Source organism: Trachypithecus francoisi, unplaced genomic scaffold, assembly GCF_009764315.1.
Source record: "Trachypithecus francoisi isolate TF-2019V2 unplaced genomic scaffold, Tfra_2.0 Lachesis_group9, whole genome shotgun sequence".
NCBI lineage: Eukaryota > Metazoa > Chordata > Mammalia > Primates > Cercopithecidae > Trachypithecus > Trachypithecus francoisi.
The window spans coordinates 58,723,909-58,795,997 of NW_022681474.1; the positions used below are offsets into that span (position 1 = coordinate 58,723,909).

A 72,089-nucleotide genomic window follows, 5' to 3' on the forward strand; every position below is an offset into this window, starting at 1 on the left:
CTAGAAGGAGACAGTCACTTGAACAGCTCACGTCATTTAACTCCTTTGGCTTTACAGGAACTCCAGCTGGTGGAAGAGCAGCTTCAAAAAGCCCATTTACATTATATCCTTCCCGACGTTCCCCTTTCCTTTTGTTTATTTTATACTTTACATTATCCCACAGGAATGATTCATCAAACAAATCGGCCGTTAGAATGGATCTTTTTGTCCAACAAAACATCTAAACGCTTAACTACTTATATCGATCATTTAGCTAAATTAATCATCAAAGGACGACATCGCTGTCGACAACTCTGGGGAGGAAATCCTTCCTTCATTATTTCTCAATTTACTCATAGTCAAATTACTTATCTTCTTGCTACTTCTGATTCTTGGCAAGTTGCTTGTGCCTCATTTGTCGGACAATTTTCTACCCAATAGCCTAAGTCTCCATTTTTTCATTCTTCAGACAGCATTCTGTGTTGCCTTTCTCACTAATATCTTTATTTCCTGTTTAAGGCCCTACCTTTTTTACTGATGCTAGTAGCAATGGTAAAGCTGAATATTGGAGTGTTCATCAATCTCGAGTTACAGTTTATCCTTATCCCTTGGTGCACCAGGGAGAACTGTTTGCTATTCTCATGGTCTTATTTGATTTCCCTTCCACCAGTTGTAACATTGTTAGTGGTTCTCAATATGCCGTGTATATTACTTCTTATATTTCTCAAGCCACTCTACCTCTTTGTGCTACTTCTTCTCTTCAAAAACTCTTTTCTTTGTTGTCTTCTACTTTGAGCCAACGTCGAGCTCCTTTATTCATCACCCATCTTCGTTCTCATTCTCAACTTCCTGGACCGTTAGTTCATGGTAATGCTCAGATTGATTCACTTTTAATCGGCCACCTACAGGCTGCAGAACAAGAACATGCTCTACATCACACTAATAGTTCTGGCCTTCAACGACGATTTCATTTAACTCGTAAACAAGCTCGTTCTCTTATTCGAGCTTGTCCTTCTTGTGCTCCTTTGAGCATTCCATCTTTTCATCCCGGAGTTAATCCACGAGGTACTCAAGTTAATCAGATTTGGCAAATGGACGTCACACATGTCCCTTCTTTTGGACGATTAAAGTATGTTCATCATACTATTGATACTTTCTCTCATTTTCAATGGGCAACTCCTTTACCATCTGAAAAAGCTGATTCTGTTACTACTCATCTTTTAGCTTGTTTTGCCGTCATGGGCATTCCTCTAATACTTAAAACTGATAATGCTCCTGCCTATGTTTCTCGTAAATTACAAGTTTTCTTACAGCAATACAATATTCAACATCTCACTAGTATCCCGGGCAACAGTCAAGGCCAAGCCATCATTGAGCGCGCAAATTTAACCTTGAAAACTCAACTGTTAAAACAAAAAGGGGGAAATGAGTCCCCCAGAAATCAGATTTTAAAGGTTTTATTTACCTTAAATTTTTTGAATCAATGGAGACAATTGCAGGACTCCGCTGCCGTAACTCATCTTTCCTCACCTCCTTCGACGATAGTCCCCGTCGATAATTTAAAGGTTTGGTATCCTAATGAAGAAGGTAAGTATGCACAGGGGCAAGTTCTAAAACAGGGATGGGGTTATGCTCTTATCCTTACAGGGAGTGGACCTGAATGGTTTCCTACAAGGTGATTGAAACCCTGTTGAAAAGAAACTGGACTCAGCATGCATCTCTTCCTTTGTTGGATGTGTCTCAGCGGAGGACTTATTTCCCTTAGTGAGGCTTTGTATGAATATTGGACTTATATTTCCTTTCCACCCTTGTATCAGGAAGTTGCCTGGGGGAGGCAGAAGTTAAGGTTTTCACCAACGACACTACTTGGATGCCGTCCCCCTATATGGACAAGGACAACATAGAACGGGAAACGGGAATAATAAACGGCACATACCAATTTGGAGTGGAAGGACTTCCGATTTGCATGGGAAATAGTCCTCATTGTCTCCGGAAATCACATGAAGCTTGGGCTGTTCGCTATAATCATAGCCATGTGGCTGCCAATACTGTTATTATTGTAACAAGAAGTTTTCATTATAATCATACTGTACATATTAATGAGACTATTCCTAGTTCCTTACCTTTTTGTCTTATTCCAGAGGTTTCCCCTAATATTGAGGTATTGGAGTGGCAACATTGTCGGGGAACTAAGCCCCGGATTTTATTAGAATATAATGGGCTGCAAGTAATTGATTGGAGTGTGCACGGTGATTTTCAAACAAAATTTAGTCACATACCTTTAAGATGGCACCGGGTAAATAAAAGTATTGTTGCTGACGGTAATGAAACTTTAGTATGGCATGAAGGAGGCTTGTCGCCACCTATGCCTCATCTTAGATACTCTTTACAAGTACAAAGTCATCTTTGGAAGTTATTAGCTGAGGTGATGCCATTAGTACTTTTGTGGGGAATATGTCCCTTAATCTTTCTAACCCGAATAACCCCTTTCATATTCAATTACATCGGAATGTCTCCCGATATATTATTGCTTGTGTCCGAAAGCCTTATCTATTGTTAGCAGGACATTTAACATGAGATAATGATACGGGGATTGTTAATTGTAAAGATACGTGTACATTTTTGTCTTGCCTCAATCATTCTTGGTGGCGCAGTTTTACGGGGGATATTTATATCCTCAGGGCTCGTAAGGAAATTTGGCTACCTGTCAACCTTACGCGACCGTGGGGGGCATCACCTCTTGAGACTTATATTTGGACTTCCCTTCAACGGACCCGTCGTGCCCTTGGACTTATAATTGCCTTGGTAATGAGCCTTGTTGCCATTGCCTCCACCGCGGCTGTGGCAGGGCTCATGCTACATCAAAGCATACAAAATGCTGAATTTGTACAGCAATGGCATGAACAATCTCACCGGTTGTGGCTGCAACAATGGAACATTGACTCCCAACTTGCTAAAAGATTGGACAACGTGGAACAAGCCTTAACGTGGCTTGGAGATCAGCTCACTGTCCTCAGCACTCGAATAACATTGCAATGTGATTGGAATTCCATGCAATTTTGCATAACACCTGTGCCTTTTTATGTTTCTCAGAATTGGACCGAAATCCGAAGATTATTAATAGGCCATAAAAATATTAGTTTGGACATCCAAGAACTCACTCAAAACATTTCTGAAGCATTTCAACAACAATTACATGTATTGTCCGGAGCAGCTACTATGCAGGAGATGGGTCAACGCCTTGCTGCTCTTAATCCATGGACTCAGATGAAAACATGGATTTCTACAATCTCTGGAAGTATATTGCTTTGGGTGCTGGGATTGAATCTATTTCTCCTAATAATCCGATGCTCCCTCCGTCGCATCCAAAAACAAAAGAAAAACCAGGAACAAGTATGGGCTGCCTTTCTAAGATTGAGGCAAAACAAAAAAGGGGGGAATGCAGGGGCCGTTGAAAATAATATGCTGAGAATATATAGGGCTCAAGGACAGTATCTCTAGCTAGTTGCACTTTCAATGAACTCCAGTAGTCAAGGATACTATCTCTAGTTGAACTTTTAATGAACTCTAGTAGGCGCCAAGAAGGCAGACAAAATAAGAAAGAACTTAGAAACAAAGAACTAAGCAGTAGGTTATATCTGGGTGCAGAAAGTTTGTTTTGTATTATGTCATTTTTGCTGACGTGGGATTTATGGGGTATAAATAAAGTGAGGTGGAGGCTTTAGGCGCGGCCGCCATGTTCTCTGTTTGTCTTTGTCTTTTGTGTCTGTATCTGTTCATTTTCCACTACCCCTGGCACGGGCCCCAAGAGGTGAGGGAATCAGGAGAGTTCCAGTGTCATGGGGGATCAGGAGAGTCAAGCCCCACATGAGCTCATCTGTACCTGTCACCTCGCGCCAGAGTTGGTGGAGGATCTCCTGATGTTCTGGAGGGTCAGATAAGTCCTAGGACCCAGTGACTTACAGTGTGAGGTACAGACCAGCACAGTGTGAGGTACAGACCGCCACATGCTCTGCTCAGATGGTCACAGCGCTGACCTCATCTCCAGCCTCCTGCCATCACCACCCCAGTTCTGATAGTCCTGCGTTCCATGGCAGCCATGAGCTGTATGTTAAAATAATAAATCAGCACCATCCCTTCTCTCCTCAAAACCCTCTCGTAGCTCTTCTTTGCTCTTAGACTACAACCCAGAGTCTCCCACAACTCAGAAGGCCCAGAGTGGCCCAGCCTCTGTGGCCTCATGCCTTCCCCACCCACTCCAACCTCACTGCTGCTTCTCTCCCTCCTTGATATCTGTGTACCTGCTGTTTCTTCTGCATGGAATTCACTTCCTGTCTTAGCTCTAGGATCTCAGTTCAAAAAGGCCTCTTCAACTTCCTGCCTCTCAGGATTCCCCTGTCACATGACCCCTGCACTAGCCATAATGTCTCTATAACTAAATTGGGACAGATTCAGAAGGGGCTTTGTTGAGCCTTCTATGCTCAAGAGACTCAGGCCAAGCCCAGCCCCAGTCCCTGCTCTCATGAGACCACGGGCGTAGGGGTCATTTTGGGGATTATCTTTGCACTGGGTCCTGTGGGATGGTATCACCTCCAGCCTCCAGGGACCCATCCTAGCCATGGGTCCCTATGTGTTTAATACATTTAAAAGGAATATGTACAGCTCTTAAGAAACCAGGATAGATTTAATTGATCTGCCCACCTTAACCCCCCAAAGAAAGGAGGTGGAAATGGGCAGATTGCAGGCAGAGGCAGAGATGAGTGCTGACAGCTGGGGTTGGGGATGAGGAGTCTGAGGCACCTCTGGAGTCTGGAGACTCTAGTCCCACTATTTAAAGAGTACCATCCTCTCCAGAAGAGCTTGAATCTCTCCTCCAGCTGTTGTCAAGGAGCTTTGGCCATGTCATGGTCCCTGCCACCTCTCCACCTTCTGTCCCCACGGGCGACCTCCCAAACCTAGCACACCATTGAAGTTATCCTGTGGGCATTTAACCTGGCCTGACATCAGGATCTCTTAGAATTATGAAATGTCCAGATTATAGATTCTCCCTCTTTGCCTTGTCCAAACCCCTGATAAATAAGGAGCATTAACTGACCTGTCACATGTTTTCCTGTAACATGCTGTGCCTCCTATCTTGAGGTCATCACCACACACCCATCACCCTTGCTGACTTTCCTTTTTCTGCTGTCCTAGATTGTGACTTTCTTGAGGACAAGAAACTCAGGAAATGTACATTTAGTGATGCATTGATTAGACAAATATTTATTGCACATCTGCTGCATGCTAAACAATGGAGACTGCAATGTCCTAGAAGGCATCTTCTTCTACTATGAATTAATGATTAAATGGGTGGATGACTGAAAAAAAGAAGCAAGGGGAAATGCTTGCTGCTGCTTAGAGGGAACAGAAGAATATCTAGACTAAATTGGAAAGTCTGTGAGGATAGTAGTCAAATTGATCTTTTCCTCCAATCTATCCTTAGGACCTAGCACTGTGCCTGGCACATTTTAAAGAGTCTGTAGATAATTATTGGAAGGTATATTGGTGGATGAAGTATGTCATTGAATGATTGCATTTGCCTTCAGAACTAACTGTAAAACTTTGCAGAATTCCAAGCACGTTGCTATATATGGCCTTATTTTCTTTCCCTTCTACTTTAGATGTGTGAAGTAAGTAGGCCAGACTGTGACCCCCATTTTACAAGTAAAGAAAATCACAGAGGCTCTGTAATTTGTGCTCCAAGATACCAGTCAGGTACTGTAGAGGGATCACACAAATATAAGCTTCTGACTCAAAATTCAGTAACCCAGGCTTTTCACTAACCAGGGCTGTTTAAGTAGGTTGGAATGACTGGGGTCCTTCCACTCATCCATTCGCCCACCAGTCAATCTACCTTGTCATCTTAATTCGTGGCATATGGAGAGCTTTATTAACCTCTGAACTTGACCTTGGTCTGATTGCATAAGGGAGCCCCAAGTGGAACCCAGCACTTATATTATTCTGCTAGGTGATGGTCCATGGGCAAGGGTTGGTAGCCCCCAGCCTCTCTCTGTAATGGTGGCTTCTGCATTTTATACTGGTTTTCCCCCACTGTATCCCTTTGTACATTTGTGACCTTCTTGCCCTCCTGCCCTTATGCCACTCCTCCATCTGAAGTACCCTCTGCCACATAGCCATTTGTCAAAATCTTGCCAATTATTTGAGACTCCTCCATGAAGGCTTTCTAGATCCAGCCAGAAGTAATCTCCTTTCCTCTAAGCTTCCTACTTTGCTTTATAGCTATTTATAGCATGTCTTTTCTCAGGCCCTTGGACTAAGTTCCCAAGGACAGAGTCCCACAATGCCAGATCTCAGAAGAAGTTGGTTGACTAAATGAATCTTTAAAGTGAGTGTCTATTTGCATCTTGCTACAGAGGTAATATATAGTCAATATAGAAAAAGCATAGAAAAATGAATCAGAACATGATTAAAATCATCTCCGATCCCACTATTTAGAAAGTGCCATTCTTTGTGGTCCATTATTTTTCCAGCTGTATATACATATATTCATGTCTAAACAGAATCATAAGGGTGTCCATTTTCTATATGAAATTCCCCTATCTCACTTCATGAAAATATAAGCTCCTTGAAAGTCAACACTTTCTTTTCATGTGCATTCTCCATGATGCCTGAATTTAAGCCAGATGTTAGGTAAATTTCTGTAGAGTTGCTGTATGGGAATCCAGCCATTATTGACACCCCAAATTGCTATCTCTTCTCTCTGTTCTCTGGAAATACTTATCTGACTTCAAATATGGGACAGCTCAGTTAAACATACAGAACATTTATGGAGTCCCTACTCTCTTCAGCTGCTGTGCCAGGTACCAGGCTACACAAATAATTCTGACGTGTCCCTGCACTAGGATCCAATAAGGGAAGTCAGCTGTATAAAGAGACCATATATATATATATATAAAACTTATATATTGTGTGTATATGTATTATATATATATAGTGTGTGTGTGTGTGTATATATATATATATATATATATATATATATATCTCAAGACAGTGGTAAAAGAGGATGCTATAACTATATATGTAACAAATGTAACTGTGGAGTGCTCTCTAAAAACCAAGACCAACCTTAGAGCTAATTTGTACTATCTGATTTGATTATTAAAAAAACCTTGTGAGGCAGGTGCTGTTATTATCCTCATTTGGTAGATGGGGGAACTGAGGCAGGAAGAAGTGAAGAGCTTGCCCAAAAACACACAGGTTGAACACAGGGGAGCTGGGATGCAAATTCAAGTAGTTGGTCTCCAGACCCTGTGATCTTATGCAGCATGCAATATTCCTCCTTATGAAAGCATAGAGGAGCATAACATATTGAATTAGGAAAAAAATCATAGTATATGTGGTACGTTATACAAATATCTGGTCAGAATTCATACATAAGTGCAAGGAAAGGCATAGCAAGAGATCAGACTGGGGAGAAGTGCATATAACAGGCCAGGAAGGGCCTTGTGTGTCAGGCTCAATAAATTAGGTTTTATCCTGAGGGACAGTAGAAAACATTGGAGGGTTTTGGGCAAAGGAATTATATAGTCAGATTGACAAGTTAGAAATTTCATCCTGGGCCGGGCGCGGTGGCTCAAGCCTGTAATCCCAGCACTTTGGGAGGCCGAGACGGGCCGATCATGACGTCAGGAGATCGAGACCATCCTGGCTAATACGGTGAAACCCTGTCTCTACTTAAAAATACAAAAAACTAGCCGGGCGACGAGGCGGGCACCTGTAGTCCCAGCTACTCGGGAGGCTGAGGCAGGAGAATGGCATAAACCCGGGAGGCGGAGCTTGCAGTGAGCTGAGATCCGGCCACTGCACTCCAGCCTGGGTGGCAGAGCAAGACTCCGTCTCAAAAAAAAAAAAAAAAAAAAAAAGAAATTTCATCCTGGTAGCCATTTGATGGATGGCTGGAAGGAAGGAAGCCTGAAGGTAGGGATACCTATTAAGGGGCCTACTGAATAGTCTTCATTTGCTTCTTGAGATCCCCTTTTCCCACCTGCTGCACCCAGAAAGGCTGACTTGTATGATTTGTTTCATTTAAGCATCCTTGGGTGTTTGGTTGAGGTCAACCTGTGTGAGACATCTACAAAAAATTGGTAGGTAGAAGGAGAATGAGGTTGGGAATTTACTCTCTTGAAAAATTCCATCCTGGGTTGTGCATTGGCAGTGCCTGGGTTATTCTAGTAAAGGCTATAGTTCCTATCTGGCAGCTATATGGTAGCCCTTTCCTACAGCTCTGGATTTTTTAGGGTTTTATAATATTCCATCCCCCACCATCCCTTGTGCCTTCAGGCCTAGGGTGGTGACAGTTCCTTGCTGTTGTGGATCTTGGAGTACTTTGTTGCTCATTATTGGTTTGTCTTAAAACTGTCCAAGCCTTTGTAAATGCTCCCTTCATTAAATACTTCTCAATGACCTTTCTGAGTATGTCTCCTCTTCTCTGGTGAGACCCTGACTGGCACAGAACCATTTGCAATAGCCCCTGAGAGAGATGATAAAGCTTTGCATTAATTAAGCATTTTAGAGATCAAAAAGGCCGTATTATTTCCCAGGCCCACTCAGCAAGACTTGATGTGTGACAATCACCCATGAATGCTGCAACAACTAGTGGCAAGGTTGGTTAAAGTCAACATCACTACATCTCCCAGTTCTTTCTGCCCAGGCAGTGAGCTCATCTCATGTAATGTCTGCTTTCTCCATGGCAAGAAAAAGACCATTTGCAAACTCATTGGAAACTTTCTCTGGGCTTCAGCAAATAATCTTCTGGAGGGTCAGCTGGTGCTGTCGAATCAGAAGGTCGATTAGTTAGCCACTTGGGAGATGTTACCAAGATGGCTGGTGATGAGAAGAGCTGCTTCTTTTCTTTTTTCTTTTTTTTAGACAGAGTCTCTCTCTGTCACCCAATCTGGTGTGCAGTGGCACAATCTCAGTGCACTGCAAGCTCTGCCTCCTGGGTTCATGCCATTCTCCTGTCTCAGCCTCCCAAGTAGCTGGGAATACAGGCACCAGCCACCACGCCCGGCTAATTTTTTTGTATTTTTAGTAGAGACGGGATTTCACTGTGTTAGCCAGGATGGTCTCGATCTCCTGACCTTGTGATCCGCCTGCTTCGGCCTCCCAAAGTGCTGAGATTACAGGGGAGCGCCACTGCACCTGGCCAAGCTGCTTATTTTCATAATGACCTTCAGGAATTAAATAAAAATACAGCCGGGCGCGGTAGCTCAAGCCTGTAATCCCAGCACTTTGGGAGGCCGAGACGGGCGGATCACGAGATCAGGAGATCGAGACCATCCTGGCTAACACGGTGAAACCCCATCTCTACTAAAAAAATACAAAAAAACTAGCCGGGCGAGGTAGCAGGCGCCTGTAGTCCCAGCTACTCGGGAGGCTGAGGCAGGAGAATGGCATAAACCTGGGAGGCGGAGCTTGCAGTGAGCTGAGATCCGGCCACTGCACTCCAGCCTGGGCGGCAGAGCGAGACTCCGTCTCAAAAAAAAAAATACAATGAGTGCCATAGATTAGGAGGAACAAGCCGATTAAAAGCACAACATGCCTTCGGGATTTTTCATTTCTTTTCCAGGAGGCTGAAAGGCATCAGTGGCCACCAAGGCAGGATGGCAGTCTACCCAGAATCACTGATGAAGGCTGATCCTCTCTCGGCTTTTGTGGGGCAGTTGAGGGAATTTGAGCCTATTGAATATTTCATGAGTTGCAGTCCATGGGGGAGAACAGAAAAAGGTGAAAATGCAATCCCTGTGTTTCTTTATGATTCCAACACAAAACCAAGCTATCTAGGGTGGGAGGGAGGCAGGTGCTGGAGTCAGCTTACTGCTGGAAGGCATGGTACACCAATTCTCCCACTTTAATATCTGCTGTTTCATTTTATATTCATCATGTCAGCATAATCTGCCTTTATGGGAATCATCTTGGTTCCCGACTAAATGCGTTTAGTCTCCCTTTTGCTTTAAGGTGGATTGTAATATGACTTGAAGACTTAATGAATGTTTATATGGAAGGAGTAGGGGAAGAAAAAAGGGAAGATACAATTGGAAAATCAATCAGCAGAGAACTTCAAGAGCTGGTTTTGGTCATGCTACTGTTTTATTCACCTGTTTTTAAGGGACACAGGACTGGTTTTCTGACCAAGTGTACTCTACTGGTTCTGAATAAAATACACACAGTCTCACCAAGCATTCAAAGCCCTTAAGCCCTTAACTCTGTGTCTGAACTACATTTCTTTTTATTTATTTATTTATTTTGAGACAGAGTCTCATTCTGTCACCTGGGCTGGAGTGCAGTGATGCCATCTTGGCTCATAGCAACCTCTGCCTCCCGGGTTCAAGCAATTCTTCTGCCTCAGCCCCCCGAGTAGCTGGAACTACAGGTGTGTGCCACCACACCTGGCTAATTTTTGTATTTTTAGTAGAGGCAAGGTTTCACCATATTGGTCTGGCTGGTCTTGAACTTCTGACCTTGTGATCCGCCCACCTTGGCCTCCCAAAGTTCTGGGATTACAGGCATGAGCCACCGCACCCGGCCTTGAACTACATTTCTAACCTGACATTCTGCTCCACTCCAACATATACACGCAGCTTCATGCCCCTGAGATGACCAGCTGATCTCTATGCCTTCTCCTCCTTTCCTCTGAGGGACATCAGTATGTCCATCTTCTACACTGCTCCTACCACCACCTTTTGGAAGTAGTTCTTGGCTGCAAGCTAGAAGAGTCTTTTCCCACCTTTGAGTTTTCTTTTTTTTTTTTTTTTTTTTTTTTGAGACGGAGTCTCACTCTGTCGCCCAGGCTGGAGTACAGTGGCCGGATCTCAGCTCACTGCAAGCTCCGCCTCCTGGGTTCAGGCCATTCTCCTGCCTCAGCCTCCCAAGTAGCTGGGACTACAGGCGCCCGCCACCTCGCCCGGCTAGTTTTTTGTATTTTTAGTAGAGACGGGGTTTCACTGTGTTCGCCAGGATGGCGAGTTTTCAATAGACCTTTACTTTTTCTCTTTTTTTTATCCTCTGATGAAATGTAACATTCTTTGAATTTTATTTTTTAGTCCCTCCAGCATTTTATTATGAATGTGTGTAAGTAAGTGTGTTACTGAGTCACTGAAATATATGTAAATACAAAAATATATATATATACCAAATCACTCTTATATATATATATATATGCATTAAGCATTTTAAAGATGAAAAAGGACATGAGTATTTGAAATATATATACATACACATATATCTATATGTATCTCAGTGATTCAATAATTATTTACTGAGCATGTATTATGTGCCAAGCACTTTCCAAAGTGCTTGAGAGATGGCAGGAAATAAGACACACAAGGTTTCTGCTCTCCTCGAGAGAGAGACAATAAATACATGTTCAAGGAAATGTAGAGCATCAATTTTTATTTTATTTTATTTATTTTATTTTATTTTATTTTTGAGACATGGTCTCACTCTGTTGCCCAGGCCAGAGTGCAGTGGCATGATCTCCACTCCCTGCAACCTCTACTTTCCAGGTTCAAGCAATTATTGTGCCTCCGCCTCCTGAGTCATGGCTGGGATTACAGGCACATGCCACCATGCCCAGTTAATTTTTGTGTTTTTGGTAGAGATGGGCTTTCACCGTGTTAGCCGGACTGGTCTCAAATGCATGGCTTTAAGTGATCTGCCTGCCTCGGCCTCCAAAAGTGCTGAGATTACAGGCGTGGGCCACCACACCAGGCCTGAATTTCTAATCGTGATAACTGGTATCGAAAGTTTTTGTAAAAGGTATATAATAAAGATTGGACGTGCGTGAAGAGGACTACTTCAGCTAGAGTGGACAGGCTTAGTTTCTCTAAGCAGGTATCATTTGGACTGAGAGACAAATACTGAGAAGAAGCCAGCTTCCAGGTTCTTGGAGGAGAGTGCTAGGAATGTTGGGCAGAAAATACTCATGACCTGGGACAAGTGGGAGTCTGGCCTGTTTCAGGAATAGTTTTAAGTCCTGCGGGGATAGAGTATACGATGAAGGGGTGATGGCAGGAGATAGTCCCGATAACACACAGTCACCTGGACCTTGGTAAATGGAGAGCGTGCATGCGTGTGGACAGTAACATGAGGGAGGAGACAGTGGGCTGGGTAGAATATCCACTGCTAAATAACTATGAGCTCCCTGAAGGCAAGGCTATGTCTCATTTAACCCCATATTCTGAGCTACTGAGCTGCCTGGAATTGAGTAGGTGTTTGATAAATATGTTTAATAAATAAACAAATGCATGAATAAACGAATAATGAGTGAATGAATGAGCACGGCCTTCTGCTTCTGCTAAAGCAGTTTTCCCTTTAACATTTTATACCCCTCCTCTCTTGTCTTCAACAACAGTTTCTTTTCTTTGTAATAAAGTGAGTCTGGAGTTACTCTCTGTGATTAAATATTTACTGTGTTTCACACACTGTTATTATCATTTAACATTTACTCTCTGCTGACTGTGCACTCATCACTGTAGCAAACGAAGAGCTCAATCTAGTTTTGGCCCATGGGCTAATTTAGTCAAGAAAAAGGAGATGTTAAGTGCAACTGGCATAGTAGAAATTGCATGGACTGGAAATCCACTGGTTCTAGCTAGGTACAAATTCACCAGTGAACTTAAACAAGTCACTAACCTTCTGCAACCTTCTACTTTCTCATCTGAACATGGAAAGGGGAAGCCTCTTTAATAGTGAGATTTCAGGGACTGGCTGGAGACAGCGCTAGAAGTGAGTACCTCAGATTTCCACAAGCACCCCTCTGTTCATTCCGCCATCTATGCCAGGCTGTGTCAACCAGATGTAGCCTACCTTGGAGCTTTTTCTCTGGTGCCACTCCAGGGACACTCAGCATATGGAGTGCCTGCTTAGCCAGCAGCACGTGGAACTACAGAATTAGACGCTGTTATTTCTAGTCTAGCTCTCAGCCCTGGGTTCCCTGAAACTCTGGTTTTGAGCTTTGATGTACTGAGAGAAAAATGAACCAGGCCATTTACCATAATGTCTTCATCTTGCCTTGGCCCAGCTGGCTGTCTGCCAGGGAAGCTACTGCCAAGGCCTCGGGTGCTGAGGCTGGGAGGGGGTCAGTGGGGCAGCAGATCACCCCAGCCTGGGATGAAGAGAAGGTGCTGAGAGGAGACCTGCTCTTCAAATTGGTCACCCAGCCAGTCCCTCCTCGTGGGCACCACAGTGGGTTCGCAGGGCCCTTTGGCGCTTGTGCTCTAAGTGCTGACAAATCTTTGTGATTGTCTCAAGGCCTGTTCAACTCTTCCAGCTGCAAGGGAAGCCCAAACATGTGTTCACTTGGCTTAATAACTTACTATGTTCTTGCCACTTTGTCTTTTACTTGGAATGAGTAGCAGGCCATGGAAAAACTGTAAACAGAGGACTTAGTGATGTGACATGACTTTTGTTTGGCAGGATTACTCTGGCTCCTGATTGAGAACAGAATGGACAAGTGGAAGAAGAGAGTCAGGTTAAGAAGCCCTTACTGGATGAGGAGTGGGAGAGAAAGCAAACTGTCAAAGATGGCTCACAGTTTTTGTTTTTTATTCTTTTCAGAGCAGTTGAAGGATGAATTAAATTCTCTTCCTATCAATAATGATGATGATGATAATAAATCAATACCGAACTTAAAAATTCATAGCTAACATTTTTTAGCCCTTATTAAGTGCTAAACATCTCCTAAGGATTTTTGATTGTGAACTTCAAGGAGGGAAAGTCTACTGGACAAGGGTGATATAAGAATAATTCAGTAGGCCAGGCACAGTGGCCCACAGCTGTAATCCCAGCACTTTGGAAGGCCAAGCCAGGTGGATCATGAGGTCAGGAGTTCAAGACCATCCTGGCTAACATGGTGAAACCCCCATCTCTATTAAAAATACAAAAAATTAGCTAGGCGTGGTGGCGGGTGCCCGCAGTCCCAGCTACTCGGGAGGCTGAGGCAGGAGAATGGCGTGAACCTGGGAGGCGGAGCTTGCAGCAAGCCACGATCGCACCACTGCACTCCAGCCTGGTCAACAGAGCAAGACTCTGTCAAAAAAAAAAAAAAAAAAAGAATAATTCAGTAGAATTTGGGTGATGAGTAGGTGATTTGGTGGTATCATCTCCTCCTCTTTTCAAGATGATTCTTTTTCATTTCGTGTCACCAGATATGATGGGCCCTGCAGTGGGACATGGGGAGAGCTGATTGGATAAGAGGCTGTAACTCAGTTTGCTTATCAGTCCTCCTCGTGTGTGTGTGAATGCACTTGAGGCCTTTGGGGACTGTAGGAATACTGTCCAAGGTCATAGCTGTCTCAGGAGGGAGGAGCCAAGGTACTAAGCCTCCAACACTACTAAGGCTACTTGTCTGCTGATGGACACTATAAAGGCTATTTGTCTCCGATTTGTCCCCCTTGAGGGCAGATGTAATGATCCTCCAAGAACTCCATCACCCTTCTCTTGTATTCATCCATAAGATGCACTGATAGGCCTTGTCTTTCTAGGACATTTTAAAAGGGGTACACACCCCTTTACTCGAGGGGACTGCGGAACAATTGTACAATCCCTTGTGATGACACTTTTAGCACCTTAAGCCATCATCCTTTTTTACTAATAAAAAGGTATGATACATTGAACAAAAATACTATTCAAATGATAATCATTTTAAAACTATTTACAGAAGGAAAACTAGCATAGAGATAAGAGTAAGAAACTTCAAGTCAGGAGATTGAATTTTATAATTTACTAGAATGTCCTCACCCCCACTGGCTATATGAGAACGTTGGGATGGGGCAGTAGCTTTGCAAGTATTTTTTAGCCAAGGAAACCTTTGTGCCAACATTCTCTTGCTTGGGAATACACTATATAACTTACAAAAAAATGGAGCTGCTCTCGTGGAAGCAAGAGGAACACGGCCAGGGCAACCCTCTTGCCAAGCTCCTTTCCTGTGCAAGATGACCCTGAGCTACCTCAGCTGAGCTGGTGCCCTTTTGGGCCTTCCTGGCTCTGAGGTTTGGACATGAGTACTTCCAGCTCAACTTCTAAAGAATCCACACTCTCAACTCCCACTCCTTTCATGGATTTCTTTCGTCTTCTAGTTCCATAGCCTCAAAACAATGAAAGCATATTATCCTTAGTTTTATTCCACTATCAGAGTAGAGTGAATTATCTGATTACGCATAGTGTATCAAAAAGGGGCTCAGGCAGATCTGGGTGCAAACCCTGCCTCCACTACTCTGTTACTTTAGGTGAATCTTGGTCACAGTTGACCCGTCTATAAATGAAAGTGATGAAGCCTGGCTCATGGACTTGATGTGAGGAAAGGCATCCTGGCAAAAAACAGGTGCCTCTGAGCTCCTGATTATGTGGGTTCTCTTCCTCCCTGCAGCACCAAGACCAGGCGTACAGTTCACCCAGTGCCTCGGGTCTTGTCTTGCAGAGATGTCTGGCATGGTGGCGGACATCTTGCTGGTGCACTGGAGACAGCAGTGGCTGGAGAATAGCACCTTGTACTTCCACGTCTCCATGAGCAGCTCCAGGCAGCTGGCCCAAGTCACCGCCCCCACTCTCCAAGAGCCCTCAGAGATTGTTGAGGAGCAGATGCACATCCTCCACCTATCTGTGATTGTGAGTGAGTGGGGGATGTGATTGGGGTCAGGGATTGGGTTGGGGAGAAATGGGTGGAGAGATGGAGGGGGGTGGGGGTTTTTCCACAGATGGAGGGAAAGAGCCAAGCTCAAGAGGTTAAAATGAGAAACAGAAAATCAAATGGATTCTGTGGTGTCACTTGGACTGATGCATACCCATCCATCATCTGTCAGCTGTGACAAACTTCAGAGAAGAAAATAAGGGGTCTCCAACTCCTTAGCCTTCTGGCTGACATCTCTGGGAATAACTGTTTAATATCTGTCATGAGCTTGGACTGCTTTGCTTAGGGCTAAGGTTCAGTGCTTTAGAATACAACTGGCCATTCCAAGAATGACTGAACAAATGAAATTGGAATAAAACCAGAATGGGCTGCCCTTTCCTAAGTGTCCTTGATGTGTCAGGTGTTTTAACCCTCACAACTGCATGATGGCCCTTGGAGCTGGGGGGGGACATAGCCATTGCGGTGTTCCACAGAGGCCCCTCCATAACTCCCACTTTATAGTTGTGAATACTGTGGCAGAGGGCAAAGAAACTTACCCAAGGTCACATAGCCAGTGAAAGATGGAGCCACTCTTGAGTGTTCAAATCCGAGCATATCTGGCTACCAAGCCTGAACCATGTCCCATACACCCTGTATCTCTTCGTCTGTTGGAGTGATAGGCTTGGTCTTAGCTCTCCTTCCAACTTGTTACAGAAGGTGCTGACCTACTTTTCAGGGACAATTAAGTGAGCAAAGGAAGGCGGTGACCCGAGTGAAAGTGAACCAGAGCTGCATTAAACACACATTTGGACTTACTTTTTCTATCGTACACAGGAGGGCCCATCTCAGTCCAAACAGAATGGCAGATCAGGCTGAATGTGGTAACCACATTCCAGATGCTTATCACGATAGCCAACTAACCCTTGAATTTTTATTCTTTCTATCAATGTAACTTAAGATCAGAAGTTACTTTTCATAATCATTGTACCGCTTGTCTTTGGGCGAAAGTGAATCATTGATACAAGCTAGCTTTTGATATACGTTTTGGTGTATCGAAGATACACATTTTGGTGGCAATGTCTGATTTATTTGTAACATCTTGGAGAGGATTGGAATCTCTTTTTCTTTTTGTATCAGGCCAGAATAGGAGAAAAGGGATGGCAGATCTGTAGAGAATGAGCAGGTGACTTGTTTAGGGTTTCCTGCCCTTGTGAGGTAGGGGCTCAAGGATTAGATTTAAGCCCTCCATTTGCAGTGAAAGGAAGTAAACTCACTTTCCCACCCTCATCCTGGAGGTTACTTATGTTATTTGCAGACCCCCAACTTCTGCCTCTCTGTTAAATACACTTCTTATGCAGGTTGCCCTTACTGTTGTACATTACCACTGGGAGAAAGATCCAAGGCTCTGGAAAGGACAGTGACAGTTGTCCTACATTGGCTAGTTCCAAGACCCTGAGGGAATCACCAAGTCAGTAATTAGGAAATTTCTTTTTCTTTCTTTTTATCTTTTCTTTTTTTGAGATGGAGTCTTGCTCTGTTGCCCAGGCTGGAGTGCAACGGCGTGATCTCGACTCACTGCCAGCTCCGTCTCCCAGGTTTAAGTGATTCTCCTGCCTAAGACTCCTGAGTAACTGGGATTACAGGTGCCCGCCACCACAACCAGCTAATTTTTGTAGTTTTAGTAGAGGCAGGGATTTCACCATGTTGGTCAGGCTGGCCTCAAACTCCTGACCTCAGGTGATCCACCTGCATTGGCCTCCCAAAGTGCTGTGATTACAGGTGTGAGCCACCGCACCTGGCCAGCAATTTCTTAAACTTTTATTTTTAGCAACTCCACATACATGAGAACTCTCATAATGTCCTAGTCAATAAAAAGAAAAGTTATTGAAGTTGTAGATACTGTACCCAAGGATCCAGATCAAATCTTAAGGAAGGAAGAAGCTTAGAGGAGAACTTCACCCTGCCACTCTCTCATTGGAATTCCCTTCAAACAACGTGTGAGGTGTCAGCCTCATTTGAAGAACTAGTTTATATATCAGAGCATGGCCTGAAAGTCAAGTCAGCATGGCATCAATTCTGGTCTTTTTTTTTTTTTTTAAATAGAGACAAGGCCTCACTATATTGCCCAGGTTGGTTTTGAATTCCTGGGCTTAAATGATCCTCTCTCCTTGGCCATCCAAAGTGCTGGGATTACAAGTGTGAGCCACTGTGCCTCACCAGTTTTGGTCTTATAGATGACTAAGTGTTTTGAGGAGGGTATTTCAGGTGATGTGCAATTGCTCCATTCTTCCTAGACATCCCAGAATCTGGTCACAACCTCCTTTTTTCCACTACTCTTTTTCTATATGCACATTAAACCTGTTCTGCGCTGTTTCCCAGTCTATCAGCCCTTTGTGGTGTCAGTGCTTCCTGACCTATCACTTACAGCAGGGCTGGTACTGGCATTCTCAGATCTGTTTTTCTTCCACACCTGTCTTTTCTATCCCCATTGCTGGACCTGTGTTCATTTTCTCCACTGAGCTACTGAGTGCCACTCCATAACACTGTGCTGACTGACTCTATTACAGATTTATGAGCTCCAGTTACAGCTTGGCTCTCAATCTTTTCCTGAAACCTTTTTATTCTCTTCTGGTTGACTGCCATTCATTTTTTTCTACAGCAGCCATTCCAGACTTTCACCATTCTCTTCAAACTTGTTACTCCACCCCACCTTATAAACTCAATAAGGAATTTAGCCTTTTATGTCTCAATTTATCTGTAGTCTTTACCAGTCCTCACCACATTCCCTGCTATTTCAGAGGCAGGTCTCTGGGCATATATATATATATTTTGTCTGTTCCTAGTGACTCTTTGTAAATATGTTCAGGTTTTCTCCATCCTAAGATAAAAATTCCTTTAAGCTTATCTCTTCTTCAGACTCTCTGTGCCTTTTTTTTCTTTACCATCAAACTACCTCAACAGCCTTTCTTCTACTCCTTTAGTCATTGTGAGCCACTATAGTCAAGCTTTGTGCCCACCATCCCAATGAAAGGCTCTCGTTTGTGATGACTTGCTTGCAGAACTCAGCAGCCTCCTTTTGTTCTCACACTGTTTCATCTTGTCACAGTATTTGACACCATTTGGACCTCTTTCCTTCCCTGACTGTGTGCTATCTCTGGATGAGTTTACCTACTCTGGTGATTTCATTTAGGAACTTTATCTGTGTGTACAGTGATGAGTCTCTTAGAATGACTACTCTCCTTTTCCATTCTGCAGAAATGTATCCAAATTTGCATGTAATGTATCCAAAACTGAGCTTATACAACCACTATGGAGAATGGTTCAGAGAACTACAAATAGGGCTACTGTACAGTCCAGCACTCCTAGGTATATACCTAAAAGAAAGGAAATCAGTATATTGAAGAGATATCTGGACTCCCATGTTTATTGCAGCACTGTTCACAATAGTTAAGATTTGGAAGCACCCTAAGTGTCCATCAACAGATGAATGAACAAAGATGACGTGGGCTGAGCACAGTGGCTCACGCCTGTAAACCTAGTACTTTGAGAGGCTGAGGTGGGCAGATCACTTGAGGTCAGTAATTCAAGACCAGCCCGGCCAACATGGCGAAACCCCCGTCTCTACTAAAAATACAAAACCTAGTCAGGTATGGTGGTGCATGCCTGCAGTCCCAGCTATTTGGAAGGCTGAGGCACAAGAATTGCTTCAATTTAATTTAGACAATGTTTATTTCATATTTTACTGCTACATTCCATCAAGAAATTTCTTGTTTTGATGTTATGACAAGTTAGCAAGTAAAAAACACATTTCTTTGAAAAAATACTTTTAAGCTCAGGCTCTTAACATATAAATATAATGCACAAAATAAATATACTGCCAAAAAACCCACCCACCTACAAATTACCGTATGCATAATTTCTGAAACATGTAATATTTATAAAAGCATAACTCTACATTGCTTTTATTTTCAGCTCTAAGTAAAAGAAAAACTTACTTTGTAAAGTGATAGATCATAGGCTCAAGGGCATAAGGTGTCTGCCACAACTACTCAACCCTGCTGGGGTAGTGCAAAGACAGCCACAGGTCAAACATAAACAGATGTTTTTGTTTGTATTTGTGTTTTCGATACTTCATTTATGGACACTGAAATTTGAATATCATATAATTTTCATGTGTCACAATATTCTTTTATTTTTTTCAACCATTTAGAAATATAAAATCATTCTTAGCTTGCAGGATACAAAAATGGGTAGTGGGCCAGATCTGTCTGATGGACTGTCATTTGTCAAACCCTGACTTAGTGTAGTCAGGAACTGCCCCTAAATCACTTCTAGGAAAACAAACAAACAACAAACAACCAAATCAAGGCACTGGCAGCAAGAAGGTGGGGGATGAATGTTGGGTAGCCAACTTTTTTTTTTTTTTTGCAGCGTAATTCACAAAATACAAATAATGATGATAACCTCTAACATACAGCTCTTGTGTCTCAGACACTATTCTAAGTGCTTTGAAAATTTCAACTCATTTAAACCTCAAAGCAATCCTAAGATGTTGTCACTATCACTACTCTTTTATGGGAAGGGAATTGAGGCACAGAGATATTAAGTAGCATGCCCCATGCTGGAATTAGGGCCCAGGCGGCAGGATTCCAGAGTCCACACCCTTAACTATGTCATGTTGCTTCTATGAGGAAGAAAAAGTTGGTGAAGAACACTTAGGACTCTCAGACAAAATACAAATGCAGATAGCTCTGCTCTCTGCTCACACATCAACAGTAAGATACATAATACTTCTTACATTGCACTATTTGTTTTCACTGTGTAGATTGTAATAAATATTACTGTTTTTAGCTGTTTAAAAACAGCTCAGGCTTTTGCTATATATAAATGTGTCCCTAACGCAAAACTTGGCTGACATTTGAAAATTTTACAAAAATATTTTAACTTCTTTTTGAAGGATTAGTTTAGTACCACTGTCTATATCCATTTACAAACACCAAAAAATAGGAGAAAAAGAAGCCTTATAATTTAAAAGGAATACTACACTTACAATACAAATATTAACAAGAGTCACTAGTGAGACTTAATGTGCAACATCTTCATACACATAATAGTTACTAAACTAAGGTTACCTATTTCCCTATGCACAATTATGGATGGATTCCACATGCACGTTGAACATCCGTAAGTTACATGTTATAGCACACTCACATACAAAGTCCTATATACTAAAAGACATTTAATGTATGTTTAATTTGTGCTTTTTAAATGCTTCATGTATGTAGACATTTGCAGGTTTCCTTTTAAAATAGAACAATCTTGGCATCAGATCTGCGACATGATTTCTAGTATAACTGTTTCCCTCAGTACAAATTATTTGAATTTTTGTTGAACACCTTCCAAATATTTAAAATATCTCTCCAAGTACCAGTGATCTGACATTGAATGAAACAGCAATTCTTAATAAAGGTTTCTATATCTACCACAGTCTTTGCAGTTATCCCTTTGAATTCTTTAGTATATGAGCTCCAATTGTGTAGAGATTTCTGGATACTCAAGGAGCTTCTCACTCTTGAACTTTTGGATGTCTACAGCTGGTTGCCCTGACAGAAAATGTACTGACATTCGTTTTACTTACAGGATTTCTCTCCTGTGTGATTTCTATGTTGCAAAACAAAAGTATGACTTCTGAAAGGCTTCCCTCCTGTTTTACAATTTGCATGACTTCTGCCATTTATATTATCTAGGATTTAGAAAAGTCTACAATATGACAAAATTTTCTCCCAAATAAATGTACAGAATTTCTCTCTATGTATTTGCTGATACACAGAGAGAGCAAAGATTGTAGCTGAAAATTTTCCTATATTGAGGTCATTCATAAGGTGTACCTCTTGTGTGAATTATCTGATTGTTCTGAAGGATGAATTCAGTCAAGAGAATTTCTCAACTCATCTTGCTTCTCAGTCTTCCTCTTCTTTGTGTGTGTCTTCTGATGTGCAGTGAGTTGTGACTTCTTCTACATAAAGGTTTCCCCACACTCTTGGCACTCATAGGGCTTCTCCCCTGTGTGTTTTCTCTGATGTATAATAAAATGTGACTTCTGAGAAAAGGACTTCCCACATTCCTTGCATGCATAGGGCTTCTCTCCTGTGAGTCCTTTGATGTAATCTGAGGACCGAATTCACAGAGAAAGATTTGCCACATTCTGTGCATTCATAGGGCTTCTCCCCTGTGTGTTTTCTCTGATGTTTAGTGAAGTCTGATTTATAGTAAAAGGTTTTCCCACATTTATTACATTCAAAGGGTTTCTCCCCTGTGTGAGTTCGCTGATGTACTGTGAGGGCTGACTTCTGGTAGAAGCATTTCCTACATTCCTTACTTCATAGGGTTTCTCTCCTATGTGAGTTCTCTGATGAGTTTTGAGGTGTGAATTCCTAGAGAAGAATTTCCCACACTCCTTACACTCACAGGGTTTCTCCCCTGTGTGTGTTCTCTGATGTACTGTGAGGTGTGACTTCTGGGAAAAGGCTTTCCCACACTCCTTACACTCATAGGGTTTCTCCCCTGTGTGTGTCTTCTGATGTACCATGAGGTATGCCTTCACATAGAAGAACTTCCCACATTCAGCACATTCAAAAGATTTCTCCCCTGTGTATGTTTTCTGATGTTCTATGAGATGTGGTTTCTGGTAGAAGGATTTCTCACACTGATTACATTCGTAGGGTTTCTCTCCTGCATGGGTTCTCAGATGTCTACTGAGAGATGATAGGTGGTAAAATATTTTCTTACATTCTTTACACTCATAGGTTTTATCTCTCGTGTGAATTTTCTGATGTCTTGTGAGGTCTTCATTTTTGGAGAACGAGTTCCCACATTTATCACAGTCATAGGATTTGCCCTTTGAGTGAGTATGCTGATGTACTATGAGGGCAGACTTCTGGCAGAAGAACTTCCCACACTCCCTACATTCATAGGCTTTCTCTGTGGTACGAGTTTTCTGATGTTTTGTGAGTTCTCCATTCCTAGACAGAAAGTTCCACATTCATTAATGTGTAAGACTTTTAAGGCTTTTTGTTCCCCCACACTGGGCATATTTTCCAAGTACCTCTGAGGACTGATTTCTAGAGATGCTCCCATATTTATTGGTTCCATAGGGTTTCTCCACTGTGAACATTCTCTGACCTGCACTGTAGTTTAACACTTAGTAAGGTGAATCTGCATCTGCATTCTATTCACAGGGTCTCTCAATTGCCTGCTTTCTGTTTTGTGTAATAAAGACTCCCTTTATTATTTAATTCAGAAGAGTAAAAAGACTACTTCAAAGTTTCATTTTCCTGATCCTGCACAAGGTCTCTATGAAAAGGGGCATTCCCATTTGGATTATATTCCTCCGGATTTGCTCTGCAGTGTTAGTTTTCTCATGTTTAGTATTAACTAGTGTCCTCCCATTTCCAGTAACTCCTTCAAGACTCTTGCTTACCAATCTTTAATCTTAAACATTAATTCTTGAACTTGCCTTGAATTTCCAGCTTGGCTTTCCCGGTATCTTGATTCTAGATCACGAATACTCCACAGGTCTTCTACAAGGGAATAAAAAATTTAATACTTTATAAATATTAACACATTAATATTGTCATAGCATTGATTCTTAGGCTTCAGGCCAATTTCTCATAATGAAAGAACCTCAAATGCAAATTTCCTCTAGCCCATTGTTTTGGAAAAATAAACTAAAACAAACACTAAAAACTGCTGTCACACAAAGAAGAAGGAACCTAGTTGTAGACCCATGTACTCTGACATTTTTACAAATATAACCTTAAGAGCCTGGAGGCAAAAGTTAATGACAAAAACAAAACAAACAAACAAGCAAAAAAACTGGGAGCGGAGAACACAGGACATTTGTAGTGTTGCTGAACAAGAGTGTGGGAAGTATAGAGAATGTTGTGAGCCCCTTAAGGACCATGAACAGTAAGTAGGTTAAGCAAAACTATGGGACAACAGTGTTCCCTGGAATTACATGGAAGACTAAACTGGAAGAAGGAGTTGAAGTATACTGAAGTATAGGTCTTTATTCCCTCAAACCTAGATTACTGTGCTAGGTTTGCCAGTATTTAGCAGACAAACTTCTTCTTTATTTCTTCTTTATCCATCCACAGCAATCTATGTGTCAATACTAAAGGGACTTTCTCAGAACATCAGTTTCCTCAGGCTTATAGAAAGAGTAGCTTGGGCTTTCACTCTCCATCTAGCTGGCTTTGTTTTTAGGACAGGAAGATGGAGGACCACATATATCCAAAAGGAAGGATTTTCTTAAAAGCATCAGGATAAGCCATCTATATGAGGATGAATTCCTAGTTATAACACCAGATATTTTCAATCCTGAACATATCCTGACCACCAAATCCTGCACTTCTAAAGCACTTGTTACTTATGACTCAGCACTAGTCTTGAATTTTGATTTCATATCTTACTTTCTCCATCTCTGCTCCTAATTTACTACAGGATCTTTAAAGGTTCAGTTATTAAACATCATTCTAGAATCTTTAGTGACCTTCATATTTATGCATCTTTAAATCCATGAAAGCAAGTGAAACATTATCAGTAAAGGCTTGGGGTTGGAATTTCATAGCAATGGTGGGGAATACATAAGAAAAGTCACTTGACAGAGACTTATGCAACGTTAACTCAGATACACATGAAATAAGATCATATGTATGGGCCGGGAACGGTGGCTCATGCCTATAATCCCAGCACTTTGGGAGGCCGAGGTGGGTGGATCACGTGAGGTCAGGGGTTCAAGACCAGCCTGATCAACATGGTGAAACTCTGCCTCTACTAAAAATACAAAAATTAGCTGGGCCTGGTGGCAGGCACCTGTAATCCCAGCTACTCAAGAGGCTGAGGCAGAAGAATCGCTTGAACCGGGGAGGTGGAGGTTGCAGTGAGCTGAGATTGCAACACTGCACCCCAGCCTGGGCAACAGAGTATAACTCCATCTCAAAAAAATAAAAAATAAAAAAAATCTTATGTTTGGAAAACATTTAAGAGCAGAGTAAAATGGAGATTAACATGTGTCTTGGGACCACAAGGAGAAATAAGTTGCATAGGCAAGAGAGGGCCAGACTAGCTCTTGACAGAAAATTCATTTAAATGAATATTACTAATACCTCCTTACCCTTGTAAGATTTTTATTTTGTCTAAATGACTTAATACTAAATGACTTAATACTGAGTCAGTATTAATCATACCATGCAGACTTCTGGCAATGTGCATATGCTGCATTACACAGCTACTGTGGGAATTTAAATCAACAATTTTTGTTTTGACCCTAACAAGGAAGGAAGTAGAATAAGCAGAACTATCTTATAAGAAGGTAAAAATACGGGATCAGAATATAAATAGGGCAAAGATGCTGGAGAGGACAATTTTAGGAGTCCTCATCATAAAAACCAATGCATTGGCCTTAAGAATGGATGAGCTCTTATAGGACTTACTAAAAAGCACAGAGCAGAAAGTAGAGAGTGTCTGTCTGTTGTTAATTATTTTATATATGTTTTATTTCTTTTTTTCATGAACATGAGTCTCACTGTGATCCACCCACTTTGGCCTCCCAAAGTGCTGGGATTACAGACGTGAGCCACCATGCCCGGCCAGTCTCTTGTTAATTAATATTCTTTCTTTCAACAAATATCTAGTGAGCAACTAATATGTACTAGGCATTGTTCCTGATACTGGCAACACATCTGTGCACAAGTTAGGAAATACATGACAAACATTTAAGGAGGCAGGATGAGATTGTCGTAGTGTTATCTAAATAAGGTATAGTAGATTTTAGGGAGGTTAAGCAGTGCTTTGTGGGAAGGATAAACACTGTATAGCAGGAAGTAGCAACTCTGAAATGAAAGAATTGATGAGCGGCATAGCGATTTCTAATCTGAGCTCAGAGTTTAAAGAAAAAATGGGAAGTTAAAATTAGTGCCAAAATAACTGAGGTATTTTGTCGTTAATAAAAGGAGGGAGATGCCACTTAAAAACGTTATAAGTCGGATTTACAAACACTTTATAGTTGTATACTCTAATGGCAGGAAGTAACTGGCGATTCTAGAGAAAAAGACAAAAAAAATCTTACAAGGGTAAGGAGGGATTAGAGTTTGTATATAGGAAAGAGAAGTAAATCTATTTAAAACATGTCTAGCAAAGGAGAGAATTTAAGTGGAGAGAACAAAAATTGGAGGTATGACTTAGGTTTTTTAAACATGTGCAAATCAAGTATCTTTAATCACTGCCAAAACTATAAGACATTTTTAAAGAGACTGCCAAGGCCGGGCGCCGTGGCTCATGCCTGTAATCCCAACACTTTGGGAGGCCGAGGAGGGTGAATCACCTGAGGTCTGGACTTCGAGACAAGCCTGATCAACGTGGATAAAACCCATCTCTACTAAAATTACCAAATGAGCCAGGCGTGGTGGTGCATGCCTGTAATCCCAGCTACTTGGGAGGCTGAGGCAGGAGAATCACTTGAACCTGGGAGGTGGAGATTGCAGTGAGCTGAGATGGCAACATTGGACTCCAGCCTGGACAACAAGATTGAAACTCTGTTTCAAAAAAAAAAAAAAAGTGAGAGATTGCCGAAAAATATATTTCAGAAGGCAAGAGGCACCAACCACTCACCAGTAACATGGGATATAATTTCTTCTAACTCATAGGGCAAGACGCGATGTGGAATTTCTACTTCTAATATCCACGGCTCTTTTCCTTGCTTCAACTTGAAGACCGCATTTGGTTTATTCACATGGTAACCTATGAATGAAAATATCAAGGAAATGATACAAATTGCTTGGAATTTAGGGACTGTGAAAGATGAGGAAGTGGAGTTTCAGGAGAATGATGAAGGTTCCAGTTAGGCTTGGCAAATTTAGATTCTTTCAGTGGGGAGACAGGGACCCAAATATTTTTTCTAGTACCCAAAATGGATTTATTAACTTCGAACTCTGAACCATAGCTAATGTCAATCATTCAACCCTATAGGGACCTCTTACATTCCAGTAACCAAGAAGGGAGATGCAAACTACCGGGATTTACACCTGGGGAAGTTTTCCTCACCCACTGAGACCAGGTGACTATAGTTTTCCAGCATCACATCCTTATACAGAGTCCTCTGAGCAGGAGTCAGTAACTTCCATTCCTCCTTGGTGAATTCCACGATAACATCCTTTAATGTCATGGGTCCCTGGAATAACAAGCTTCAGTTCAATCTGAAGTAACCAGAATAGATAGCATACCATTGAAAAGACATGTGAGCTAGCTCTTAGTGTACTAACTGCAAAGTTCACTCTGGAGAGTTAGGATATGTGCCATGCTGTACCCTGCTTTATTCATAGAAGGAATGTTTGTTCATTACATATTTACTGAGCTCCCACTCCATGCCTGGAACTCTGCTGAAGATACAAAGATGAAGAAAAAAATAAGTGTCATGTGCCACATAATGACATTTCAGTTAATGATAGATTCCATATATGATGACGATCCTATAAGAAAATACAGTATTTTTATTGTCTGTTTTCTATGTTTAGATACACAAATCCTTACCATTGTGTTACAAATTGCCTACAGTGTTCAGTACAGTAACATACTATAGAGGTTTGTAGCCTAGGAGCAATGGGCGACACCACATAGCCTAGGTGTGCAGTCAGCTGTACTATCTAGGCTTGTGTAAGGACACTCTATGATGTTTGCATGACGAAGTCACCTACTGATATGTTTCTCAGAACATATCCCCATCACTAAGTGATACATGACTCTATTCCTGTTAACGAGGAGCTTATATTTTGCCAGGGAGACAAAGGTGAAAATGCTAAATTACAGTATGTGAAGCAGGTGCCATGACAGAAACAAGTACACAATATGAGATGGCCACAAATGGGGGTAATTATTTGCATTTCATATTGTCACATTAGATTTTATTAGGTGGTCAAACTAACTTTAGGAATAAAGAAAACATAATTGGCAAAGGCATGGATTCATGAGAAATGGCAAGTTTAGGAAACCACATATAACTTGGTAGGTATGATACCTATGGTGGGTATATACCAATGGTAAGTATATACCATAGGTTGCTAGTTATATACCTATGGTAGGGCATAGGACCAAGATTAGTTAGAAGGTTACAGTGTAGAGTCAAGGGACAGGACAAGAAGAAATTCTGAATCTGTCTTTTGGACTAGTAAAATATACTTTGGATATACACTTAACAAATAAATCTCTGCTTAATACATACATTTGCTTGTATTAATGTTTATTAAGAATTAAGGCAGAGGGTGTGGTGGCTCAGGCCTGTAACACCAGCTACTTGAGAGGGTGATACGTAAGAATCTCATGAACCTGGGAAGTCAAGGCTGCAGTAAGACACAGCGAAACTCTACCTAAAAAAAAAAAAAAAAAAAAAAAAAAAATTAGGCTGGGTGCAGTGGCCCACGCCTGTAATTCCACCACTTTTAGAGGTCGAAGCAGGTGGATAACCTGAAGGCAGGAGTTTGAGACCAGCCCGGCCAACATGGCAAAACCCAATCTCTGCTAAAAATTACAAAAATTCACCAGGCGTGGTGGCATGCACCTGTAGTCCCATCTACTCAGGAAATTGAGCCAAGAGAATGGCTTGAACCTGGGAGGCAGAGGTTGCAATGAACCAAGATCGTGCCACTGAACTCCAGCTTGGGTGACAGAGTGAGACTCCATCTCAATAATAATAATAAACTTAATAAGTTTCTTTTGTTCATATAAGAGAAAACATAAATAGATATTCTGCTATTTCATACTATGTGAAATGTCTTATATATCTCTGGGATGCTCACCATTCACTGTGTAGATGAAAATACAGACACTAGGAGCCACTGAAGAGACGTATCAAGTAAGCACTGGAGTTATAGGGGTAAATGAATGGCTTAGGAGAAAACTTTAATGTAGAAGTAGCAAATGGCACATTAGAAAAATCAGAAAAACATTTATATGAAAGCAATAGCAGTGGGGGAAAGAAGTATAATGTGACTTTGTAATTAATTGGAAATTAGTTAATAACCACTGAGAGAAAGAGGGAGGGCAGCTCCCATAGTGTCTGGATGCCTTGCTTGTGGGTACAGTCATAGTGCCAATTATTTTCATTCCTTCACTTTTATGGTAGAACTGTTTAAGGCTATGAAATTTCTTCTGATCATTGCTTTATTTATATTCCATGAAATCTAAAAGGCAGTATTTTTACTTGCAGAACATCTTGGCTGGATATAAATTCTTGTTTTTTTTTTTTTTCTTTTTTCTTTTGAGATGGAGTCTGGCTCTGTCTCCCAGGCTGGATGGCGCAATCTTGGCTCACTGCAACCTCCGCCTCCCAGGTTCAAACGATTCTCCTACATCAGCCTCCCAAGTACCTGGGATTACAGGTGCCTGCCACCACACCCTGCTAATTTTTGTATTTTTAGTAGAGACGGGGTTTCGGCATGTTGGCCAGGCTGGTCTCGAACTCCTGACCTCAGATAATCTGCCCGCCTTGGCCTCCCAAAGTGCTAGGATTACTGGCCTGAGCCACCATGCCCAGCCGGTTCGGTTTTTTGTTTGTTTTGACATGGAGTCTCGCTCTGTTGCCCAGGCTGGAGTGCAGTGGCGGGATCTCAGCTCACTGCAAGCTCTACCTCCCAGGTTCACACCACTCTCCTGCCTCAGCCTCCCGAGTAGCTGGGACCACAGGCACCTGCCACCACGCCCGGCTAATTTTTTATAATCTAACATTATTGTGTGGCAACAAGGAAGTCTGTAAATGAAACAGGAATACAAGGAAAAGGATAAGCTGGGCAGGAGTTAATGAGTTGAATTTCGTTTATTCTGTGCTTAAAGTGACTGTGGTTGAACATAAAGCTGGAATTGTCCATTTTGGTAGAAACACATAGGAGTAAGTTTCCACAAACATAATTTTCAAATATATTAAAAAATAGAGTTCTAGAAGAGTCCAAAAAAGAAGCTGTGCGGACTGGGCATGCTGGCTCACGCCTGTAATCCCAGCACTTTGGGAGGCCAAAGTGGATGGATCACGAGGTCAGGAGATCGAGACCACCCTGGCTAACACGGTGAAACCCCGTCTCTACTAAAAAAAAAAAAAAATAGGCTGGGTGCAGTGGCCCACGCCTGTAATTCCACCACTTTTAGAGGTCGAAGCAGGTGGATAACCTGAAGGCAGGAGTTTGAGACCAGCCCGGCCAACATGGCAAAACCCAATCTCTGCTAAAAATTACAAAAATTCACCAGGCGTGGTGGCATGCACCTGTAGTCCCATCTACTCAGGAAATTGAGCCAAGAGAATGGCTTGAACCTGGGAGGCAGAGGTTGCAATGAACCAAGATCGTGCCACTGAACTCCAGCTTGGGTGACAGAGTGAGACTCCATCTCAATAATAATAATAAACTTAATAAGTTTCTTTTGTTCATATAAGAGAAAACATAAATAGATATTCTGCTATTTCATACTATGTGAAATGTCTTATATATCTCTGGGATGCTCACCATTCACTGTGTAGATGAAAATACAGACACTAGGAGCCACTGAAGAGACATGTCAAGTAAGCACTGGAGTTATTGGGGTAAATGAGTGGCTTAGGAGAAAACTTTAATGTAAAAGTGGCAAATGGCACATTAGAAAAATCAGAAAAACATTTATATAAAAGCAACAGCAGTGGGGGAAAGAAGTATAACGTGACTTTGTGATTAATTGGACATTAGTTAACAATCACTGGGAGAAAGGGGGAGGGCAGCACCCATAGTGTCTGTATGCCTTGCTTGTGAGTACAGTCATAGTGCCAATTATTTTCATTCCTTCACTTTTATTGGTAGAACTGTTTAAGGCTATGAAATTTCCTCTAATCACTGCTTTATTTATACTCCATGAAATCTGAAAGGCAGTATTTTTACTTGCAGAACATCTTGGCTGGATATAAATTCTTGTTTTTTTTTTTTTTCTTTTTTCTTTTGAGATGGAGTCTGGCTCTGTCTCCCAGGCTGGATGGCGCAATCTTGGCTCACTGCAACCTCCGCCTCCCAGGTTCAAACGATTCTCCTACATCAGCCTCCCAAGTACCTGGGATTACAGGTGCCTGCCACCACACCCTGCTAATTTTTGTATTTTTAGTAGAGACGGGGTTTCGGCATGTTGGCCAGGCTGGTCTCGAACTCCTGACCTCAGATAATCTGCCCGCCTTGGCCTCCCAAAGTGCTAGGATTACTGGCCTGAGCCACCATGCCCAGCCGGTTCGGTTTTTTGTTTGTTTTGACATGGAGTCTCGCTCTGTTGCCCAGGCTGGAGTGCAGTGGCGGGATCTCAGCTCACTGCAAGCTCTACCTCCCAGGTTCACACCACTCTCCTGCCTCAGCCTCCCGAGTAGCTGGGACCACAGGCACCTGCCACCACGCCCGGCTAATTTTTTATAATCTAATATTATTGTGTGGCAACAAGGAAGTCTGTAAATGAAACAGGAATACAAGGAAAAGGATAAGCTGGGCAGGAGTTAATGAGTTGAATTTCGTTTATTCTGTGCTTAAAGTGACTGTGGTTGAACATAAAGCTGGAATTGTCCATTTTGGTAGAAACACATAGGAGTAAGTTTCCACAAACATAATTTTCAAATATATTAAAAAATAGAGTTCTAGAAGAGTCCAAAAAAGAAGCTGTGCGGACTGGGCATGCTGGCTCACGCCTGTAATCCCAGCACTTTGGGAGGCCAAAGTGGATGGATCACGAGGTCAGGAGATCGAGACCACCCTGGCTAACACGGTGAAACCCCGTCTCTACTAAAAAAAAAAAAAATTAGCCGGGCATGGTGGTGGGCGCCTGTAGTCCCAGCTACTCAGGAGGCTAAGGCAGCAGAATGGCGTGAACCTGGGAGGCAGAGCTTGTAGTTAGCCAAGATCAAATCACTGCACTCCTGCCTGGATGACCGAGTGAGACTCTGTCTCAAAAAAAAAAAAAAAAAAAAAAGCAGCAGCAGCAGCTGTGGGAACAGCAGTATCTGAGATAATTGCAGGAGACTAGGCCCAGACTATGGAGCCTGAGAGAACTTCTCTAAACATAAGAGACCAGGAACAGTATCTAGGAAACCAAAGAAAGGGAGACTTACAAATAAGGGACAGTAGCAGTTCAAAATCCAAATGTAAAGAGTCCAAATTAGCATAACCACACACCAGCACAGCAAAGGAGTGAAAGCTGTAATAAGTAAGCAGGCCTTTTGAGCAATTTTGGAAATATCTAGAATTCCTAAGACCAGAGAAGAGAATCCAGCTCTTGGACAAACATCCTAACAAAGAGCTCATGTAAACTTCTGTGCTCAGAGTCAAAGGGCTGGGGTTTGGCAAGGACAGAAGAATGACTGATAGGAAAATTATTAAAGACTCCCCACTTATAAAACAACAACAAAAACCGAAGAGCATCCAGTATAAAGCAAGAGCTGATGAAGAGACCCCACCACATAATGGTACCAGGGTCAATTGGGCAACATGATTACTTCACCAGGGTGCCTAAATATGGGCACAATACAGACAAAAAGAGAAACACAAAATTGTGTGATATACACACATAGACATTTTATTCTGTTGAAATACATCTGTATTTATTTAAAGCAACACTTCTACTTCTGTGAAAACATACAAGTACTAGTTTCTTTGATGACAGCAATTCTATTTCAGCAATTAAGAGATTACCTAAGAGAATAAGGACAAAACTGACATATGACTTTTCATATGTAGAACCCAATGTTAAAGAAAAAACACCCACAAAGGATAAAGGTTTTGAACCTAGAATTCCATGCCCTGCCAAATTTTTCATTCAAGGATAATAAAAAAAGATGTTTTCATAAATACAAAGATGTTAAAAGCATACAAATGAAGCACTAATTTTGCAAGGCATTCTAGAATATACTTAATAGAAACTACAAAAAAAACCACATGGCAAATCAGATATAAAAGCTAATAGGGCTGGTTGCAGTGGCTCATGCCTGTAATCCCAGCACTTTCGGAGGCCGAGGCGGGCAGATCACCTGAGGTTGGGAGTTCGAGACCAGCCTGACCAACATGGAAAAACCCCGTCTCTATTAAATATACAAAATTAGCCAGGCGTGGTGGCTCTTGCCAGTAATCCCAGCTACTCATGAGGCTGAGGCAGGAGAATTGCTTGAACCCAGGACACGGAGGTTCTGGCGAGCCGAGATCGTGGCATTGCACTCCAGCCTGGGCAACAAAGATTGAAACTCCATCTCAAAAAAAAAAAGCTAACAGATGGCCAGGGGCAATGGCTCATGCCTGTAATCCCAGCACTTTGGGAGGCTGAGGCAGGTCAATCATGAGGTCAGGAGTTCAAGACCAGCCTGACCAAGATGGTGAAACCCATCTCTACTAAAAATACAAAAAATTAGCTGGGTATGGTGGCGGGTGCCTGTAATCCCAGCTACTCGGGAGGCTGAGGCAGAGACTTGCTTTAACCCAGGAGGCACAGGTTGCAGTGAGCCAAGACTGCGCCATTGCACTCCAGCCTGGGTGAGAGAGCGAGACTCTGTCTCAAAAAAAAAAAAAAAAAAAAGCTAACGGTTATATAAGAACTTATTTCTCATATAGCCATAACAGGAAACTATAAAATTTAAAACAGACTGCTTACAGAAGAAGGGAAAAGGAAAAGACTATTTTGTATACTAAACTCTCCTTCAAAATACTTATAAATATTTTAACAAAGTGCTCACATCTTTTCATGAAATATTCACTGAAAGACCATTTTCTGGACCAGAAAAATATCTTAAACTAAAAGAATTGAAATCTACCAAATATATTCTCTGAACACAGTAGACTTAAACTAGAAATCAGTAACAGAAACTTATCTGCAATGTCATCAAATCCTTGAAAATAATAGGTGAGCATTTTGTTTAATATTATTGGAAAATAACATTTGAAGTTAGTTCTCTGAAAAAAACTAACAAAGCTGATAAACCTGTATCCAGAATGACCAAGATAAAAAATACATGTTAACAATATCAGAAATGAAAAGGCAAATAGTTACTATAGGCCCTACAAACAGTAAAAGGATAATAAGAGAATACTAAGAACCAGTCTATGTGCATAAATTTGACAACTTAGATTACATGGATTAATTCCTTGAAAGAAGATAACTACCAAAACTCACTCAGGAAGAAATACCTAAGATAAATAATCCTAGTATCAATTATATTAAATGAACCGAATCTGTAGTTAAAAACCTTTCAACATGAGTGACTTCACGAGAAATGGTAACTTTGGGAGCTCTAAGAATTGGTCCCTCCACTAAGGCAATCATTAAAGCTGACAAAAACTGATAGAATCAACTTTTTGGAACTCTAGAATCTTTTTTTTTTTAAACCATCAACCAGTGGAGTACTTTCTTTTTCTTTTCTTTTCTTTTTTTTTTTTTTCTGAGACAGAGTCTCACTCTGTCACCCAGGCTGGAGTGCAACTCCGTGATCTCAGGTCACTGCAACTACAACCTCTTCCTCTTGGGTTCAAGCAGTTCTTCCACCTCAGCCTCCCAAGTAGCTGGAATTACAGGCACCCATCACCACGCCCAGTTAATTTTCATATGTTTAGTAGAGACAGGGTTTCACCATGTTGGCCAGGCTGGTCTAGAACTCCTGACCTCAGGTGATTCACCCACCTCAACCTCCCAAAGTGCTGGGATTATAGGCATGAGCCACTGCACTAAGCCTCAGTGGAGTACTTAATAAAGAAAGAGGTTGCTAAATTTTGGGGAGAAAGTGTGTGGCACGTTTTTCTTACTGGCCTACTGATATAGTTTGCATGTGTGTCCCCTCTAAATTTCATGTTGAAATATAATCCACAGTGTGGGAGTTGGGGACTGGTGGGAGGCATTTGGGTCGCAGGGGTGTATCTCTTATGGATGGTTTAGCACCATTCTCTTGATGATGAGTGAGTTCTCACTCGGTTCACATGAGATCTGGTTATTTAAAAGAGTCTGGCACCAGGCGTGGTGGCTCACGCTTGTAATCCCAGCACTTTGGGAGGCCGAGGTGGGTGGATAACCTGAGGTCAGGAGTTTGAGACCAGCCTGGCCAACATGGCGAAACCCTGTCTCTACTGAAAATACAAAAATTAGGAGGGTGTGGTGGTCCATGCCTGTAGTCCCTACTACTTGGGAAGCTGAGGGAGGAGAATCACTTGAACCTGGGAGGCAGAGGTTGCTGTGATCCAAGATCATGCCACTGCACTCCAGCCTGGGTATCAGAGCGAGACTCACCTCAAAAAAATAAATAAATAAACAAATAAATAAAGAGTCTAGGACCTACCCCTTATCTCTCTCTCTTGCTCCCACTGTCACTATGTGATGTACTGGCTCCTGCTTCACTTTCTGCCATGAGTAAAAGCTCCCTGAGGCCTCACCAGAAGCTGAGCAGATGCCAGTGCTATGCTTCCTGTACAGCCTGCATAACCATGAGCCAATTAAACCTCTTTTCTTTATAAATGACACAGCCTCAGGTATTTATTTGTAGCAATGCAAAAAAACAACTAACACAAAATTGGTACTGAGGAGTAGAGCATTGCTATAAAGATACCTGAAGATGCACAAGCAGCTTAGGAACTGAGTAACAAGCAGAGGTTGGAAGAATTTGGAGGGCTCAGAAGAAGACACTAAGATGAGGGAAAGTTTGAAACTTCTAAGAGACTGGTTAAACGGTTGTGACCAAAATGCTGATAGTGATATGGACAGTGAAGGCTAACCTGATGAGGTCTCAGAAGAAAATGAGGAATTTATTGGAAACTGGAGTATAGGTCACCCATGTTTTATCCTAGCACAAGCTTGGCTGCATGTCCCAGGGATCTGTGGAAGACTGAACTTAAGAATGATGACCTAGGGTATCTGGCAGAAGAAATTTCTAAGCAGCAAAACATTCAAGATGTGACCTGACTGCTCCTAACAGCCTATGATCAAATACAGGAGCAAAGAAATTACTTAAAGTTGGAACCAATATTTAAAAGAGAATCAAAGCCTAAAGTCTGGAAAGTTTGCAGCCTGGTCCTGTGGTACAGAAAGAATCCAAGCCCAAGCAGGCTGTGGAGCAACCACTTGCTAGAGAAATTAGCATGACTCAAACAGAGCCAAGTAACAATCCAACACAATGGGGAAAATGCCTTAAAGGCATTTCAGAGATCTTCAGGACTGTGCCTTCCATCACAGGCCCAGAGGCCTAGGACGAATGAATGGTTTCAGGGGCCAGGCCTAGGGCAATGCAGCCCTGTGCAGCCTTGTGACACTGCTCCCCACATCTCAGCTGCTCTGGCTCCAGCTTCAGCTCAAGGGGGCCCAGGTACAGCTTTAGCCCCAGCTCAGGAGGGCACAATCTGTAATCCCTCATGGTTTCCATCTAGTGTTAAGTCTGCAGATGCTCAGAATGCAAGCATGAAGGAGGCTTGGCAGCTTCCCCCTAGATTTCAGAGGATGTACTGGAAAGCCTGGGTGTCCAGGCAAAAGTCTGCCACAGAGATGGAGCCCCCGCAGAGAAACTACTAGGGCAATGTTGAGGGAAATGTGTGGTTGGGGTACTGACTAATGGAGCTGTGGGAAGGGGGCCACTGGCCTCCATACTTTGGAATGCTAGAGCCACTAGCCACTTACAACCTCAGTATGGAAAAGCTGAAAGCAGTCAACTCCAGCCATTAAGATTAATCCATTAATCCATTAAGATTAAAGCAGATTTCTTAACAGAAACTATGAAAGCCAAAAGGCAGTGTGATGACATATTAAAGTGCTGAAAGAAAAGAATTCTATTTCAATAATTCTTTTCCATCAAGACTATCCATCAATAATGCAGATTAAATTAAGGTATTCCAAGATAAACAAAAGCTAAAGGACTCTGTTTCTAGTAGACCTGCCTTATAAGAAATGCTACAAGAAGTCCTTCAGTCTGAAATGAAAGGACACTGGACAGTAATTCAGGGCCAGATGAAGCTATAAAGAACACAGGTAAAGGTAACTATATAGGTACATATAAAAGCTGGTATTGTGGTATGTTTTAAATTTTATCTCTTTTTGTTTCCTATAGGATTTAAAAAGACAAATGTATCAAATAGTAATTATAAATGCATGTTAATGGTCATACAACATACAAAAATATAATCTGTGACAATAACAACATAAAAGGGGGAGAAACAGAGCTATATATCAGCAATTTTTATACAGTACTGAAGCTAAGTTGGTATCAATTCAAACTAGATTGTTAAAAATTAGAAAAAATTGTAATGCTAAGAGTAACCACTAAAAACACCTTAAAATATTCACAAAAGGGAATGAGGAGGAAAGCAAAATGGTACATTAGAAAAAAATTTAAAAAGAAGGCAGTATTGGAGGGTATTAGTGTGTTATCACATTGCTATAAAGAACTACCTGAGGCTGTGCACAGTGGCTCACTTCTGTAATCCTAGCACTTTGGGAGGCTGAGGAGAGCACATCACTTGAGGTTAGGAGTTCTGTTTGGACGAACAGAGGCAAGATGGTGCACTTCCAGGTTCTTCATCACCAACTTTTCCCGCGCGTGTGAAAATGCAGCCGGTGCCCGGGAAGGTGCAGACCAACCGGGCATGCGTCAGGTGACGTCAATCCGAAGAGACCAAGATTTACCTGGTCGCATATACGGAACGCCCCCCGACACGCCCGTGTCCCGCCTATTGCACTCCAACTCCTAGAAAAGCCGCTCCCGGCAGACGCCCCGCGGCGGACTTCCCAGCCCCTCACTCTTGTTGGGACTGCAGCAACTCCGTCGAGAGCTCACCAGGCGACTCTCTTGGCCTCCTTTGCCGGAGGCTGACAGACCTCTCCCTACCCACCTCCTTCTCTGAAGCTAGGTGACCAAAAATAAATTTGCAGTTTTGCTCCTACCCTTGCCTGCTCGCTGGTTCTTTTGTGCCTGCTCTGGTGGTCTTAGAAAAACAAATCAGTTGGTGCCGAAACCCGGGAGGAGACCCCTCCTCAGGCCTCTAAGGATTGAGGAACCTCCTCCTGCTTCCACGCCGCGGACGGACCAGGACCTGAGACCCGCTTCCCTCACTCTCACGGCCTCACTAGGGTAAGTGCCCTTGTCACCTCTTTACCTCCCTTGGCCAAAAATCCTGCGCAGGTCCGAGGCCCACTTTTGAGCCACCAAGTGGCTCGGGAGACCCGTTCAGGATGGAGACGTCTGCCTGAAGGTAATCTCCACCTTGGCTCCAAGAGCCTCCAGTCTGTCTCTGCTGGTTCCAAAGGACACTTTGAAGCCAGGCAGAGATCCACTTCCATTTCCATTGTGTCCATTGTGTAAGTAAAGAGGAAACAAACGGGAAACCCCCAGTCCAAATTTCCAAAGAGCACCCCCTTAGGGTGCCTCCTAGCCAATTTAAATAACCTTACAGCTCGAACAAGACCTTAGGAGGAAGTGGTTAATTTTCCTTTCCACTGTGGCATGATCGACCTCAGCAATTTCTGCCAGTGGCTAGGCAAGTGGTCCGAAATTAATTACATACAAGGCTTTTGGGCCTTATGCTCTCATCCCGACCTGCCCTATACTCCTCCTTCTCTCCCCGCTCTCTCCACCCCCTCCCTTCCTGCCCAGACTCCTCCTCCTTGCTCCTCATTGACTAGTAGCCTGCTCGCACCCGTGTCCCCTTCCACATCCTCAGCCGGCCACCTAGGGTCCCCTATCTCTGCACACACCCGCTCTAAGTGCCCTGCTGACACCCTCACTCCTGCCCCACACCCTCCTACAGTGTTAGCACCTTTGCGAGAGGTAGCTGGGGCGGAGGGGGTAGTCAGAGTACATGTCCCTTTTTCACTGGCCGATCTTTCCAAAATTGAGAAGCGTTTAGGTGATTTCTCAACTAATCCTACCATATACATAAAGGAATTTAGATACCTTTGTCAGGCCTATGACTTAACTTGGCATGACCTCCAGGTTATCCTAACCTCTACCCTAAACTGACTGAGGTTCTAACCCAGTATACCTGGTTAGATCCGGCCTCCCCCACAGGGGCCACCATTTTGGCATCTTATTTCATTTCTCAATCAGCTCCTGACATTCGTAAAAAACTTCAAAAAGTAGAGGATGGTCCTCAGACACCAATACAAGACCTAGTTAAATTAGCCTTTAAGGTCTATAACTCCAGTGAGGAGACGGCAGGCTCACCTCAAACAGAAGTTACAGCTCCTAACAGCGGCTTTACAGCCCAGTCGTAACCCCAGGCCAGAGAGCACACACCCTGCAGACTCCAAGGCTACAAAAGGAGCCTGCTATAAGTGCAGCAAGGCAGGACACTATGCCAACAGGTGTCCGCAAGGTCCCCGAGCCCCAATGCAGCCTTGCTATAAGTGCAGGCATCAGGACATTGGGCCAGTGAATGTCCTAACCCTCGTCCACCAGCAACACCCTGCCCTGCTTGCCAGCAGGGAGGACACTGGAAGTCTGATTGCCCCACCCTGAGAACAGGTGCCATGCCTCCACGTGACCCCCTTTCTGGGAGCTCCTTCCAGCTCCTACATCTGGACGATGACAACTGAAGGTGCCGAGACTCGGGGACCCCCATCACCCTCGCCGAGCCACAGGTAACTCTCCTGGTAGCGGGTAAGACAATTAATTTTTTAATCGACAGCGAGGCTACCTATTCTGTTTTGCCGTCCTTCTCTGGACCTAGCCTTCCATCCAATATCTCTGTAGTAGGAGTAAGCGGAAAGCCATCCACTCCACGAAAAAGCTCCACTCCTTAATTGCTGCCTGGCCAACAACTACTTTGCGCACTCGTTCCTCATTCCCAACTAAAAAGGGCCCCTACCGAAAGCAATCAGTGGAAATCAGTTTGGCTTTTCCCCACTCGCCTCAAACTTACTAAATTTTCTTAACTATCTCATACTCCCCAACCTTGCCAGGACCATCCTTCTGGGTTTTGCCCATATTCCAACAAATGCTTCCATTCTTCATTCCTATACTAATACTGTGCCTTATTTTATTCTTCATCCGTACGTCCAAATGCCAACCATGGGCCCCGACCTTAACGATGCCCCTTAACAGCACGAAGTAGCCAGACAGACCACGGCGCCCCTTTATCACTATTATCAATAAAAGGTTGGACTGTTTGGACGAATGGAGGCAAGATGGCGCACTTCCAGGTTCTTCATCACCAACTTTTCCCACGCATGCGAAAATGCAGCCGGCACCCAGGAAGGTGCAGACCAACCGGGCATGCACCAGGTGACGTCAATCCGAAGAGACCAAGATTTACCTGGTCACACCTACGGAATGCCCCCTGACACGCCCATGTCCCGCCTACTGCCCTCCAACTCCTAGAAAAGCCGCTCCCGGCAGACGCCCCGTGGCGGACTTCCCAGCTCCCCACTCTTGTCGGGACTGCAGGAACTCCGTCCGAGAGCTCCCCGAGCAACTCTCTTGGCCTCCTTTGCTGGAGGCCAACAGACCTTTCCCTATCCACCTCCTTCTCTGAAGCTAGGTGACCAAAAATAAATTTGCAGTTTTGCTCCTACCCTTGCCTGCTCTCTGGTTCTTTTGTGTCCGCTATGGTGGTCTTAGAAAAACAAATCAAGTTCAACATGGCCAACATGGCGAAACCTCGTCTCTACTAAAAATACAAAAATTAGCCAGGCATGGTGGCATGCACCTGTAATCCCAGCTACTTGGAAGGCTGAGTCAGGAGAATCTCTTGAACCCAGGAGGCGGAGGTTGCAGTGAGCTGAGATTGCACCACTGCATTCCAGCCTGGATGACAGAGCAGGACTCCATCTCAATTTAAAAAAAGAAAACAAAAACAACTACCTGAAACTGGGTAATTTACAAAGAAAAGAGGTAATTGGCCCATGGGTCCACAGGCTATTCAGGAAGCATGGCAGTGGAGGCCTCAGGAAGCTTAAAATCATAGCAGAAGGTGAAGGAGAAGTTGGCACATCTTCACATGGCAGAGCAGGAAAGAGAGGGCAAAGGCGGAAGTGCTACACACTTTTAACCAGATCTTGTTAGAACTCACTCACTATCACAAGAACGGCAAGGGAGAAGTCTGCCCCCATGATCCAATCACCTCCCACCAGGCCCCTCCTGCACCATTGAGGGTTATAATTTGACATGAGATTTGGGTGGGGACACAGAGCCTAACCATATCACGGAGGAATTAAAGGAAAAGATATAAAGTATGTTGAAGAAAAATGCCAAGTTGCAGAAGTCTTTATCAAACATCATTTTAAATAGATTAGACTCGCCAGTTAAAGGCAGAGATTGACTGAATGGATATCAAAAACATGATTCAAATATATGCCTTCTAAAATTAAATTTAGATCCAAAGACACAAGTAGGCTGAAAAGAAAGGATGGAAAAAGGCATCTCACAAAAATAGTAGTAACCAAAAGAGAGCTGGCTGGCTATACTAAGATAAGACCTAAATAAATGAGACGGCATCCTGTTTTCATGGACTGGGAGACTTAACATGGTTCAAATGACAATACTAGCCAAAGAAATCTACAGGTTCAAATATCCTGCAATTCATATGAAATTGTGAGGGGTCCTCAATAACCAAAACAACATTGGGAAAGAAGAATAAAGTCAGAGGATTCAATTCAAAATTTCAAAACTTACTGAAAAGCTAGTTATCAAAACAGTGAGGTACTGGCATAAGGATAGACATACAGTCTAATGGGATAGAACTGAGTCCAGAAATAAACGCATATATCTATGATCACATGATTTTCTTCATCTTTTTTTTTTGTTTAATTTTTCTAAGACAGGGTCTCACTGGCTCGAGTGCAATGGTGCAATCATGGCTTACTGCAGCCTGGACCTCCCCAGGTTCAGGTGATTCCCCTGCCTCAGCCTCCCAAGTATCTGGGACTAAAAGTGCACACCACCCACCTGGCTAATTTTTGTATTTTGTAGAGACAGAGTCTTGTCATGTTGCCCAGGATGGTTTCAAATTCCTGGGCTCAAGAGATCTGCCCACCTTGGTCACCTAAAGTGTTAGGATTACAGGCATGGGCCACCACATCCAGCCCCAACTCATTTTCAACGAGGCTGTCAAGACCATTCAGTGGGAAAAGAATAGTCTCTTCACCAAATAATAGTGGGAAAACTCAATACCCACATGCTTGAGTTAAATGGGACCTCTACCTCATATCATATGCAAAAATCATTCAAAACAGATCAATGACCTAAATATATGAGTTAAATATGGAGAACTCTTAGAAGAAAACACAGCCTACCTTGAATTTGGCAAGAGATTCTTCCATATGACACCAAAAGCACAAACAAAAGAAAAATAAATTGTACTTCATCATAATTTGAAATGTTTGTGCATTATAGAACACTGTCACAATAGAGAAAAGACAACCCACAATGTGGAAAATATTTGCAAATCATCTGAGACAGAGTCTCCCTCTGTTGCCCAGGCTGCAGTGCAGCAGCGCCATCTCAGCTCACCACAACCTCCGCCTCCCAGATTCAAGCAATTCTGCTTCAGCCTTCCAAGTAGCTGGCACTACAGGCATGCGCCACCATGCCTAACTAATTTTTGTATTTTTAATAGACACGGGGTTTCACCATGTTGGCCAGGCTGGTCTCAAACTCCTGACCTCATGAGCCACCTGCCTCGGCCTCCCAAAGTGTTGGGATTACAGGTGTAAGCCACTACACCTGACTGATTTTTTTTTTTTTTAAAAAAAGAGTCTTGCTCTGTCACCCAGGCTGGAGTGCAGTGGTGCGATCTCGACTCACTGCAACCTGCACCTCCCAGGTTCAAGTTATTCTCCTGCCTCAGCCTCCCAAGTAGCTGGGACTACAGGCATGCACCACCAAGCCCAGCTAATGTTTGTATTTTTAGTAGAGACAGGGTTTCACCATGTTGACCAGGCTGGTCTGAACTCCTGATGTCGAGTGATCCGCCCACCGTGACCTCCCAACATGCTGAGATTATAGGCATGAGCCACTGGGCCTGGCCATAAAATGTTCTTATAATTTAACAACAAAAAGATAAACGGCCCAGTTAGGAAATGGGCAAAGAACTTGAGTGTACATTTCTCCAAATAACACAACTCACCCTTGAACAACACAGGCTTGGATGCAGATTATTTTCAACCAAACATAGATTGAAAATGTAGTATTTGCAAGATTGGAAACCCACACATATGGAGGGCCAATTTTTTGCACACATGGGTTCTGAAGGGCTGACTGCAGGACTTGAGTATGTGTGGATTTTAGTACATGCAGGGGTCCTGGAACCAATCACCTGCATATACCAAATGATGACAGTATATACAAATGGCTAAAAAGCACACTAGAAAAATAATTGAAAAAAAAAGCACACAAGATGATGTTCAACATCATTCATCTCTAAAGAAATGCAATGCAAAACCACAATGATAACACTTCACCCCCCCACCCTAATTATAATAGGCATAATTTAAAAAATGGAGAACAGGTTTTGGGGGTACATGGAGAAACTGAAACCTTTGTACATTGCTAATGGGAATGTAAAATGGTGCAGTTGCTGTGGAAGTTTGGCAGTTCCTCAAAAAGTTAAACATAGAATTGTCGTACATTCCAGCAACTCCATTTTTTAGGTATATACCCAAAAGGATTGAAAACAGGTGTCAAGTACTTAGATATGAATTTGCCTAACAGCACTATTCATAATAACCAAAAAGTGGAAACCACCCAAATGTCCGTCAATGGATGAATGGATAAACAAATTGTGGAGTATATACACAATGGCATTTTAGCCATAAAAAGGAATGATGTACTGATACATGCTTCAAGGTGGATGAACCTGGAAAACACTCTAAGTGAAAGAAGGCAGACACAAAAGGTCACATAATGTATGATCTCACTTACATGAAATATTTAGAATAGATAGATCTATAGAGACAGAAAACATTAGTGGTTGCCAAGGGAAAGAGGGAGAGAGAACAGGGAATGACTGCTTAACGGGTATGGGGTTTTCTTTTGGGATGGTGAAAATATTTTGAAAGTAGGTAGAGGTGGTGTTACAAAACACTGTGAATGTACTAAATATTAATACCTCACAACTGTATAATTTTAAATGATGAATAGTATGTGAATTTCACTTCAATTAAAACAAGTAAACAAAACCTTTGAACAATGACAACTTCAGGCCTAAATGGTTTCATTGGTGAATTCAATCAAATAATAAAGCAGAAACAATACTGATTTGCTCCAGACGACCACCAGAGTAAGTGCCAGAGAATAGGCAAGTAAGCAGGGTAAAAGAAAACTTTATTAACCTACCAATGTGAAGGAGGGGCGAGGTTCACCGGTCTCCGGCGGTGGAGGCCGACGAAGTCGCTCAGGCTTCTTGGGCGAGGTTCCCAGGTCCGCACACGACCAGGAGCCAAGGAAGTTCACGCCGCCCACCCGCCGGAGCAGCTTTTATGTCCTGGGCCCGGGAGTGGGAGGGCAGTGGGCGGGACATAGGCGGGTCAGGGGCGGGACATAGGCAGGTCGGGGACGGGGCAGTAGACGCGGCTAGGTAGGTTTCGATTTTCTTCCTCAGACGTCAGACTGTGCTGCGCAGTCGACCTGTGTCTTTCCCCGGCGCGGGAAAGTTGACAATGAAGAACCCGGAAATGCGCCATTTTAGTCCCTTTGTTCTTTTGTTCCCTCCCTCCCTCCGTCCAGACAAATACCAATTATATGTAATTTCTTCCATAAAACCAAGAAAAAATAACCATTCTCAACTCATTTTCTAAGGCTCACATGACCCTGAGACCCAAATCTAACAATAACATTACCAGAAATGACAACTACAGGGGTTGCTGGCACCAGTTTGTATCAGCTCAGAAGAGCTAGTTTGCAGGAACTGGCTGGCATGTTGTAGCTTGAAATTTGGTATGGTGGGAGTATTTACGCCACAGAAACTGGCAAACAGTATAAACCAGATTTCTTTCCCAACCCCTAAAATCTGATTATTAAACATTTACTAGTATACTGATCACTGATCAATATTCTTAATGGTGATAGATGCAAAAATCCTCAACAAAATGTTAGGAAATCTAATTCAGCAATATATAAAAATATACATGTTATGACCAACTTATCCTGGCAATGCAAGTTTGATTCCACATTTGAACATCAATCAATGTTGTTCACTACACTAACAAACTAAAAAAGAAAACAACATGATTATCTTAAAAAAAGCAGAAGAACATTTGACAAAATTCAAGATGCATTCATGACAAAAACTCTAAACAAACTAGGAAAACAAGGGAACTTCCTTCACCTGATAAAAGACATTTATATAAAATCTATAGCTTATACCATCCTTATTATTGAATAGCTAAATTCTTTCCCCCCTAAGGTCAGGTTTCTTTATGTACATTCCTTTGATTATATAAAAGGTGATTTTTAAATGAGCAAAAAAACCACAAAAAAACAAAAAAACGAAATTCATTGTTTTCTACAGCCTACAAGGGCCGTACATATTCTAGCTTCCTCTACCTTTTTGATGTTACCTCTTAACATTCTTTCCCTAAGTCATATCTCTCTAGCTTCAATATCCTACGTACTGTTTCTGGAACATGCTTTGGGGTGTCTGTATTGCTGTTTTTCCTACCCACAATGCTGCTCCCTCAGATTTCTACTTGGTGCTGTCTCATTTAATTCCAAACTTTCCTCAAATATTACATTTTAGGGTAGTATTGTCCTAATCAACCTATAACTCATTCCTCATTTCTCTGTATCCCTTTGTCCTCCTAAATTGCTTGAGTTTGTCTCTGAATACATACCTCAGAAATATTACTCAAATGTTGACACATTGTTATAAAATATATACATATTATATATATGTATTTTATTTTTTTGAGACAAAGTCTGGCTCTGTCGTCCAGGCTGGAGTGCAGTGGTGCGATCTCGGCTCACTGCAACCTCCGCCTCTCGGGTTCACACCATTCTGCTGCCTCAGTCTCCTGATTAGCTGGGACTACAGGCGCCTGCCACCATGCCCGGCTAATTTTTTGTATTTTTAGTAGAGACAGGATTTCACTGTGTTAGCCAGGGTGGTCTCGATCTCCTGACCTTGTGATCTGCCCGCATCGGCCTCCCAAAGTGCTGGGATTACAGGCGTGAGCCACCGCATCCAGCTAAAATATACTTTTAAAATCACATTTGTGGCCTCGCACGGTAGCTCACGCCTGTAATCCCAGCATTTTGGGAGGCTGAGGTGGGAGAATCATTTGAGGTCAGGAATTTGAAACCAGCCTAGCCAACATGGGGAAACCTTTCTCCACTAAAAATACAAAAATTAGCTGGGCATGGTGGCAGGTGCCTGTAATCCCAGCTACTCAGGAGGCTGAGGCAGGAGAATCACTTGAACCTGGGAGACAGAGGCTGCAGTGAGCCGAGATTATGCCACTGCACTCCAGCTTGGGCAACAGAGCGAGACTCCATCTCAAAAAAAAAAAAAAATCACATTTGTTTGTATCAATGTCATTGTCTACTTTATGCCAAACAGGCAGTAACCTATTTAGCATTGCTTTCATGCCATCAGTGCAAGTATCAACAGTGTAAAAGGTAATCTACATCTTAGCACTCAGAGTCTCAACCTCATAGACCCCTTGAGAGGGTCTTGGAGCTCCCAGGGATCTACAGACCACATTTTGAGAATTGCTGTTTTATTCAAATGATATTTTGCCTGAAGGTGATTTTTAACTATTTCTACGTTTCTAATTTAGTATACGGGCTCTTGTTCGTAAAACTCATTAAACACACACACACAGACACACAGTGAAACAAAGTAAGGGCTAAACAAATGACTCACCTGGAGCTTGTTCATTTTCTGCTGCTCTTGGGAAAGGCTGAAAACTACAAAGCCAGAGCAGAAATCATAAGGGACCTTATCTGGCAGCCCCAGGAATCACCTGTGAGAAATTTCCATACAACATTTTAGTAAAATATATACCTTTGAGAAAATGTATCTTTGACCCATTAGAAAGCATAGTAAGGAGCATGATGAAGTAGCATCCACCTGTCCACTTCTGACTCTGATATTAATCTTGATGAGCCTGGGACATTTTTGAATGAATCTACACATTTCTTTCCTATTGGCTGTTTTGAAAATTATGTTTCCATTTTCTGAATAACACAAAAGAATCGAAACTTAAATATCCAATAATGACAGATTAAATAACATGTATGATATATCCAATGTATAGAGCCCTTTGCTGACACTATAAATGATGTTGAAGAGATTATATTTATTGGCACATAAAAGGTAATTAAGTTACATATTATAACCATTTTTTTCTATTATAAACCCAAGGTTAGAAAGTCTCTTCAAAGTTGTCAAAAATAGGACATTTCTTCTCCCTAAATTGCAATTTCTCAAAAACCACTTCTCCAAGAACCTTCTTTTGATGTACATATGATATAATGAACCTAAAGACTCAGTTCTACCCTAGGCTGTGCTATTAGTATACTTAGTGATTGTCTTAGTTTCAATGCTTTTGTCTTTAAAATGAGTAGGAACTAGATAATCTTGAACAACCCTTCAGGTACCATTCTGATTCTATAAGTCTTCACCCAGGATCACCAACACAGACAGTACCAGCAATACACTGTCCCCTCAAAACTTGGGCTAGGCCTAAGGTAAAATTTAATTAGGCCCTGATGAACTCTGACTTGAGAATCTAATCTGCTGACAGTGACACAAATCTAGCTTCTAAAATAACAGTTAGGCATCGTAATTATCAAACAAGCGCTTCATATATATGTAGCAAAAGGCAACTACATGTCATAATCCTAAGGTCCTTGTCATAAGCAGCAGAAATCATATAGGGCACCCAAATTGGAAAGGAAAAATCAAATTATCTTTGTTCACAGATGACATGACCCTATATTTAGAAAAACATAAAGACTCCACCAATAACACTGGTAGAACTGACACATGAATTCAGTAAAGTTGCAGGATACGAAATCAACATTAAAAAATCAGTAGCAGGCCAGGCACAGTGGCTCATGCCTGTAATCCCAGCATTTTGGGAGGCCAAAGTGGGTGAATCACCCGAGGTCGGGAGTTCGAGACCAGCCTGATCAACAAGGAGAAAACCAGTCTCTACTAAAAGTACAAAATTAGTCAGGCATGGTGGCACATGCCTGTAATCCCAGCTACTCGGGAGGTTGAGGCAGGAGAATTGCTTGAACCAAGGAGATAGAGGTTGTAGTAAGCCAAGATCATGCCATTGCACTCCAGCCTAGGTAACAAGAGCAAAACCCCATCTCAAAAAAAAAAAAAAAAAAAAAAAAAACAACAGTAGCATTTCCATACACCAACAGTGAACAATCTGAAAAAGAATTCAAGAAAGCAATCTCATTTACAATAGCTACCAAAAAAACTCCAATACCTAGGAATAAATGTAACAAAAAAGTAAAAGTATAAAATAAAATTAAATTTTAACTTAATTTTATAGTATAATTAAAATATAATATATATTTTAATATATAATTAAATTATAATATAATTTAATACTATAATTAAACGTATAAAACAGGCTGGGCACTGTGGCTCACACCTGTAATCCCAACACTTTGGGAGGCGGAGGTGAATGGATCACCTGAGGTCAGGAGTTCAAAATCAGACTGGCCAACATGGCAAAACCCTGTCTCCACTAAAAATACAAAAAAATCAAGCCTGTAATCCCAGCACTTTGGGAGGCCGAGACAGGCGGATCACGAGGTCAGGAGATCGAGACCATCCTGGCTAACACGGTGAAACCCCGTCTCTACTAAAAAAATACAAAAAACTAGCCGGGCGAGGTGGCGGGCGCCTGTAGTCCCAGCCACTCGGGAGGCTGAGGCAGGAGAATGGCATAAACCCGGGAGGCGGAGCTTGCAGTGAGCTGAGATCAGGCCACTGCACTCCAGTCCGGGCGACAGAGCAAGACTCGGCCTCAAAAAAAAAAAAAAAAAAAAAATACAAAAAAAATTAGACAGGTGTGGTGGCTCACTCCTGTAATTCCAGTTACTCAGGAGGCTGAGGCAGGAAAATCACTTGAACCTGGGAGGCAGAGGCTGCAGTGAGCCAAGATTGCACCAAACTGAGATCTTGTCTCAAAAAGAGTATAAAACACTGATGAATTATATTAAAATGGAAAAATATCCCATGCTCATGGACTGGCAGAATTAATATTGTTAAAGTGTCCATAGTACTAAAAGCAGTCTACAGATTCAATGCAATCCATATCTAAATACCAATGACATTCTTCACAGAAATAGGAAAAAAAACCCTAAAATTTATATGGAACCACCAAAGACCCCGAATAGCCAAAGCAATCTTGTGCAAAAAGAACAATGCTGGAGGTGTTGCACTACCAGACTTCAAAATATACTATAAAGCTATAGTAAACAAAACAGTAGGTTACTGGCATAAAAAGAGACACATAGACCAACGGAAAAGAGAACTGAGAAATAAATACACCCATTTATAGCCAATTTCATTTTTGACAAAGGCGCCAAGAACATACATTGGAGAAATGACAGTTTCTTCAATAAATGGTGCTGAGAAAACTGGATATCCATATGCAGAAGAATGAAACTAGATCCCTGTCTCTAATCATATGCAAAAATCAAATGATAGTGGATTAAAGACTTAAATGTATGACCTGAAACTGAAACTACTTGAAGAAAACATTTGGAAATGCTTCAGAACACCGTTCTGGACAAAAATTTTTTGGTAAGACCTCAAAAGCACAAGCAACAAAGACAAAAATAGACAAATGGGATTCCATCAAACTAAAAAGCTTTGGCACAGCAAAGTAAGCAATCACGGTGAAAAGACACCTAAAAATTGGAGAAAATATTTGCAAACTACCCATCTGACAAGGAATTAATAACCAGAATATATAAGGAACTCAACAGCCAGAAAACAAAAAATGTGATTCAAAAAAATTGAGCAAATGATCTGAACAGACATTTCACAATAGAAGACATACAAATGGCCAATAGGTATATGATAAAAATGTTCAACATCACTAATCATCAGACAAATGCAAATCAAAACCACAATGGGATATCATTTTACCCCTTAAAATAGCTATTATAAAAAAGGCAAAAAAAAAAACAAAAAAACAATGCTGGGGGACATGGAGAAAGGAGAACCCTCATACACTCTTGGTGGCAATGTAAACTAGTACAGCCTCTGTGGAAAACAGTATGGATGTTCCTCAAAAAATTAAGAACAGAATTACCATATGATCCAGCAATCTCACTGCTATGTACATATCCAAAAGAAAGGAAATCAGTATATTGAAGAGATCTCTGCACTCCCATTTTTATCGCAGCACTACTCACAATACTCAAGGTATAGAATCAACCTAAGTACCCATCAATGCATGAATAGATAATGAAAATTGTGGTATATATACACAATGGAGTATTATTCAGCCATAAAAAGAAAGAAATTTTGTCATTGCAGCAACAAAGATGGAACTGGAGGACATTATGTTACATGAAATAAGCCAGGCACAGAAAGACAAATATAATGTTCTCACTCATACGCAGGAACTAAAATAGTTGATCTCATTAAGGTAGAAAGTAGAATGTTGGTTACCAGAGGCTGCCAGGGGAAGCAGGGAGTGAGGAATGAAGAGAGGTTGGTTAATGGGTACAGAAATACTGTTAGGTAGAAGGAATAAGTCCTAGTGTTCAATACGGTGATAAGTGTTAACAATAATTTATTAGTACTAGTGTTCAGTACGGTGATTAAGTGTTAACAATAATTTATTGTGTATATCGGAATAGCTACAAGATTTGGAATATTCACAACACAAAGAAATGATAAATGAGGTGGTGGATATTATAATTACCCTGATTTTATCATGACACATTGTATGCATATATCAAAATATCACATGTACCCCACAAATATGTACATTATGTACCAATAAAAAAAAAGAAAAACTAAAATAAGCAGCAAAAACCACTTCCAGCTAGCATGGTGCTTACAAAATACCTAAGCTCAGTTATCAGCCAATGAGAGGAATTATCATATCACCACCATAAAATTGTGGAACTGATGAACTGCAGTTTTCATAAAAAAAAAAATTCTTTGTCCCATTTCCTCTCTTCAGAAACTAGCATCTGGGATGGATGGGATCCCCAGCTTCTGTAAAATGCAAAATTGAGGGCTCAAATTGTGGTTTCAATTTACAAGTTTCACAGTCCTCTAAGAAGAGACTAAGGTTTAAGGATGCAGGAAGGCCTTAAATAATTAACCTTTTGACTCAAGGGCTCTGAAGATTCCCCCAAGCATTTCTGGAAACAGAACACTATGCGGTAAGACTGGGTTCAGTACACTCCACAGCTACGTTCTGGTGGTGTTCAAGGGACAAATGCTGTGCTATACAAGCCAAGACTGGATTTTAGTGTGGGAAGGCGCATGAATTCAGAGAAAAAAGTGAGGAGTTACATCCCACCTGCTAATACCGTGGGTAAATGAGTTTATCTCTGAATCTTTAGTAGTCACATTTAAATGGAGGTGGTTAAGTCGAAAGGATGGTTACGATGATTAAATGAGCCAATAATGAAAACAGCATGTCTTGTAACAGAAGCAGCTCACCTTTATTGAGTCCTGTATCATACTTTACATCTACTACCCTATTCAAACCCAAAGTACCCCATCATTTACCAGACGGGCATCCAGCCGCCCTGGGACCACATACAGAGGCTGGACCGGAGCCCATGTCCCTGCGGCTTTCGAGCGCCGCGTCTGCAGCGGCCAACGCGCCTGACGTGGCGGCTCCGGTCACGTCATACCATGCGGCTGCTCTGGGCGCCCACTGCCCCGCCACTGCAGGCCTCCTTTGGCCGCCCCTCAAGCAGATAGCGAAAACGCCATTCCCGGAAGGGGCGCCAGCGCAGACGGCCAACCTCCCAGCCAGGCGGCTCCCACACGGGGACCTCCGCAGAGGCCGCTCCGGGGCCTGGAAGCGGCTTCCAGGCTCTAGACCCCGCCTCCCACGTCCTGCCCTCCCGCAAGGGCCTTGGTTGGACACAGCTGCAGGGGCTCGGCCTCTGCTCCCGGCCTGCGCCGAGCCCAGGCCCCGCCCTTTGCGGCCCAGCAGCGACCCGGAGGCACCAGAGTCCTCTCCCCACCCTAGGGCGTAAGACAAAAACGCCAATGCCAGAAAGGAGATGCCACTGCACATGCGCAGAACGTTCCCCGAGCCGTACTCCAGAACTACGCTTCCCTGAAGGCCCGGCTGCGACTCCATCTTGGATGACGTCGTGAGGCGCGCCCTCCTCCAGCGGCCTGAGTGATTGCTGTCGGGTTTCCTGTAGCGGGCGCGGGCGGTGCTCAGTGATGGCTGCAGCGCTGCACTGCTTACGTCAGGGCTTGAAGACAGAAGGCCCCCGCGAGGTGCTCCAGGGATCACTGATGGGCAGTTTTGTTAAAGTGATTGAACTCAGTGGGTGCAGGAGTACGTGAAGTAAAGAAGGATAATGTCCTGTAACCGCTTCCTCTTAGGAATGGTAGCTTTCACAATTGTGCAAACGATACGCGAATCGTAATAAACTACAAAGTATGTATAAGCTAAAACAGAAAACGAGTATACCACTTCCCAAAAGCGCTTAATGTTAGGTGTACATCCTTCTCATGAATTTACACAAGTTTTAATCTAATATAGAATATCATGACTATCATTTCAGCAAGAAATATATATAGTCGTCCCTCCTTATCCCGGGGGTCCATATCTATGGATTCAACTAAGTTCGGAATGAAAACACTTAAAAATTCAATCTTACTGAGTATGTACAAACTTTTCCCCTTGTCATTATACCCTAAACAATACAATACAACTTTACATAGTATTTACATTGTGTTAGGTTTACAATTAATCTACACATAATTTAAAGTATACTGGAGGAGGTGTGTGAGTTATGCAAATACCAGATTATTTCCTACCAGAGATTTGAACATCCCTGGATTTGAGTAATCCAGGGAGGTCCTGGAACTAATCTCCCGCGGATACAGGGAGAGGACTTGGCTGTATAGGTAAAAGAAATTATGTATTTCCTGGTCAATAACTTTATTACATTAAAACAAGTAGAATCATCTAGAAAAAAATTATATATTGTCATGTGTATAAACACAAATATATATACATATACAAAATATGCACACATAATACACACACACCACTTTTCTGGTTGGGAGGTATTGAGGAAATAATTTAAAGTAAAGCCTCTTGCTAACCCAGAAAATTATCTCCACAGATGGAGAAAAGAACAAAACAGTTACATTATTGAATAAACATTAAACCAGACTGCAATGTGCGTCACAGGCAACCCACTAACGAGTTTATGAAGACAAGAAGAACTATCATTTTTTATATTAGCAGGTCTGGTAAAACGCATTCCATTTTCTCAACGTAAAAGATAACTTGTCCTCAAGACGACTGTATGACACCATTTGCTATGCATAATTCATCTGAAATTCACCTGATAATTAGGGTAACCATCAGTGTTAGTTAATTGCTGTTATGCAAATGAAAAGTAAAGTTTCTGGTGTCTCTATGACAGGCAGGTAGTTAACAGCAGGTAGCCAGAAGCCTAGGAGTTTACCACAGAGGCAGGGAGGTGGGGTGCAATCTTCCTTGATGCTTACATTTCAAAGACATGACCCAAGGCCATTAAGAAAGACCTTCCTGGGTTGTTAAACTAGCAGGAAGCTTATTTACTTTTTTAAAAGTTTTGCTAAATCTCACAGGGACAGAGAAGGGATTTACAATTACAAGTTTTCTTAAGGAAATGCTGTAAGAAAAGAGAGGAGGAAAGGGGCCTTTTTGAAAGAAGGAAAATTCAGTTTGTTTGTTTGTTTGTTTTTTTCTTTGAGACAGAGTCTGGCTCTGTCGTCCAGGCTTGGATGCAGTGGCTTGATCTCGGCTCACTGCAAGCTCCGCCTCCCAGGTTCAAGCAATTCTCTGCCTCAGCCTCCTGAGTAGCTGGGATTACAGGCGCCCACTACCATGCCTGGCTAATTTTTTTTTGTATTTTCAGTAGAGTCGGGATTTCACCATGTTTTCCAAGCTGGTCTTGAAGTCCTGACTTCATAATCCACCCACCTCGGCCTACCAAAGTGCTGAGATTACAGGCCTGAGTCACCGCGCCCGGCCCAAATTTTTATATTTATATTTACCCTTACAGAAAACTATAAAATTTTACACAATTTCAATCAAAATTTAAATAAAAAATCTTAATGGGGAGCTTAGTTTTATCTTACTTGATAAACTAATTTTTAACTTCCTCAGGAAACAACTGCAGGTAATAGCAAGGAACTGAGGACTAAACTCTGATATTTTTATCTTACCCAAATTTCTATCTAAGGGGTCTGAGGAGTTATGCCCTACAAACCATAAATTCACATCAGATGGGTTTTATTTAACCCTATATAATGTGACTTACTTTCCAACCTGACTCGGGCATAACATTACAAGACAAGGAAGAAAATAAAAATATTTTACCCCAAAAATGTGTTTCTTTGTCACATTTTGAAATGGCCTTGCAAGCTGACCTTTGTGGGGGGAAATTCGCATCTCTAAATAATCTCTATTAACATAGCTAGACCTTTTCCTTCCAGGCCCTTCCAATTCTGAATAGATGAGAGTCTAGCACCTTTTTAAGGGTCTGAATAGAAAACATTTGTCATCTCTTGTTTCTAAGGACAGCCACTATGAGATTTCAAAGGAATCTTGGTCTCCACAATCTTTTATCTTAACCTGAACATTTCCTTTCTATTGATCCCAGATCCTTAGACAAAAACTCAACCAATTGTCAACTAGAAAATGGTTAAATTTACCTGTAGCCTGGAAACACCCCCACTCTTCAAGTTGTCCTGCTTTTCTTGAACAAACCAATGTATTCCTTAAATGTATTTGATTGATGTCTCATGCTTTCCTACAATGTATAAAACCAAGCTGCAGCCCCAACCACCTTGGGCACATGTTCTCAGGACCTCCTGAGGGCTGTGTCACAGGCCATGGTCACTCACATTTGGCTCAGAATAAATCTCTTTAAATATTTTACAGAGTTGACTTTTTTCATTGACAGAATTTTTTCTGAAAATGCAAATTTAAAAAGTAATTGAAGGCTGGGTGTGGTAGCTCACACCTGTAATCCCAGGACTTTGGGAGGCCGAGGTGGGTGGATCACGAGATCAAGAGATGGAGACCAACCTGGCCAACATGGTGAAACCCTGTCTCTACTAAAAATACAAAAATTAGCTGGGCGTGGTGGTGCATGCCTGTAGTCCCAGCTACTCGGGAGGCTGAGGCAGGAGAATCACTTGAATCTGGGAGACAGAGGTTACAGTGGGCCGAGATCCTGCCACTGCACTCTAGCCTGGCAACAGAGGGAGTCTCAGTCTCAAAAAATAAATAAATGAAATAAAAAGTAACTTAAGTTTGAAGCTAGTTTTGAAAAAGCACAGAAAGATCCAAATATACATGAGAATTTAGTATATATTAAACTTTTCATTGAAAACAAAATGGTGTGGAGATATATATACACATATATACATATATATATATACACACAAACACACATACATATATATATATATAACCATTTTTTTCTTTCCTTTCTAATTTGGTCTTGAGGTCTCTTTCTCCTGAGGGTGACTATAAACTATCCCTGTGGGGCTCCTGGGATTTGGTGTCATGGATATTTGGTGTGCCATATGTTAAAAGTTTCATTTCAAATTTACTGAAAGTCCACCCTTAAGTTTTAGAAGTCAGTAAGTTCCAAGAGAAGTAGCAATTTGACGTCACTGGTGAAGGCTTCACACCAGGTGAATTTTTACGTTTGGTTTCTCCACAGCATAAGGAATAAAACCGTTCTTTTGAAATGAAGAAGAGAACCACCTAGGAGACTATCACCCTGACCTAAGGACTTCACTAGGGATTCAGGAAAGAAGACACAGAAAGAAAGCAGTCCTTAAGGGTTATATCTGAATAATTTAATTTTACCTAAAATTTTTTTAATTGAAGTATAAAAAAATACAAAAGTATGCAATGGCATGTGTATCACTGTATAATTGATAAGTGAATGATGAAGACAGGTGAACACAGCCATGTAAACACCAAAGAGTTCAAAGACAATATTACCAGTGCCTGAAGTCTCCCTGAAGGACCCGTTCTCTATTATTACTCTGCTTCTCAAAAGTAGCCCCATCTTGATTTCTGGTTTTTTTTTTTGAGACAGAGTTTCTCTCTTGTTGCCCAGACTGGAGTGCAATGGCATGATCTCAGCTCACTGCAACCTCTGCCTCCTTGGTTCAAACAATTCTCCTGCTTCAGCCTCCTGAGTAGCTGGGATCACAGGCATGCACCACCATGCCTAGCTAAATTTTTGTATTTTTAGTAGAGACAGGGTTTCACCATGTTGGCCAGGCTGGTCTGGAACTCCGGACCTCAGACAATCCACCCACCTCGGCCTTCAAAAATGCTGAGATTACAGGCGTGAGCCACCGTGCCCAGCCCCCATCCTCACGTCTAACAGTAAAGACCAGTTTTGCAATTTATTATTGCAATTTCTTTTACTCATTTATTTTGAGATAATCTTATTTTTAAATTTTTTTTAGACAGAATCTCACTCTATCTCCCAGACTGAAGTGCAATGGTGCAATCTTGGCTCACTGCAACCTCTATCTCCCAGGTTCAAGCTATTCTTATGCCTCAGCTTCCCAAGTAGCTGGGATTACAGGTGTTTGCCACCATACCCAGCTAATGTTTTCTATTTTTAATAGAGTTGGGGTTTCACCATGTTGTCCAGGCTGGTCTTGAAATCCTCACTTCAGATGATCCGTCCGCCTCCACCTCCCAAAGTGCTGGGATTACAGACGTGAGCCACTGTGCCTGACCTGAAGTAATCTTTAACTTACAACTAAATTACAAAAGTAAGATAAAGAATTCTCATATAGGCTGGGCATAGTTGCTCACACCTGTAATCCTAGCACTTTGAGAGGCCAAGGCAGGTGGATCATGAGGTCAGGAGTTTGAGACCAGCCTGGCCAACATCGTGAAACCCCGTCTCTACTAAAAATAGAAAAATTAGCTGGGTGTGGTGGTGCACGCCTGTAATCTCAGCTACTCAGGAGGCTGAGGCAGGAGGATTGCTTGAACCTGGGAGGCGGAGTTTGCAGTGAGCCAAGATCATGCCATTGTACTCCAGCCTGGGTGACAGACTGAAACTCCACCTCAGAAAAAAAAAAAAAATTGAATTATCATATATCCTTCACCAAGATATTTCCATCATTAATATTTTGGCACATTTGCTTCATAATTTTTGCTATTTGTGTATATTATGTATTTATTTTTTGTAATCATCTGCGAGTCAGTTGTAGGAATCATTCCACTTTACTCCTAAGTTCTTAACTGTATATTTCCTATCAGCAAGGATAAAATTCTTAGATAACCATGGTATAGTGCTCAAAATCAGAAAAATTTAACAAAGATATAATATCTAATCTATAATATACGGTCCATGTTCAAATTTCACTGATTGTCTCAATTAAGTCTTTTTTTTTTCTTGAGATGGAGTCTTACTCTCCAGTCCACCCAGACTGGAGTGCTGTGGTACAATCTCAGCTCACTATAATTTCCCCTTCTGGGGTTCAAGCAATTGTCCTACCTCAACCTCCCAAGTAGATGGGACTATAGGCATGCACCACCATGCCCGGGTAATTTTTGTATTTTTTTTCAAGTAGAGATGGGGTTTCACCATGTTATCCAGGATGGTCTCGATCTCTTGACCTCGTGATCTGCCCATCTCATTCTCCTAAAGTGCTGAGATTACAAGCCTGAGCCACCATGCCCAGCCTTCAATTAAGACTTTTATAGATAATTATTTTTCTGATTCAAGATCCAATTCAAAAACTGTTTCTGGGCTGGGCATGGTGACTCATGCCTGTAATCCCAGTACTTTGGGAGGCTGAGGCTGGTGATCACTTGAGGTCAGGAGTTTGAGACCAGCCTGGCCAACATGATAAAACCCCATCTGTACAAAAAATACAAAAGCCATCTGGGTGTGTCACGGGAACCCACCCCCAATATTTCAACATAGGGTCTTTCTATTTTCCATAAGTGTTGGCCTGCTGAGAAGTAAAGAGAAAGTAAAAAGAGAGGAATTTTACAGCTGGGCCTCTGAGGGTCACATCACATATCAGTAGGACCATGATGCCCACCTGAGTCTTAAAGTCAGCAAGTTTTATTAAGGATTTCAAAAGGGGAACGAATGCGAGAACAGGGAGTGAGTCACAAAGATCACATGCTTCAAATGGCAAAAAGGTGAACAAAGATCACATGCTTCTAAGGGCAAAATCAGAAACTCCTGATAAGGGTCGAACAAAGATCACAAGGTAAAATGCAAAAGCAAAGATCACAAAGCAAAGGGCAAAAACAAGATCACAAGGCAATGGGCAAAAGCAGAATTACTGATAAGGGTCTATGTTTAGAAGTGCACATATTGTCTTGACAAACATCTTAAACAACAGAAAACAGGGTTCGAGAGCAGAGAACCAATCTGACCTCAAATTTACCAGGGTGGGGTTTTATCCCACCCTAGTAAGCCTGAGGGTACTGCAGGAGACCAGGTCATATTTCAGTCCTTATCTCAACCGCATAAGACAGACACTCCCAGAGAGGCCGTTTATAGACCTCCCCCAAGGAATGCATTCCTTTCCCAGAGTATTAATCCTTGACAGGAAAATAATTTAGTGATATCTTCCCTACTTGCACATCTGTTTATAGGCTCTCTGCAAGAAGAAAAATATGGCTCCATTTTGCCTGACCCTGCAGGCAGTCAGACCTTATGGTTGTCTTCCCGTGTTCCCTGAAAATTGCTGTTATTCTGTTCTTTTTCAAGGTGCACTGATTTCATATTGTTCAAACACACATGTTTTACAATCAATTTGTATGGTTAACACAATAGTGGTCGTGAGGTGACATACATCCTCAGCTTACAAAGATAACAGGATTAAGAGATTAAAGTAAGACAGGAGAAAGAAATTATGAAAATATTATTCGGGAACTGGTAAATGTCCATTAAATCTTCACAATTTATGTTCCTCTGCCGGGGCTCCAGCCGGTCCCTCTGTTCAGGGTCCCTGACTTCCTGCAACACAGGTGTGGTGGCCCGTGTCTGTAGTCCCAGCTACTCAGGAGGCTGAGGTGGGAGAATCCCTTGAACCCAGGAGGCAGAGGTTGCAATGAGCCAAGATCACACCACTGCATGCCAGCCTGGGCAATAGAGGGAGACTCTGTGTGAACAAACAAACAAACCAAAACAAAAGCCATTTCTGGCCAAAATAGAGTAACAGGGACTGAATTTACCCCCCTGCCTAAAACAACCAAAGAAACCAGATAAAATATATGAAAAAATAGTTTCAAGTCACTGGATATCAGGCAGTGAGCACAGTGACCCTTGAAACTTGAAATAAGTAAGCTCTACATTTGCCACAGCTTACTGCCTTAAAAGAGTTTGCAGGCTGTGGCACAAGGAGGGGTATCCCATGCTGAGCATTGTAGACTCCTTGAATTGAGGAGACACAGCTGAGAGTCCAGAGAGACCAAGGCAGCTAGAGTTTGTAGGACATATTACCAAGGAAGAGAGCTGCACAGAGAGACAGCTCTGGTGATCTTCAGAAGGTCCCCTTGATAACTCAGCAGAGTGCTCTTTAGAACATGCGTATGAGGAAATCACCTGAGGCTGGGGAATCATCCAAAAAGATTGAAGAGAATAGAGCCCAGTGATGCTGGGGAAAGTGCTTGCTGTCACCAGCCAGGGTGAGAAAATCATGATTCATGAGCATTGGGTAGAGTACTCACAATGGTCTCATCTCAGCAACAAAGAATAATGAGACCTAGAATAAATACTACAAATGTTAAAATCAAGAGCCAACACTATCAGCTAACTACACCCCAGAAGGGGCCTCAAGAATATTTAGAGAAATACAAAAACATTTTCTGGGGCTAAAAGCATCATAAAATTTGTAATATCTGCTAATCTCATTCAAAGATTAGCAGGGTTGGCCAGGAGTGGCTCATGCCTGTAATCCCAGCACTTTGGGAGACCAAGGCGGGTGGATCACCTGAGGTTAGGAGGTCAAGACCAGCCTGGCCAGCATGGTGAAACCCTGTCTCTACTAAAAATACAAAAACTAGCTGGGCATGATGGTTGGCACCTGTAGTCTCAGCAACTCGGGAGGCTGAGGCAGGAGAACTGCTTGAACCAAGGAGTTGGAGGTTGCAGTAAGTTGAGATCACACCATCGCACTCCAGCCTGGGCATGAGACTCTGTCTCAAAAAAGAAAAAAAAAAAAGGAAGAAGATCAGCAGGTTTGCAAAGAAACAGAAAAATAACAATTCACTATCAGGAGAAAAATCAACTGTGCAAAACTGACCCAGAACTGATACACATGTCAGATTTAGCAGACAAGGACATTAAACAAGTTTCCATAACTGTGTTCTAAATGTTCAGAGACAAGCAGAGACATGGAAGATATTTTTTCTTTTTTCTTTTTTTTTTTCTTTTTTGAGACAGAGTTTGCTCTGTCACCCAGGCTGTAGTGCAGTGGCACAATCTCAGCTCACTGCAGCCTCCGCCTCCTGGGTTCCAGCGATTCTCTTGCCTCAGCCTCCTGAGTAGCTGGGATTACAGGCACATGCCACCACGCCCAGCTAATCTTTGTATTTTCAGTAGAGACGGGGTTTCACTATGTTTGCCACGCAGGTCTTGAACTCCTGACCTAGTGATCCACCCACCTCAGCCTCCCAAAGTGCTGGGATTACAAGCATGAGCCACCACGCACAGCTGACATGGAAGATATTAAAAAACCAAACCAAACATGTAGAGATGGAACCTACAATGCCTGTGATGAAAAATACACTGAATAGGATTAATAGCAGATTAGAAACTGAAGAGAAGATTGGTGCATTTTAAGATAGCAGTAGAAACTTCAAAATGAAACAATAAGAAAATATAAAAAATAAGAAAGAAGCATCAGTGAGCTGTGGGACAACTTTAAGCTGTCTGACATATATGTAATTGAAAGCCACAAGGAGAAAAGGGTGGAGAAGAGGACGATAAAATTTTTATTTGAAACATTAATGGTCAGAAATTTTATACATTTTATGAAAACCATAGTTGGGAGAAACTTGATAAACTACAATCTGCAATTATAGCTTGAGATCTCATACTCCTCAATATTTGGTGGAATAGAAAACCAACAAGGATGTCAAAAACCTAAACAACACTATCAACCATGTTAGGTTATTGACCTAACATTTATAAAATATTCCATTTTCCTGGCTGAGTGCGGTGGCTCACGCCTGTAATCCCAGCACTTTGGGAGGCTGAGGTGGGTGGATCACCTGAGGTTGGAACTTCGAGAGAAGCCTGTCCAACATTGAGAAACCCCATCTCTACTAAAAATACAAAATTAGCCACGCATGGTGGTGCATGTCTGTAATCCCAGCTACTCAAGAGGCTAAGGCAGGAGAACTACTTGGAGCCAGGAGGCAGAGGTTATGGTGGGCCAAGATTGTGTCATTGCACTCCAGCCTGGGTAACAAGAGTGAAACTCGGTCTAAAAAAGAAAAAAAGAAGAAAAAATTCCATTTTCCAATAACAAAATATACCTTCTTTTCAAGTACACATGGAATATTTACCAAAAATGACTATAATTGGGGCCTTAAAAGATTTCTCATAAATTTAAAATAATTCAAGTCATTCAAAATACATTCTTCGGCCATAATGGATTTAAATTATAAATTAATACCTAATTATATTTGGATAATAATCAAATATTTGGAAACTAAATACCAAACTCATTTCTTCTTCTTTCTCCTCCTCTTCCTTTTCCTCTTCTCTCCTCCTCCTTCTCCCCCTCCTCCTTTGCCTCCTCCTTCTCTTTCTTCTTCTACTTTCTCCTCCTTCTTCCTCATTTTCTTTCTCCTTATTCTTCTTTCTTTTCTTTATTCTTGCCTAGATAGGAGTGCAGTGGTGTGATCATAGCTCACTGCAGCATCCACCCTGGGATGAGGTGATCTTCCGGCCTCAGTCTCCCTAGTAGCTAGGACTATTGGCATGTGCCACCATGCCTCCAGCTGTTTTTCTTATTTTTTGTAGAGAGTAAGACTCACCATGTTGCCCAGTCTGGTCTCAAACTCCTGGACTCAAGCGATTCTCCAGCTTTGGCCTCTCAAATGCTGGGATTAGAGGCATGACCCACTGCACCCAACTTAAGTAACCTATTTCTAAATAACCCATGGGTCAGGCTGGGCACAGTGGTTCACGCCTGTAATCCCAGCACTTTGGGAGGCTGAGGCGGGTGAATCAGGATGTCAGGAGTTTGAGACCAGCCTGGCCAACATGGTGAAACCCCGTCTCTGCTAAAATACAAAAAATTAGGTGGGTATGGCAGCATGCACCTGTAGTCCCAGCTACTCAGGAAGCTGAGACAGGAGAATTGCTTAAACCCAGGGGCGGAGGTTGCAGTGAGCTGAGATCGTGCCATGGCACTCCAGCTTGGGTGACAGAGTAACATTCTGTCTCAAAAAATAAAAAATAACACGTGGGTCAAATTGAAAATTAAAGGGGGGAAATTAGAAGGTAATTTGAACTGAATGAAAATAAAAACACATCAAAATTTGTGGGATGCCATTAAAACTGCACTTGGAAGAAAATTTATAGCACTAAACATTCAAAAAAAGAAGTCTCTATTGAATGACCTCAACTTCCCACCTTAAGAAGCCAGAAACATTTAAGAGCAAAAATAGCTAAAAGTAAGCAGGAGAAAGGAAATAATAAGCATCAGAGTGGAAATCAATGAAACAGAAAAAAAAAAATAGAGAAAATAAATGAACTGAAAAGCTGGTCCTTTGAGAAGAGAAATAAAATTGACAAGCCTCCAGCAAGAGTGATTAGAAAGAGAGGGAACAAATAAACGACTAATATCAGGAATAAGAGTGGTTACATTGACCAGGCATGGTGGCTCACACCTGTAATCCTAACACTTTGGAAGGTCAAGGTGGGTGGATCATGAGGTCAGGAGTTCAAGACCAGCCTGACAAACACAGTGAAACCCCGTCTCTACTAAAAATACACAAATTAGCTGGGGGTGGTGGCTCACACCTGTAATCCCAGCTACTCAGGAAGCTGAGGCAGGAGAATTGCTTGAACCCAGGAGGCAGAGGTTGCAGTGAGTCAAGATAATGCCATTGCACTCCAGCCTGGGTGACAGAGCCAGACTTTGTCTCAAAAAAAAAAAAAAAGTACAGATTCTACAGACATTCAAATTAAGCAAGGGGCTGGGTGCTGTGGCTTACGCCTATAATCCCAGAACTTTGGGAGGCTGAGGTGGGTGGACTACCTGAGGTCAGGAGTTTGAGACTAGTCTGGTCAACATGATGAAACCCTGTCTCTACTAAAAATTCAAAAATCTCTCCAAGATTGGGAACAAGGGAAGGATTTCCACTCACACCACATCTGTTCTACATTGTTCAGGAGGATCTGCTGGTACATTCAGGAAAGATAAAGAAATAAAGTAGGCCAGGCACAGTGGCTCATGCCTGTAATCTCAGCCCTTTGGGTGGCCGAGGCAGGCGGATCATAAGGTCAGGAGTTCAAGACCAGCCTGACCAACATGGTGAAACCCCGTCTCTACTAAAAATACAAAAATTAGCTGGGCGTGGTGGCACGCACCTGTAGTTCCAGCTACTCAGGAGGCTGAGGCAGGAGAATCACTTGAACCCAGGAGGTAGAGGTTGCAGGGAGCCAAGATCGCACCATTGCATTCCAGCCTAGGTGACAGAGTGTGATTCTGTCTCAAAAAGAAAAGAAAAGAAGGGGGGCAGAGCAAGATGGCTGAACAGGAACAGCTCCAGTCTCCAACTCCCAGCGCGAGCGACACAGAAGACCGGTGATTTCTGCATTTTCAACTGAGACTCCACCTCTGGGGACAGAGCACAGCTAAACAACAACAACAACAAAAGCAGCAGAAACCTGTGCAGACGCAAACGACTCTGTCTGACAGCTTTGAAGAGTGCAGTGGATCTCCCAACACAGAGGCTGAGATCTGAAAATGGACAGACTGCCTGCTCAAGTGGGTCTCTGACCCCTGAGTAGCCTAACTGGGAGACATCCCCCACTAGGGGCAGTCTGACACCCCACACCTCACAGGGTGGAGTACACCCCTGAGAAGAAGCTTCCAAAGTAAGAATCAGACAGGTACAATCGCTGTTCAGCAATATTCTATCTTCTGCAACCTCTGCTGCTGATACCCAGGGAAACAGGGTCTGGAGTGGACCTCAAGCAATCTCCAACAGACCTACAGCTGAGGGTCCTGACTATTAGAAGGAAAACTATCAAAAAGGAAGAACACCTATACCAAAACCCCATCAGTACGTCACCATCATCAATGACCAGAGGCAGATAAAACCACAAAGATGGGGAAAAAGCAGGGCAGAAAAGCTGGAAATGCAAAAAATCAGAGTACATCTCCCCCTGCAAAAGGAGCGCAGCTCATCACCAGCAACGGATCAAAGCTGGTCAGAGAATGACTTTGACAAAATGAGAGAAGAAGGTTTCAGTCCATCAAACTTCTCAGAGCTAAAGGAGGAATTACGTACCCAGCGCAAAGAAACTAAAAAGCTTGAAAAAAGAGTGGAAGAATTGATAGCTAGAATAATTACTGAAGAGAAGGTCATAAACGAAATGACAGAGATAAAAACCATGACAAGAGAAATACATGACAAATGCACAAGCTTCAGTAACTGACTCGATCAACTAGAAGAAAGAGTATCAGCGATTGAGGATCAAATGAATGAAATGAAGCAAGAAGAGAAACCAAAAGATAACAGAAGAAAAAGAAATGAACAAAGCCTGCAAGAAGTATGGGATTATGTAAAAAGACAAAATCAACGTCTGATTGGGGTGCCTGAAAGTGAGGGGGAAAATGGAACCAATTTGGAAAACACTCTTCAGGATATCATCCAGGAGAACTTCCCCAACCTAGTAGGGCAGGCCAACATTCAAATTCAGGAAATACAGAGAACACCACAAAGATACTCCTCGAGAAGAGCAACTTCAAGACACATAATTGCCAGATGCACCAAAGTTGAAATGAAGGAAAAAATCTTAAGGGCAGAGAGAGAGAAAGGCCGGGTTACCCAGAAAGGGAAGCCCATCAGACTAAGAGCAGACCTCTCAGCAGAAACTCTACAAGCCAGAAGAGAGTGGGGGCCAATATTCAACATTCTTAAAGAAAAGAATTTTAAACCCAGAATTTCATATCCAGCCAAACTAAGTTTCATCAGTGAAGGAGAAATAAAATCCTTTACAGATAAGCAAATGCTTAGAGATTTTGTCACTACCAGGCCTGCTTTACAAGAGACCCTGAAGGAAGCCCTAAACATGGAAAGGAATGACCGGTACCAGCCATTGCAAAAACATGCCAAAATGTAAAGACCATCAAGGCTAGGAAGAAACTGCATCAACTAACGAGCAAAATAACCAGTTAATATCATAATGACAGGATCAACTTCACACATAACAATATTAACCTTAAATGTAAATGGACTAAATGGTCCAATTAAAAGACACAGACTGGCAAACTGGATAAAGAGTCAAGACCCATCAGTCTGCTGTATTCAGGAGACCCATCTCACATGCAGAGACACACATAGGCTCAAAATAAAGGGATGGAGGAAGATCTATCAAGCAAATGGAGAACAAAAAAAAGCAGGGGTTGCAATCCTAGTCTCTGATAAAACAGACTTTAAACCATCAAAGATCAAAAGAGACAAAGAAGGACATTACATAATGGTAAAGGGATCAATTCAACAAGAAGAGCTAACTACCGTAAATATATATGCACCCAATACAGGAACACTGAAATTCATAAAGCAAGTCCTTAGAGACTTACAAAGAGACTTAGACTCCCATACAATAATAATGGGAGACTTCAACACTCCACTGTCAACATTAGACAGATCAATGAGACAGAAAGTTAACAAGGATATCCAGGAATTGAACTCATCTCTGCACCAAGCGGACCTAATAGACATCTATAGAACTCTTCACCCCAAATCAACAGAATATACATTCTTCTCAGCACCACATCACACTTATTCCAAAATTGACCACATAGTTGGAAGTAAAGCACTCCTCAGCAAATGTAGAAGAACAGAAATTATAACAAACTGTCTCTCAGACCACAGTGCAATCAAACTAGAACTCAGGACAAAGAAACTCAATCAAAACTGTTCAACTACACGGAAACTGAACAACCGGCTCATGAATGACTACTGGGTACATAACGAAATGAAGGCAGAAATAAAGATGTTCTTTGAAACCAATGAGAACAAAGATACAACATACCAGAATCTCTGGGACACATTTAAAGCAGTGTGTAGAGGGAAATTTATAGCACTAAATGCCCACAAGAGAAAGCAGGACAGATCTAAAATGGACACTCTAACATCACAATTAAAAGAACTAGAGAAGCAAGAGCAAACACATTCAAAAGCTAGCAGAAGGCAAGAAATAACTAAGATCAGAGCAGAACTGAAGGAGATAGAGACACAAAAAACCCTCCAAAAAATCAATGAATCCAGGAGTTGGTTTTTTGAAAAAATCAACAAAATTGACAGACCGCTAGCAAGACTAATAAAGAAGAAAACAGAGAAGAATCAAATAGATGCAATAAAAAATGATAAAGGGGATATCACCACCGACTCCACAGAAATACAAACTACCATCAGAGAATACTATAAACACCTCTACGCAAATCAACTAGAAAATCTAGAAGAAATGGATAATTTCCTGGACACTTACACTTTCCCAAGACTAAACCAGGAAGAATATGAATTCCTGAATAGACCAATAGTAGGCTCTGAAATTGAGGCAATAATTAATAGCCTACCAACCAAAAAAAGTCCAGGACCAGATGGATTCACAGCTGAATTCTACCAGAGTACAAGGAGGAGCTGGTACCATTCCTTCTGAAACTATTCCAATCAATAGAAAAGGAGGGAATCCTCCCTAACTCATTTTATGAGGCCAACATCATCCTGATACCAAAGCCTGGCAGAGACACAACAAAAAAAGAAAATTTTAGACCAATATCCCTGATGAATATCGATGCAAAAATCCTCAAGAAAATAGTGGCAAACCGGATTCAGCAGCACATCAAAAAGCTTATCCACCATGGTCAAGTGGACTTCATCCCTGGGATGCAAGGCTGGTTCAACATTCGCAAATCAATAAATGTAATCCAGCATATAAACAGAACCAAAGACAAGAACCACATGATTATCTCAATAGATGCAGAAAAGGCTTTTGACAAAATTCAACAGCCCTTCATGCTAAAAATGCTCAATAAATTCGGTATTGATGGAACGTACCTCAAAATAATGAGCTATTTATGACAAATCCACAGCCAATATCATACTGAATGGACAAAAACTGGAAAAATTCCCTTTGAAAACTGGCACAAGACAGGGATGCCCTCTCTCACCACTCCTATTTAACATAGTGTTGGAAGTTCTGGCTAGGGCAATCAGGCAAGAGAAAGAAATCAAGGGTATCCAGTGAGGAAAAGAAGTCAAATTGTCCCTGTTTGCAGATGACATGATTGTATACTTAGAAAACCCCATTGTCTCAGCCCAAAATCTCCTTAAGCTGATAAGCAACGTCAGCAAAGTCTCAGGATACAAAATTAATGTGCAAAAATCACAAGCATTCTTATACACCAGTAACAGACAGAGAGCCAAATCATGAATGAACTTCCATTCACAATTGCTTCAAAGAGAATCAAATACCTAGGAATCCAACTTACAAGGGATGTAAAGGACCTCTTCAAGGGGAACTACAAACCACTGCTCGGTGAAATAAAAGAGGACACAAACAAATGGAAGAACATACCATGCTCATGGATAGGAAGAATGAGTATCGTGAAAATGATCATACTGCCCAAGGTTATTTATAGATTCAATGCCATCCCCATCAAGCTACCAATGACTTTCTTCACAGAATTGGAAAAAAACTGCTTTAAAGTTCATATGGAAACAAAAAAGAGCCCGCCTTGCCAAGACAATCCTAAGTCAAAAGAACAAAGCTGGAGGCATCACGCTACCTGACTTCAAACTATACTACAAGGCTACAGTAACCAAAACAGCACCGTACTGGTACCAAAATAGAGATATAGACCAATGGAACAGAACAGAGTCCTCAGAAATAATACCACACATCTACAGCCATCTGATCTTTGACAAACCTGAGAGAAACAAGAAATGAGGAAAGGATTCCCTATTTAATAAATGGTGCTGGGAAAATTGGCTAACTGTAAGTAGAAAGCTGAAACTGGATCCTTTCCTTACTCCTTATACGAAAATCAATTCAGGATGGATTAGAGACTTAAATGTTAGACCTAATACCATAAAAACCCTAGAAGAAAACCTAGGTAGTACCATTCAGGACATAGGCATGGGCAAGGACTTCATGTCTAAAACACCAAAAGCAACGGCAGCAAAAGCTAAAATTGACAAATGGGATCAAATTAAACTAAAGAGCTTCTGCACAGCAAAAGAAACTACCATCAGAGTGAACAGGCAACCTACAGAATGGGAGAAAATTTTTGCAATCTACTCATCTGACAAAAGGCTAATATCCGGAACCTACAAAGAACTCAAACAAATTTACAAGAAAAAACCAAACAACCCCATCAAAAAGTGGGGAAAGGATATGAACAGACATTTCTCAAAAGAAGACATTCATGCAGCCAACAGACACATGAAAAAATGCTCATCATCACTGGCCATCAGAGAAATGCAAATCAAAACCACAATGAGATACCATCTCACACCAGTTAGAATGGCAATCATTAAAAAGTCAGGAAACAACAGGTGCTGGAGAGGATGTGGAGAAATAGGAACACTTTTACACTGTTGGTGGGATTGTAAACTAGTTCCACCATTATGGAAAACAGTATGGCGATTCCTCAAGGATCTAGAACTAGATGTACCATATGACCCAGCCATCCCACTCCTGGGTATATACCCAAAGGATTATAAATCATGCTGCTATAAAGACACATACACACGTATGTTTATTGTGGCACTATTCACAACAGCAAAGACTTGGAATCAGCCCAAATGTCCATCAGTGACAGACTGGATTAAGAAAATGTGGCACATATACACCATGGAATACTATGCAGCCATAAAAAAGGATGAGTTTTTGTCCTTTGTAGGGACATGGATGCAGCTGGAAACCATCATTCTTAGCAAACTATCACAAGAACAGAAAACCAAACACCACATGTTCTCACTCATAGGTGGGAACTGAACAATGACATCACTTGGACTCTGGAAAGGGAACATCACACATCGGGACCTATCATGGGGAGGGGGGAGGGGGGAGGGATTGCATTGGGAGTTATACCTGATATAAATGACGAATTGATGGGTGCTGACGAGTTGATGGGTGCAGCACACCAACATGGCACAAGTATACTTATGTAACAAACCTGTGCGTTATACACATGTACCCTAGAACTTAAAGGATAATAAAAAAATAAGAAAAGAAAAGAAAAGAAATAAAGTAGCTGGCTAGGTGTGGTGGCTCATGCCTGTAATCCCAGCACTTCAGGAGGCCAAGGCGGGTGGATCACCTGATTTCAGGAATTTTAGACCAGTCTGGCCAACATGCAAAACCCCGTCTCTACTAATAGTCAGGTGTGGTGGTGCCCACCTGTAATCCCAACTACTCGGGAGGCTGAGGCAGGAGAACTGCTTGAACCTGGGAGGTGGAAGTTGCAGTGTGCTGAGATCACCAAGATCACGCAACTGCACTCCAGCCTGACCAACAGAGGGAGACTCTGTGTCAATAATAAAAATAAAAATAAAGTAATTTACTTCTGGAATGGCAAAATGATTTCCATGAGCCTTCTCTCTAGTGAAACAACCTTACTTGGTGAATTTTGTTTTAAACAACCATTTAATGTTTTTGGAAATTGTTTGTTGTTGTTGTTGTTTCTTTGAGAGGGAGTTTTGCTCTCATTGCCCAGGCTGCAATGCAGTGGCACGATCTCAGCTCACCACAACTTCCACCTCCCAGATTCAAGTGATTCTCCTGCCTCAGCCTCCCGAGTAGCTGGGATTACAGGCACTAGCCACAATGCCTGGCTAAATTTGTATTTTTAGTAGAGATGGGGTTTCTCCATGTTGGTCAGGCTGGTCTCGAACTCCCAACCTCAGGTGATCCGCCCATCTTGGCCTCCCAAAATGCTGGGATTACAGGCATGAGCCACTATGCCCGGCCTCAAATGTTTCTTTTAAAGTACATGTTTTTTGGCCGGGCACGGTTGCTTCTGCCTATAATCCCAGCATTTTGGGAGGCCAAGGTGGGTGGATCACCTGAGGTCGGTAGTTTGAGACCAATCTGGCCAACATGGTGAAATCCTGTCTCTACTAAAAATACAAAAATTAGCTGGGCATGATGACGCATGCTTGCAATCCCAGATACTTGGAAGGCTGAGGCAGGACAATCACTTGAACCCCGGAGGTAGATGTTATGGTGAGCTGAGATCATGACACTGCACTCCAGCCAAGGCAACAAGAGTGAAACTGTGTCTCAAAAAAAAAAAAAGAAAAGAAAAGAAAAAAACATTTGAACATACAAAGTACCACGTGTCATATGTCTTATCTTCTCTTTCCTATTGTATATTAATGTGTACAGACATTGTTACAGAACTCTCCTTTCGGCAGATAAGCCAAATAATGTTTAATAAAACCAGAATTTACTTAAATATGCAAATATCAGGCACATAATTGTTTATAACACATATCTGAGTTAATTTTCAAAAGTGGCTTTGAACACTAGTATTTATTACACTGTGCAGATTAAAAGCATGTTATTTGAAGAAAGTACTCCTACTTTATACTTGTGATATGTTTTGATTTGTCTGAGGCCAAGATTGGATATAAACCAAGAACATTCTGCATTTGTATGTATTGTGATGGAATGCCATATTTTCCTTCCTAGGAGTACGCGCCACAGTACAGTTTTCCCAGACAAGCTATCCTGTCTCTGCCAATTATTACTTGTGTGACCTATGTGGTGGTTTAATCTTTCTATACCTCAGTTATCTCAGCTTCAGAGTGAAAATAATATTTCCTATCTCACAGATACTGAACAGTCTGACATGGTGTTTTTCTGTTATTAGAGATAAAGGCATGTAAGTTCAGAATTTAAATATTAGAAATAAAATTGGTGGTCTCTCCATTATATGAAAGAAGTTTCTTCTTCTTTGTTAATATGAGATTCTTTTTATTTATTTATTTATTTTATTTATTTATTTGAGACAGAGTCTCACTTGGTTGCCCAGGTTGGAGTGCAGTGGTGTGATCTCAGCTCATTGCAACCTCCACCTCCCAGGTTCAAGTGATTCTCCTGCCTCAGCCTCCCAAATAGTTGGAAATATAGGCACACACCACCACACCCAGCTAATTTTTGTATTTTTAGTAGAGAAGGGTTTTTACCATGTTGACTAGGCTGGTCTTGAACTCCTGACCTCAGGTGATCCACCTGCTTCAGCCTCCCAAACTGCTGGGATTACAGGCATAAGCCACCGTGCCTGGCTGAGATTCTTTTTAGAATTTGCATTTTTTTTCAGGTTTTCCTTCTGTTTAAAACATATGAAACAACTGTGTTTAATTTAAATAGAACACTCTCTCTTTTTTAAAAAAATAGAATACTCTCTTGAGCCCTGTATGTTATTACTTGATTAAATATGGTGTGAACTAAGAAGCTGATTTTGTTTTCTTCTAAATGAATAGCCAGTTGATCTTTCATGTTAAATTCATTCACTATTATTTCATGGAATTGAAATTTCTTTTTTGTTGTATGCAAAATTATCCTTTGGAGTGGCTATTGCATTTGTAGTCTCTGCATTACTTTTCACAGTTTTCTACTGCTGGTGCTTAACTCAGATGGGCCAGTCACAGGACCTCACCCTCTTAGTCTCACATTGAAGATTTCATTGATGAGTATTTGATTAAGTTGAACCACTGAGAGCTTATCCTAAGATTTTTATAACGGGAGGTGTTTATGTTCCAATTACTTGGTGACTGGAATGCATTTTCAATAAGAGAAAAAAATGTGTGGAAATGTAGGAAAGCAAAGAGAAGCGTGATGGTGAACAGGCTCAAGCAGTGTTTGAGCTGTTGATTCTTCAGCTCAAAGACCCACACCATACCTCTGCTGTGGCTTCTTCATGAAGCCAATAAATACCAATATCTGGCTGGGCATGTGTGACTCACACTTCAAATCCCAGTGCTTTGGGAGGATTGC

General features: G+C 42.0%; 1 protein-coding gene and 1 long non-coding RNA gene across 2 annotated transcripts in view; both read right to left on the reverse strand.

Moving 5' to 3' along the window:
* Nucleotides 1–21,437: 21,437 nt before the first annotated feature.
* Nucleotides 21,438–51,843, reverse strand: ZNF25 (zinc finger protein 25). Its single transcript, XM_033208306.1, is given in 8 exon segments — nucleotides 21,438–21,795; nucleotides 21,797–22,025; nucleotides 22,028–22,668; nucleotides 23,163–23,228; nucleotides 26,353–26,446; nucleotides 26,750–26,876; nucleotides 46,504–46,603; nucleotides 51,298–51,843. Coding segments are annotated over 7 exon segments (1,395 nt in total). The 5' UTR covers nucleotides 46,519–46,603; nucleotides 51,298–51,843; the 3' UTR covers nucleotides 21,438–21,572.
* Nucleotides 51,844–71,410: 19,567 nt separating this feature from the next.
* Nucleotides 71,411–72,089, reverse strand: part of LOC117081961 — a 5,649-nt gene continuing 4,970 nt past the window's right edge. Inside the window, exon 3 of the long non-coding RNA XR_004436399.1 lies at nucleotides 71,411–71,421. This is a non-coding gene — a long non-coding RNA (uncharacterized LOC117081961). The remainder of the gene's footprint in view (nucleotides 71,422–72,089) is intronic.